The 70,717-nt window shown below is 55.0% G+C and overlaps 2 non-coding genes and 1 pseudogene across 2 annotated transcripts; 1 reads left to right on the top strand and 2 right to left on the bottom strand.

Annotated features, from left to right (window-relative positions):
* Nucleotides 1-36,018: 36,018 nt before the first annotated feature.
* Nucleotides 36,019-36,102, top strand: LOC134562262 (small nucleolar RNA SNORD45). The gene has a single exon (XR_010083131.1). It is a non-coding gene; the product is annotated as a small nucleolar RNA SNORD45 (small nucleolar RNA).
* Nucleotides 36,103-58,844: 22,742 nt separating this feature from the next.
* Nucleotides 58,845-58,928, bottom strand: LOC134562251 (small nucleolar RNA SNORD45). Its single transcript, XR_010083121.1, has one exon. It is a non-coding gene; the product is annotated as a small nucleolar RNA SNORD45 (small nucleolar RNA).
* A 6,183-nt stretch (nt 58,929-65,111) lies between these two features.
* Nucleotides 65,112-67,456, bottom strand: LOC134562148 (zinc finger protein 239-like; annotated as a pseudogene).
* Between the last annotated feature and the right edge of the window lie 3,261 nt (nt 67,457-70,717).

Here is a 70,717-nt window from a genome sequence, read left to right as displayed (position 1 = left end):
TGGACCTTTTGGCTGTTGACTATGAACCACACCTGTAAAACCTAACAATGCTTCTTGCAGTTCCACAGAATGTCTCAGCTTCCAGTCCAGATCTTCATTCCTAATAGGAACACTGATATCTGCCGGTTCTTCCCCATCTATCTCCAAAATCCTATCTCTCCCCTTCCTGATGAGCACGGCAAGGGCTTCTGTTCTTGTCATAACACGACTCTTCGGCTGCACCGGTAAGAACACCCATTCAATCACCCCAGCTGTCGACTTTAACCTAGACTGGTGTTCCCCCTTTTTCTTTTGCCATTGAAAAATGATGGCAAATGGACAGGCATCTGCGTTGGAGAGGAAGAGTGACAGTGGGAGGTGTTCCATACGGCGAATACTCCAACCACGTTGTAGCTTTTCTGACACCTTGGTTAAAGCTGGTTGCTGTTCAGGGGTGCATTGTCGAGGGCTACTGGCATCATTACCATGTAGCCACGGCAGAAACGGTTGCAAGTCATCATTGGTAATTCCTACAATGGTGCGAACCCATTGCAGGTCTCCAAAAAGTCTCTGAGCATCATATAATGTAGAAATGTTGGTATGTAAAGTAATTTTCTGCGGCCGGATATGTGCACTCATGATCAACCATCCTAAGTATTTCCACGGAGCTGATCGTTGTATTTTTTCCAGGGCCACAGTCAGACCGCGGTGTTTTAATTGTGTGACTAGCCAGGTTAATTCCTCTGCGAGCAGAGGCTCTTTAGTAGCAACAAGGATATCATCAACATAATGATAAATTATTGCATTGGAAAAACGCTGACAAATTGGCTGCAAAGCCCAATTGACGAAAATCTGGCACATGGTAGGTGAGGTACGACTGCCTTGAGGAAGAGTTACCCATTCATACCATTGTGCTGGAGGTGCTCTGTTAATAGATGGCACAGTGAAGGCAAAGCACTGAGTATCTTGAGTGGGATAGTGAAAAAACAGTCTTTCAAATCGATGATCACAATGTCCCACCCTTGAGGAATCATAGTCGGTGCTGGCAAGCCTGGTTGCAGGGCACCCATCACTTGCATCTGCTCATTGACCTTGTGAAGGTCATGTAATAGTCTCCATTTCCCTGATTTTTTAGGGATGACAAAAATCGGTGTATTCCATGGACTCACTGAGGGTTGAATGTGACCTGCTTTTAGTTGTTCCTGCACCAATTGCTTGGTAATTCGCAGCCTCTTCTCTGTCATTGGCCACTGCTCAACCCACACAGGGGTATCAGTTAACCAGGTGATTTTTAAAATGGGTGGCTGCTCTGCAGTGGCCACTAAGGAAAATGCCGGTCAGTAGTTAAAACCATCCCTATTTGGGAAAGCACATCTCTTCCTAGTAGTCCCAGAATCTCTTCATGCATTGGCACAACATATAGATGAGCCACAACCACCTGTCCATCTTCAAAGATGATCCGAATAGGATCTGCACTTATTGAGGGAACAGTCAGGCCTCCTATGCCCACAACGCGGGTATAGGGGGATTTCAGAGGCCAATGAGAAGGCCAATGTAGTTTATTAATTAAAGATATGTCTGCGCCGGTGTCTGGAAGTGCTGCCATGTCAATAATTTCCTCGCCTCGTTGCAGTTTCACCGCAATACATGGCCGCTCGTCTAAACTCACTGTAAGGAAAACATTGTGTTCCATAGATCCGAAGCTCCTAGCTCCTCCTTCTGTTTCCATAGGCGCGGCTTGCGGCGGTGGTGGACACGAGGGCACCGCTGGCAATGTTGTGAAACTTTGCCATTGTGTCGCTGTGGGGGGTGCAAAACCGGCTGTCCCCTGTGGGGGCAGGGGGTATGAAGGTTCCCCGCCCCACTGGGGGTTGGCATAGATGGGCCGCCTTGCATTTGCAGCGGGAGGAGGCTGGGTGCGGCCTGCACGCCCCCTCCCTTTCCCGTTTCCCTGAGGCCGGGACCTGCAGTCCTTGACGAGGTGCCCTTTCTTCCCACAGCTCCAGCAGGGCCCTCTCGCACGCGCTTGGAGTGGGGGCACCGCGGGGGATGGCTGTGCCGGCTGGGGACAGCTCACTGCGATGTGGCCTGCCTAGCCACATTTGAAACATGCCATTGCACTGGTTAGGGTGGGAACAGCTGCTTGGATGGGTGTCAGGTGCTCCTCTTTTACTACATGTTTGATCATGTCAGCCAGGCTGGCTCCGGCTGGCAAGGAATGCAAAATGTCCTTGGTAACAGAATTGCACTGCTGCCGCAGGCAATCAGCTACTACAGGGCCCCTTGCCTCTGCAGGCAGGGTAGACAAATCCACTGCTGCCTGCAGGTGATCCACAAACTGTGTGAAGCTTTCACTCTCTGCCTGCTTTATGGTGGACCATGGAGAGGGCCTGGCCACCACATGAGATGCAGCTCGAATGGCCTCCCGGGCAGCCTGGGTGGTGGCTCTGACCTCCTCAGTCCGCATGTTCGCAACTTGTTGCTGAGGGGTAATCGTGTCATCGTGTTTTCCCATCAACCTGGGTAAGCTGGAGCCGTGCAGGGGCTGCCTTGCTCCAGAAGCCTGGGCTAGTAAGTTTGTGCAATTATCCTTCCATTCTTGTTTGAAAACGATCATTCCCGCTCCATCAAATATCATGCAACCTATTTGTTTAATATCAAAAGGGAGTAGATCATAGTTGCCAAAGAGGCCATCCACGAGAGTGGAAACCATGGCTGAATTCATGCCTTTCTCTGAGATCGCTTTTACAATTGTCTGTACATCTTTGGGGTTTACCGGCGTATATGTTCTTTGCTGGTTACCCTCCGGTCCGGTAACCCTTACCGGGAAGGCTTTCACTGCAGCCGCCGGTGCCCATTTGGCGCAAGCTATTTTTATCTTTCCCCAGTCAGTGAACTGGGCCAGCTCGCATTGTAAACCCCTTTCGGAGTGGCTTAGGGTTTTATTAGGTTTCTCTCTAAACCGTGTTAGCTCCGCTCTTTCTGTTTCTGAGTCCCAATCAGTGTCCGACAGCTCTCCCGAACTGCTGCCGCTGGTGGTGTCCGACTGAGAGTCAGAAGCTGAATGCCAGTGCAATTCCGGGCTCCCGTGCCGTTTTGTGCAGCTCCGGCCCCGCCCCTCCCTTCAGGAGTGGCGTCGCTCCCGCCCCCTGGGCTCGTCCTGCCTCCCGTGGGGGGAGGTCTCTCCCTTAAATGGAAGCAGCACAGAGCGCGGCTCCCGATTGGGTGTGCATTCTCTGCCGCTCTCCTGTGTGTGCGCGTTAGCGAAAGCCCACCGCTCCGGGCTGGGCACGCGCTGTCTGCCGCTCTCCCGTGCATACGCGCCCGTGGAGAGCCGCGGCGCCGCTTTGAGCATGCACTCTCTCCCTTCCAGCCGCGCGTACGCGTCAGCAGGAGTCTGCGGTTCCTGTCCGAGCATGCGCTCTTCTCCCTCTTCCCCATCTTTTTCCCGCACATGCGCATCAGCAGACACCCGCCACTCCGGGCTCTCCCCGCCGAGGGTATCCAGGCCCTGCCCCTCCCTTTGGCCAGCGCCATTTTCAAACACGCATGGCGGGGGTGCTACCCGCGTCTCCTCCTGCACCACGTTTTGGTGTCTCTGGCTTCACCCGTCAGTTCCTCCCAAAAAACCCACGCACACTGCCGCGCCTCGGGCACCGAAACGCTGGCTGGCGGCGAAGAGACGGATGGGGAACCTGCGGATTTTCAGGAAGGTTCCGCGGATGAGGGGGGACCCGACGAGTTTGGCGGAGGGGTCCGGGGGTTTTTTGATGGCACCGGGGGGTTTGGGCTCGGGATCAGGGAGTGGGGAAACGCGTCTGGCTCCTGTGGATCCCCACCCTCGGACAAATCGCGTTCAGATGCTGTTTGCATTGTGGCTCCTATCCCCAGCTTGGGGGTAGCTAGCAGACACACGCGTGTGGCGCTCCAGAACTCCTGTTCCTCAAGTGCCTTGCATAGGGTTTGCTCGACCTTTCCCTATGCTTTGAGACTTTTGCCGCTGCCCGAAGATTTTGTATCTTCGGCTAGTGCGGCCGTGCATCTCCCCCCACCTCTGAATAGAGAATTTCAACTGGGCACTCAATCACCCCAAGCTCTAATAATCTTGCAACAGCAAGTTGAAAATCCCTGAGCTTGCACTTAATTCCCCACTGTTTATAAATCATACTCACGACCTTCGCCATGGCTTCCTTTGGCTGGTCCGACAGCGTCCCGTCCGCTAGGGCTAGCTGGTTTCCAAATATAGTCGGTGAGCACTTAAATCCCTGCAGTAAAACTGACCAGGTAAGTTGACTTTTTCTTCCTATCTGAGAGTTTTCCCACTCAAAAGCAAAAAGCTCTTGGCTTTTTTTGTGCACAGGAATGCAAAAAACGGCATCCTTCAGGTCCACCACAGTAAACCATCCAAACTCGTCTGTCAGCGTAGTCAAAAGGGTATAAGGATTGGGTACTACTATGTGTATGTCCTCTGTAATTTTATTAATTGCTCTTAGATCTTGTACTAATCGGTAGCTCTTACCATCTGCTTTCCTAATAGCTAAAATGGGAGTGTTAAATTTAGACTCACATTGCACTAATAACGCATGTTCTAAGAATTTTTCAATTATAGGCATTAGTCCCTTATGGCTCTCTAATTTCAAAGGGTATTGTTTTTGCCTTACTGGTGTAGCTCCCGGTTTGAGTGTAACGCTCACTGGTTCTACTGGTTCTTTGGATCTTCCTGGGATATCACCGGCCCACACTATTGTATTTACCTCCTTCTCAACTTCAGCAGGGATTTCATTATGTTTTTCCTGTACAAAAAGTGCAGCAACTTCAACAAGTTTAGATTCAGGGATTATAACTTGTACACCTGTCACGATCCAAGCAGGAATCGTGATAGGTTCGTGTGATCTCAGAGTGCAAAAAGTACTCGAGGGGACAACAGTTTAATCATACAACAAATGTACCTTTATTGAGTGCCAACAACACTTGTGATAGAGGGAATGAGAAAGGAAAAATAGGATACAGAGCGAGGAAAGGGGGGCAGGGGGATATAGCTACCAACGGCAGAGCGGCGTCCTCGTGGCGTGGCGTCCGGCCAATGGATCCGTCTTCTGTCCATGGGGAGATCTCCAAGTGTGAGTCGTAGGGGGAAGCTTTTACTGTCATTTCAGAAGCGGGCAGCACCTGGCCAACACAGGCAAAAGCGGGGGGCACCTGGCCAACGCAGAGGGAGCACCCAAGAGTCATTGTGAGGAGCCCCGTTGCTCTGGGAATCAGGTGCAGCCATTCAGATCAGGCAGGTCTGGGCCAAGCAGGTCTGGGCCAAGCAGGTCTGGGCCTGGCCGCTGGTAAGCACAGGCTGTCCAGCCGTCCATTGTCTTCGTACAAGTTCCCATGGGAACCAGCTCCAGTCCAGTGGACACACCTGCAGTTCAGTGCTTGGTACACACACACCGTGGCTCAGGCCCGAGCCCCTTGCACACAGTCCCTTTTTGACAGAGGACCTTGACGAAGGTCGTGAGGCAAAACCAGGGACCCTCGGGCCCCGACTCTCACAACACCCTTTCCCTTTTTAAATTTAATTTCTACTTCCAATCTTTCTAGTAAGTCCCTCTCCGTCAGTGGTCTAGGGGAGGTAGGCATATAGAGGAATTGGTGGTTTACCCAATGTTTTCCCAATTTAAAGTTTAAATGTTGGAAGAAAAGCCGTGTTTCGCTTACCCCAGTTGCTCCGATAACATGTGCAGTATCGTGACTCGGTTTCCCTTTTAAAGTATTTAACGCGGAGTAGGCCACTCCAGTATCTACCAGAAACTCAATATCTTCATTCCCCAGCTTAGCTATAACCGAGGGCTCTGCTGGGGGTTAACCCTCGGTCCCCATCACTCAGATCCGTAGCCGCTTGAGGTTTGTACTACTGGGAGTTGGGGGACTGAGGATTTTCCTTCCAACACTGGGCAGTCCTTTTTCCAATGCCCCAAATTCCTAAATGCACACTGGTCTTTCTCTGTAGGGGAAGCTTTCTTGGAAGTCTTTTCCTGAGTTGCCTTCTTACCAGGTTGGAATTTGCCTCTTTCATTTGGACCTCTATCTCGAAACACCTTCCAGGCCACTTCTAGAAGTTTATCTAGATCTCAAACTCCCTCTATCTTTTGCAGTTTTCTTCTTATATCATTTGAAGCTTGACCCATAAACAGCAAAACCAGATGTGCTTTCCCATCACCTGATTCAGGGTCTAGATCAGTATATTTGATGGCAGTTTCTCTTCACCTGTTTAAAAAATCAGTAGGTGATTCATCATAATTTTGCCTCACTTCATAAAGTTTTGACCAATTTATAGCTTTAGGGACACCATGTTTCAACCCATGTCGGAGTCTAGAACATCCCTCTGGCCACCCTGGAGGGTTTGGAGACCAGACAGGGGGGTCTGGGATCTGTACAGGGGGGTCAGTTAGACCCACACAGGTCCCAGGAGGACACTGCCTCTGATCCCTGTCCATGGGAGTGAACACTCACATGCAGGAAGAATCACAAATCCTAAGAATTTGAAATAAGTAGTGGATGGTTTATTATAGAATATAAATATAGAAATTAGGATTCTTAGCATATGGGGCTGAAGAGACAAGATGGAGGAATTGGGGAGTGGCCCCTGTCTTCCTTGTTCTTGTTCTTGTCCCCCATCTTGTGCTGAGTTGGGTTTTAGAGATTGGTTTAGAGTAGAACTGACATGTTAGTATAGGTAATAGGTATTGGTAAAATTTTGTAAATAAAAAATACGTCTCGGACAGTGGTTGGGTCAAGGGGACTGTACATAAGGTACGGGGCTCTCTGATCCGCCCAGTCTGCCGCGTGTCCTGCTCTGCTGGGGATGCCTTGCAGAGCTGAGAAAGAACTAAGATAAGGTACCCTACCAGGGAAGTGCCTGGCAGAGTTGAAAAAGGACTGAGATAATGAAGAATAAACAACCTTGGAAATGTGCACCGGCGGACTCAGTTTGTCGTCTCTACCTCTGGTGTGTAACACTTAGGGCAAAGAGAAGACTGAAAACCTTATTACCTCTGGGAACAGCAACCCAGGGGAAACTCCTAGGGAACAGCAACCTTGGGAGACCCTTATTACCTTGGGGAACACCAACCCCAAGGAGAATCTCAGGGAAACTATAACCCTGAGAAACCCATATACCACAAGGTTTTGGTATCGTTTTAACCTTGCCATTTGTTCTGGTACATTTGGATCCCACTCTGGGTTTTCAAGCGGAAATATCTGAGTGACAGTGCCTTGAAGCAGTCCACTAGCTATGCGCCTTCCACGAAAGTGGTAATGGCCTTATTGACCATTCGTTTCTCAGTAGGATCAAGTAATGTGTCTAGCATAGAATTCAAATCAACCCAATCAGGATTTTGGGAATTGACAGCTCACTCTACTAGTTGTGCTACTTTATCTGGGTTCTCCTTATACTTCCCCACAGTGGTTTTCCACTGTTGTAACTCTATGAGGGAGTATGGGACCTTCACATATACTGGCCCTTGATTACCGACAGCTTGTCTCAGTGGAGCTTGCAGAACTGGCTCTCTTTCTTTTTCTTTTTTCCTAGTACGTCGGGCAATTGGGCTGCGCTCTCTAATCACTCTTCTTGCTATCTTTCCCCTCCTTCACCTATTTGGGGCAGCACTGATCTCATCACTTTCGTCCTCAGTTTCTTCCCCCTCAGAGCTGTCAGACTCTGTTGTAGCCGGATGTCTAGCTCGGCTAGTCCCAACTCTAGAAAGCATCACACAAGACTTGCTGCGGCAAACCTTCTGTGCTGCGTGTCTGCTGTCCTTGAAAATACCTTCCCCGGTGGCAGCTCCCTGGCCTTCGGGGTTGCTCTGGTAACTCACAGGCCTGAAGACGGGGAAGGCACCCCTCTCCCTTTGGGAAGTTCCCTCCCCGCCCTCTCGGTGAAAGACTCTATCCCTCCACCCCCCTTCCCAGGGCGGCTGCACAGCCCTACTGTCTCTTCCCCCCTTTCCCGCCCCTTGGGGCAGCGAAGGAGGTGGCGACAGGGATGGTGCCCGTTGCTGCTGGTCCGCGCCTTCCTCCTTCTTCACTGACTGGGGCCTGGCCCGAGCCGCGCTCCCCCCGCCGCCCCCCTTCACAACAGTGACTGAGGGGACGGAGGGGAAGGGGCCACCCCCTCACCCGAGCCCGCGCCTGCTGCAAGCGCGGGTGGACCGGCCCCGCCCTCATGGCGGGTGCAATTAGATCTGTCTCTGCCTCTTGTGAGTTCTTATACATATTGCTAATGGTCAGCTTTTTCTTTTCACCTTCCAAGACCAATATATTTTCTTTCTAATTACCCAAGTTCCATTCACAGGCCAATACCATAAAGAGCCGAGAATACTTCAACTCCTCAAAAGCCCTGTCCCAGCGTAGGCAGCACATCAAATTTGATATCAATTTTCAGTCCACACTCCCGAATCTAGGCCGTGTTTCTCCATTATTGTCGCGGTGCCTACAGGGGTCAGCGGACCCTGTCCCCGGCGAGCCCAGACACTGGGACAAGAGTCATTGAGGGTCAGCCTGCGAGCGATGCAAGCAGGGCTGACTCCTGTGGGTTCTTATCCTGTGGGACTCTTGTGAGTGATGGAGAAGCGACAGGCAGTGGAACGAAAGGAGGAGACAGTTCTGAGTGAACAGAGGGTTTATTGGAAACACCTCTTTAGACCAGAAGTGTCCGAGGAGAGGAGGGTACAGTGGGGTTTTTTCAGGGGCTAGCTGGGGGGAGCAAAGGGAGTGGTTGGCTACCACTAGCCAACCAGGGCCAGTTGCTGAGGGACCCAGGGGTAGGGAAACATAACGTGGACTAATCCGAAGAGGGTAGGAGGGGATTTACAAAGGCGGGAAGGGTGACAGACACTTAACTGAAAGTCACATAACAGGTGCAGGTGCAGGCTAAAATAACTCATGTGAGGGAGACAAAGGAATATTAATTAGGGGGAGTAGGGTACATAGAACCAAACCAGTACAGAAAACATATGAAGTATAACTGATTAAATTAACACACTGCCACATCTCCCCCTTTTCTTTTTACTAAAATGAACGAAACTGAGGGGGGTCCAGCAGATGCTCGGAGTCTGGGTAGCATTCGGCGAACTAAGTCTGTTGAGTTGGCCACTGATCGTATGGGAGGTTTTCGCCGTCGCCTTCTTCCTCAAGCTCCTCTTCAAACTCCTCCAACTCTTCTTCAGGAGCCGTGGCCATGGTGACCCGAGCAGCAGCCGGAGAGGGGACAGATGTGGAACTTAAAACTAACTTAAACAGCAATCTCCTGATCAGTCCAAAAGCAATACAAACAATTAAAATAATAAACAAAATCAGCAGGCATGTTCTCAAAATGGACCCGACCCATCCTGAAAGGCCCCAACTCTTAAAAATGTTGCCCATCCAATCATCTGTCTCTCTTTTTATGTCACCGATCTTATTTTGCATCTGCTCAATTAGTTTTCGTGTGCTCCTAGCCCGAGTCGACAGATTAAAACAACACAGACCCTCAAACTCCTCACATGTGTGACCGTGGAGAAGTAAGAGATAGTCTATGGCTGCCCGATTTTGGAGGGTGGCTTGCCTCATTATGTCCTCGTCCTGCAGGAGGTTGAATAGCGTTCTGGAAGTTAAATTTGCTTGTTTCGCCACCCAACATTCTAAATGTCCCAATTCCCCTATGGCCTTAGCAATGGAGACCCATGGGGCAAAAATCGTGTTGCAACCCCTTTAGTTTTGCTCCAATGAATAATTTCCGAGTCGCAATCCGGGTCCAATTTTTTAAGGTCTCTTTTGGAGACTGCCAATCCATGTGCACCACTTTGTTTCTTTTGCTTTTCTTTCCAACCCATAATTTGCGTTTTGTTGGGTGTGAATAGCCCCACCTTTCCTAGGGTGCACGGACCTCCGGAAAGACAAGAGGGGATACCTGCCCAAGCCTGATCTCCGCAGATCAGAAAAACTCCCTTAGGTAACCTTTTGGGGTGGTTGTAAATTGGAGGGGGAAGAACTCCTTTGGCCATCCTCTCGCACCACAAGTGGGCTCTGTCCAGCACATTAGATTGGACAACATGCTTGGTGCGGTGGTCTAAAGCGTTGGCCGAGTTGGTAATGTGAATGCAGGCTGGAGCTTTAGCCGCTCCGAAAAGCTCCAGCTCTCGGGGTTCCTCTCTCATATTTTCCAGGGAAAACATAAAATTCCTCCAGCTAATAAAAGGATTGACCCGGGGGATCTTACTGATACGACGGGCATAATCGAGCAGTTTTTCGGGCATTTCTAGCTGTTTAAAAGGGATCCCCACGAGGCATGTGGACATTGGGTCTGAGGCCGATGCTTTATTGAGACAGATGTGATCTTGTCCCATAGATTTCGCGAGCAGAGCCCACACGTTGGCTCGCGGCTGTGGGACGATCCAAGCTTGACTGATTGTTAGCAGCTTGGTCAGGAAGAGCACGGTCGGGAGGCTTAGCATCCTGGGTCTGGGTCTGAAAAACAAAACTGGGGGGCCAAAGATTATTAATCTGGGTTACAAAAATAAGTAAAGGGCAGGTCATGGTCCCATTCCCACAGGATGGGAAGAGGGGGTCTGGAGGAGACTCGCCTTCGACGGCGGAATGCCGCCGAGGCCACCTGCGGCACACTGTCATCACGTTCCCTCTTTTAACAAACAGTTTCACCCATTTGGCAGGCACCCATTTGATCCCGGTAGGCGTGAGGACACAGGCGTACCCACGCCCCCACGTCACCAAGTCAAATGGGCCCTCCACCTTCCCTGACTCAGGTGATCTCACCAGCACTGGGGGTTTGGGATCGAATTTCCACTCCTTGTTGCACCCAAAGTGTGTTGTTATAGGTAGATGAGGACTTTCAAAAGAGCAATTTAAAAAGTTGATAACGTAAAGTGCTCTGGCCAATCTAATTGCCGGCGGTTCCACCTTCAATACCTGCTGTTGTTGCTTGAGGACCCTCTTGATCTCTTGGTGGGTCCTTTCTATGATTGCTTGGCCTGTGGGGGAGTGGGGGATGCCTGTCTTGTGCTCCACTCCCCATTGCTGCAGGAAGCCGGCAAATTCCCTGGACTTGTACGCAGGGCCGTTGTCTGTTTTGATCCCCTTGGGGATGCCCATGAATGAGAAGGCCTGAACAAGGTGTTGGATGGCATGTTGGGCCCTCTCGTCTGCGTGCGCAGAGGCATAGACAGCACCAGAGAAGGTGTCGACGGAGACGTGAACGTACTTCAATCTCCCAAATGATGGAATGTGGGTGACATCCGTCTGCCAGAGTTCGCAGCTCTCCAACCCGCGAGGGTTGACTCCGGCATGCAGGGTAGGCACAGCGTGGGACTGACAGGAAGGACACGAGCCGACAATCGCCTTAGCTTGTTGACGTGTGAGGTTAAAACGTCTAACCAAGCTAGGCGCGTTCTGGTGGAACAACTGATGGCTGAGCTTGGCCTGTTCAAAAACGTCAGGCAACGGGGCTATCGCTACAGGGGCAGCAAGAGCGTCAGCCTTCCTGTTACCCTCAGCAATAAACCCAGGCAAATCGGTATGTGACCTAGTATGCATCACATAAAATGGTTGCTCTCGGTGGGAGACAAGTTTAACTAATTTCGAGAGCTGCTCATACAGAGCTGTGTTAGACACCTCTTGTAAAATTGCCTGATCTGCTCTAGATACCACCCCCGCTACGTATGCGGAGTCGGTTACAATATTGAGAGGTCCAGGGAATCTCAAGTGCCCTGACGACAGCGGCCAACTCGGCTATTTGAGGTGAACCCTCAACCACTTTAATATCTGCCTCCCACTGCCAAGTTTCAGGGTCCTCCCAAGTCATTACCGACTTGTGAGAACTCCCGGACGTGTCAGTAAAAACTGTCAGCGCATCGAGAGGTCTCCTGCTCTGGACACTCTTTAAAGCCAATTTAAATGTTACTTCCAAATTAAATAATTTGTGGGCTGGCCGATGAATTGAAATTTGGCCCGTAAAGGAATCTAGAGCGAATTGAAGTGCTTCATTTTCCTGAAGCAGGTGCTCCAACATGGGTTTCGTCATCTGGCCCGTTGACAGTCCGATTGGCATGTGAATACATTCAAAGTCACATCCTGCCAAATCTTTCATCTGCGTTCTTGCTTTGCGGATGAGCTCAGCCATAAGCTCTTGTGGCTGTGTCATTCTTTTGGGCCGCTGGTGGCTGAGAAAGACCCATTCTATAATAAGAAGAGGGCCTTTCTGCCTTGGCCCTTGGTGTTGTGTGCTGATGTTTTTGTGCCTGTGTCCCATTGAAAAATGATCCCATGTAGATGTGGCAGCTTACCCAGGATGATGAAACGAAAGGGAAGCTCGGGATCACATCTATGTGCCTGTCGCGATGTCATTGCCTGCTGGACCTTCTCCAACGCTGCTTTTGCCTCTGCGGTAAGCACCCTAGGAGAACTGAGCTCCTCTCCCCCTTTCAATAAATTGAAAAGAGGGGTTAGACCTAGCCAGGGTCTTACCCTATTTAAAGCACTGCAAAGCTGATGGGCGTCCGCAAGGGTACGGACATCTGTCCGAATTTCCAATTTTTGAGGCACAATGGTCCTCTTACCAATCTCCAGGCCCAGGTACTTCCAGGGTGGCATCCTTTGGATCTTATCCTGTTGCAGCTCGAACCCTGCAGCAACTAACGAATTTGTTACAAGGTCAAGCGCTCGCGTAAGTTCATCTTCGGTCGTCGCGCAAACGAGGATGTCATCCATATAGTGGTGGATGACAACCCCCTCCGTGGCTGCGCGCACAGGGGACAGCAAGGAAGAGACGTACTGTTGACACGTCACTGGGGAGTTCTTCATCCCTTGAGGGAGCACCCTCCAGTGGTACCTCTTCCTTGGGGCCGCTCGGTTGATGGAAGGAACCGAAAAGGCGAAACGTGGGGCTGCGTCCGGGTGTAGAGGAATTTGGAAAAAACAATCTTTAATGTCAATTACAGCCAGATTCCATTTTCGTGGCAGAATGGTTGGGGAAGGTATCCCAGGCTGGAGAGACCCCATATCTTCAATTACCTCATAAATTTGCCGGAGGTCGTGGAGGAGGCGCCATCATTTTTTGTCACTCTTTCGAATGACAAAAACGGGCGAGTTCCATGGAGAATTGGTCTCCACGATGTGACCTTTAGCTAATTGCTCCTCCACAAGCTCCTCAAGCGCCTGTAATTTCTCTTTTGTTAGCGGCCACTGCTCGACCCAGACTGGTTTATCTGTCGTCCAATTCAGCTTCAGGGTCGGGCGCTTTTCAGCAGCTGCTGCCCAAAAATTTTGCGAGGGGTCGGGAATGTCAATTGTGACCCCCCACTGGGCCATGAGGTCTCTTCCAAGTAGGGGTTCCTGGTAATCTAAAACAAAAGGACGGATGGCAGCCAATTGTCCTTTTGGCCCCTTAATTTTTACCACGCTTTTTGACTGTTTTGCCGATTGGAACCCTCCTACACCCCGAATCTGTCCGACCACATCGTTCAGGGCCCAATGCGACGGCCATTCCGCGGTCGAAATAATTGTCACATCTGCCCCTGTGTCAAAAACCAGATCTTTATCTATTGACTCATCTCCCACAGTGAGCGTACATCGCACCAAGGGCTTTCGGGTGGAAATGTGATGTACAGCATTGACAGTGAAGGTAAGATGTTGTGGGTCACCATATGGGATTGCTTGTGCGATGACCTGGCCCTTGGGTAAAAATGTGGGTGGATGAGTGCAGCGCAGCCAGAGGATGAGGGCCCTGGGGTTGTTGTGAAGTGTCCCCGGGACTACCTCAATCTCCTGCAGAGTATATTTGCAATCACCGATGACGATGAACTTACCTTCGCCAGTCATTGGCCACCGATGCAACTTCCTTGGGTCTATGGTGACGAAATGAAATTCCCTATCCGTCAGGTGCAATGGTCTGGTGAGATGCAACCTGTAGGGTTCAAAAAAGGAAGAGGTGGTGAGAATTGGTTTTGCCATGTCGAGTTCAGGTGATGTCAAGTCCGGTATAAAATGTCCATCCAATTGACCCCCTTTGGAGTTCCCTGCCCGGTCCACCCGATTGGGGTTGTCACGCTGGGTGGACCCGCGCTCCCCCTTCAGTGATTTTTGCTGTGCCTGGGAAGGCACCGGCGTTCCCGGAGGTGTAGCTGGAGAACGCTGTTTTGAAGGTCTCCTAGGGCAGTTGGCAGTCCAGTGTCCTTGCTGAAGGAGGGTCGCCGCTGAGGCAGACGATGTCAAGGTTGTTGGGATGTGTCTGCAGCACGCACTGTCTTGGGCGGAAAAGTTACCTGGGAGGGTGGTGGTGGGTTCTGCCGGGCAAGGAAAGGCACCTTCATCTGGCACACCTGGAGCATGGACTGGAGAGTGCAGGGCGGATCTAGGGGAAGACTTAAGATTGCCTGTTTACACAGGTCGTTAGCATTAACGAAAACAAGCTCCCCTATAATACCTTCCCGTGCACTCTCTGTCTTAACCTGAATCTCCACTGCTCTGGTGAGCCACTCTACGAAAGCAACGAAGGATTCAGAAGGTCCCTGCCTAATGGTGGTATAGGGTGGTGATGGTGCGTCTGGCTGCAAACAAAAGAAAGCCTTGCAGGCTATATCTTTTATAATGGAGAGGACTGCCGAGGGTATTAGGGCTGCCTGGGACTCAGGAGAAACATAGGTACCTTCACCAGCAAGCAACTCAAGGGAAAGGGGATTGCCCTGTTCATCGATAGCTGGGAAGGGCAACTGAGGCATTGCCTCTCGCAGGGCTTGTTTGAATGCTGCGTCCCAGAGCTTAAACTGTGTGCCATTCATTAGGCAAGAGAAAAGCTGCCGGAGGTCAGCAGGAACAACATGAACACCTGCGAGATCAGCAGTGAGGAGGCCACTGAAGTAGGGACTCTCTGCCATAATCTTTGTGCGCCTTGCATAAATCCCGAATGATGCTTTGGGAAAAAGCATGCCAGTTAGGTTTTGGTGTGTCACCACCACATATTCTGCGGTAGGTGACAGGTGCAGCAGAAAGAGTAACTTCCGGTTCACCCTCACTCATTTCTTCTGGTTCGCAACCGTGGGAACCAGAAGAGAGGGCGTGGGAAAATTGCTGGCAAGATGGCGTCCTTCTGGGGCGGGGAGAGGGACTCGGCTCTTCCTTAGGGGCGTGTTGAGGGGCAGGGCGAGTGGGCGGGACCTTTGGGGAGGAGGGAGGGGACTGGGGAGGGGTTATGGGAGGGGCTGGGGGAGGAGCTGAGGGAAGGAAGGGGTTGGAGAAAAGGAAAGGGTTCTGGGGAGGGGGGAAGGGTGACGGCCACGTGGTGGAGTGGCCGCCATTAGGTTTATCACAGCCGCCATTTGGTGGTTGGTGTGACGCACTTAAATTAAACTGAACCTTGGGTTTGCAACTCAGGGAAGCAGTGGGGAGGTGAGGTCCTCGATCTGCCTGGCCAGGGCTTCTCGAGGAGTCCTCAGCAGTCCGTCCAAGACTACTGAGGCTGGGGGACCGGGAGTTTTTCAGAGAGCCTGGGCTAGCAACCCTCTGGGTCGCTGCTCTCTTTAAAATTCCCCTTCTCGGGGCAGAGGGACTGGGACTGGGGTGAGGGGAAACCGGGGCAGGCTGAGTTTCCAGAGAGCTTTTCTGCACTCCCTTATTCGTTGCTGTCGTCTTTAACTGTAAAACTAAAAAAGCTAATTTCTGTGTGTCCTGGTCCCCGGCGTTTCCTAATTGTAATAGTTTCTTTTCCACCAGCTCCCAAAATCGGGAGCTGTGGACCATTGCCTGGGACACCCTCGGGTAGTGCAGGAAAACCCATCTGATCAGCCTTTTTAAACAATCCTTAATAAACCTAACCTTACTAGCTTCTAGCAATTCAGCGCAAACGTAATAAACCCCTTTCTGGGAAGCAGACAGGGAGGCACCCATCCTGCCTGTATCGTTTCTGGAGCCAGCGAACGTAAAATCACAACGAAGAAAAAAAAATGCCGCCGCGCGCTTTTTAAACTGGTGGAACCACGCTCTCGACTGCCGCTGTAAAAAGCCGGCGCGCGGCGCTTAAACGAAGCGGACTGGCCAGCAAAAACTCACACCAGCCGGCAGTCCCACGAGCCAGTGCTCGCACACAAATAAAAATTTTAAAACAACCGAGGGAACAAAAAAACACCAGGGGGAACGAAACCGGGGCAGGGGGCCAAAAAACCCGATCCCCAGGGGTCGCGCGACCGCAGCCTGGGGGTCTTTCCCACACAGGCTGCCACAAGGGGAACTCCGTCCTCACCAACCCGCCCCGCGGTCAAGGGGGGTCTACTTACGTAAAGACCCCTGGCGTGGGTGCTGCAGAACTGCTCCAGAAATCCACTGCCAGGAGGAGGACCGTCTTCGGAGCACGGCGGAGACAGCTACCCTCCCCTCCCTGGGGAGTGCTCCTCCGCGGAGGCTGCTCGGACCCGAGGAAGCGCGATGTCCAGGGATTATATCAGATGGGCTCAGCTCTTCGCTGATGTCCACCAATCCTCTCCGTGGGGTCCTTAGAGGCGCTGAGAGCCCCTTTTTAGGGCCGCACGGTGGGTGCCGAGACGCTGTCGCGGTGCTCACTAAGAGTCGACGGACTCTGTCACCGACTAGCCCTGACACAGCGACAGGCGTCGGCAAGGGTCAGTCTGCAAGCAGCGCAAGCAGAGCTGACTCCTGTGGGTTCTTTCCCTAAAAGGGCTCTAGTGAGCGATGGAGATACAACAGGCAGTGGAACGAAAGGAGGAGACTATTCCAGATGAACAGAGGGTTTATTAGAAACACCTCCTCAGCCCGGGATTGTCCAGGGGGAGGAGGGTGCAATGGGTTTTTGTCAAGGACTAGCTGGGGGGGGGCAAAGGGAGTGGTCAACCATTGCTAGCCAACCAGGCCCAGTTGCTAGGGGACCCAGGGGTAGAAGAACATAACTTGGACTAATCAGGAGAGAGTAGGAGGGAGTTTACAAAGGCGGGAAAAATAACAGACACTTAACCGAATGTCGCATAACAGGTGCAGGTGCAGACAGAAATCATGTGAGTTAGACAAAGGAATAATAATTAGAGGAGGTAGGGTACATAGAACCAGACAGGTACAAAAATATATAAAGTATAACTGATTAAATTAACACACTGCCACAATCATAGTTGCCAAAAAGGCCATCCACGAGAGTGGAAACCATGGCTGAATTCATGCCTTTCTCTGAGATGGCTTTTACAATTGTCTGTACATCTTTGGGGTTTACCGGCGTATATGTTCTTTGCTGGTTACCCTCCGGTCCGGTAACCCTTACTGGGAAGGCTTTCACTGCAGCCGCCGGTGCCCATTTGGCGCAAGCTATTTTTATCTTTCCCCAGTCAGTGAACTGGGCCGGCTCGCATTGTAAACCCCTTTCGGAGTGGCTTAGGGTTTTATTAGGTTTCTCTCTAAACCGTGTTAGCTCCGCTCTTTCTGTTTCTGAGTCACAATCAGTGTCCGACAGCTCTCCCGAACTGCTGCCGCTGGTGGTGTCCGACTGAGAGTCAGAAGCTGAATGCCAGCGCACTTCCGGGCTCCCGTGCCGTTTTGTGCGGCTCCGGCCCCGCCCCTCCCTTCGGGGGTGGTGCCGCTCCCGCCCCCTGGGCTTGCCCCTCCTCCCGCAGGGGGAGGTCTCTCCCTTAAATGGAAGCAGCACTGAGCGCGGCTCCCGATTGGGCGTGCGTTCTCTGCCGCTCTCCCGTGCATACGCGTTAGCGAAAGCCCGCCGCTCCGGGCTGGGCGCGCGCTGTCTGCCGCTCTCCCGTGCATACGCGCCCGTGGAGAGCCGCGGCGCCGCTTTGAGCATGCACTCTCTCCCTTCCAGCCACGCGTACACGTCAGCAGGAGTCCGTGGCTCCTGTCCGAGCGTGCGCTCTTCTCCCTCTTCCCCGTCTTTTTCCCGCGCATGCGCATCAGCAAACACCCGCCACTCCGGGCTCTCCCCGCTGAGGATATCCAGGCCCTGCCCCTCCCTTCGGCCAGCGCCATTTTCAAACGCGTATGGCGGGGGTGCTACCTGCGTCTCCTCCCGTGCCACGTTTTGGCGTCTCTGGCTTCACCCCTCAGTTCCTCCCAAAAAACCCACGCACGCTGCCGCGCCTCGGGCACCGAAATGCTGGCTGGCGGTGAAGAGACGGATGGGGAACCTCTGGATTTTCAGGAAGGTTCCGCGGGCGAGGGGGGACCCGACGAGTTTGGCGGAGGGGTCCGGGGGTTTTCTGACGGCACCGGGGGGTTTGGGCTCGGGATCAGGGAGCGGGGAAACGCGTCTGGCTCCTGTGGATCCCCACCCTCGGACAAATCGTGTTCAGACGCTGTTTGCATTATGGCTCCTATCCCCAGCTTGGGGGTAGCTAGCAAACACACGCATGCGGCGCTCCAGAACTCCTGTTCCTCAAGCGCCTTGCGTAGGGCTCGCTCGACCTTTCCCCACGCTTTGAGACTTTTGCCGCTGCCCGAGGATTTCGTATCCTCGGCTAGCGCGACCATGCATCTCCCCCCCACCTCCGAATGTAATATTTCTACTGGGCGTTCAATCACCCCAATCTCTAATAATCTTGCAATAGCAAGGTGAAAATCCCTGAGCTTGCACTTAATTCCCCACTGTTTATGAATCAAACTTACGACCTTCGCCATGGCGTCCATTGGCTGGTCCGACGGCTTCCCGTCTGCTAGGGTCAGGTTCTCTTTCCCGCCCTAGCCGCTGCTTCTGTCCAGGCGAAAACCCCGATTCCCGAGGGTTTTTTCTTCCTGGGTTTCAGCACGAAGGAGGAGAGCTGTTCTCAAAATAAACTTGGCACTTCTTTCCCTGCTTTGCTCTCAGAGCCAGTGTTAAAAGCACAGAACTCAATATACAGCACAAACAGAACAGACGGTTGGGGATACCAGCATCATAAAGTCACCCTAGGACAGCACTTGGAGTGTCTTTTCTTAAAATTAAAGCTTAAACCTCTACTTTATGTATACGTGGCTTAATATATTCTAATTTCTCCAAAGGCTTTAATTCAACGCCTGTACTTTTCTCTCACTGTGGAGAATCCATGGAAACATGGGCTCCAACATTTGTCTACACTACTGTGGAGTTAGTAGGCAACTGTACAAGACTGATTTTTGGTAAGATTTTGAGAATTCTTCATAACTTTATTTCTCACATTTGTTTTTTGGATGATAAAGGTTTCTTTGATGGTTTTGTTTATTATCTGTTGTACACCCTGAAGTATATAAGGTACTACTACTAATACTACTATTAAAATAACTAATATATATGTAAACTTATTTTACAACATTCTTTTTATTAAGGTCTAAAGTTCTATTTTTCAAACAAATTGTCTAACTATGACTCATTGTCTTCTTTGATTAGAGTTGTTTTTGTATGTTTTGTATGAGAGTAGCTTTTGTATGTTTTTGTGGATGGATTTGGAAGGGTTAGATAGGTTTATATAGCATAATTCTTTAAATTCTTTACAAGTATGTTTAGGTGCTAGTAAAACAAAATTAATTGCTGCTTTATTTTGTAGGGTGGTATGTGTAATACTGCTGACATTTGTCAGCATATTACTGATTGTAATGGATGTGGTATGAGTTGGTAATTGTTGTGGATATTGGTCAGCTCTGGAAAGATTACTCCAACAGTGAATAATTATAATAAAAACTTGAGTTTCTATATGCAAAGTAATGGGGAGTATATTGAGGAACTGCTTTCTTGCTAATTACTAGCTGAAAACGTAAGACAGAAATCTATTGTTAGAGAACTAAGAATTTCGAATTCTTGGGGTTTGGATATTGTATTGCGAAGTTATTTGGTTTAAATGTCTTAGTTACTCATGGGATTGTTCTCATTAGTAACTTTGGTTTATTATTAAGCTGCTTTTTGGTTAAAGGGTCAGAATGTATAGGTATTGGTCAATCTTTTACTGGCATCCCCCTTTTTTTAAGTGTAAATAGGTAATTGTAAAATCCTGACTTGCTAAGGGTAATAATCTTCTTTTGGCTCTGATTATAAATTGTGATTGCAATAAACTGTTTATAATAACTATAACTTATAGTAAATAACTATATGATATATATTATAATACTTATAATAACTCTGAATATAATAAATTTCTTTTTCATATTTGTAAAAGTTGTTTTGGGGACCTATAAGAAAGTGTCATTGTTAAACTTTTCTATTATCTTACTTAACATACTTTTCTACTTGCTAAGGCCTTACTCTACTCAGCACAAAAAGGACAGTCTTATTGTTCTATGTCCTCATTCTTGTATCTTTTTAAATTTATGCCTACATCTGCACTGCTATGAAGACTTTCTGCTTTTTCTATTTCCCACACTAAGGAAGCATTAGGTGGAACACGACTTATTATTCACAGATGTGGGGAGTTCACACCACACTGATCTTTGGCATTTGTACTGAGCCCTGTAGCTACAAAACCACCAGGGCCCCTCACTCACCCATCTGCAGGGGCTGCACCTTGGGGGGTTTATTTCTTCTGTATCCTGCGGAAGAAATAAAAGGGCTGGAAGTGGAGAAGGGGGAAATGGGAATCTTTGGGGAAAAACCTCAGCACCAGGGGGATGCTGAGGAAGCAGGGAAGGTCTCAAGCTTTTGAGCAGAGACTCCTCACCAGCTCTGTGTTCCTGTCCTGTCCTGCTGGACACTGAGCACAGGGGCTGCAGTGGGGTGCCACAAAGGGCTCCTCTGTGACACAGCCCCTGTCCCCACTGTGACACAGCCCCTGTCCCCACTGTGACACAGCCCCTGTCCCCAGCAACAGCTCCCAGCGATTGTTTACATGGAACCTGCCCAGTGACCACTGCCCAGGCAGGGAGGCTCTGGGTGTCCCTGAGGGGCAGGGGACAGCTCACTGCTGGGCACACGGGTGCTCCCGAAGGACCTCCAGGCCCCCTTTGCCCTCCTGTCCCCTTGGGATGTCCCTGGTGCCCTCCAGCATGCCCCAGAGCCCTGTGCTCACACACCCCCGTGTGCCCCAGGATGTCCCTGTCAATGCCCCGCAGAGCCCCGACAACACGACACAGGTGAGATTTGCTCAAGCCTAACAGAAATCCCCGGGGTTGGCACCTCAGCTCTTCTCTGCCTCGCACCATCAGAAGAGCTGGTGCAGAAAAGAGGACAAAGGAAATGGAACTTCTTCCACTGAGTTTGCCCTTTCTGGATCTGGCAGCTCCCAGCAAAGGAGATTCCCCTCTCGCTGGTTTTCACTCATTTCTGCTCTGGGACCATGATGGTGAACACCCTCTTACAACCACAACCCCTTGTCCACTCTGAATGCTCCACTGCTTCCAGCACTGCTCCACTGGGGACCCTTCCTGAGGCCTTCAGGGCACCCCAAGTCCCTCTGCACAAGCACCCCTGGACTGGGGGTTCCCCCTGGGCTCTGCAGTTCCAGTGGTGCTGGTCCCAGTAGCCCGAGGAGCTCTGCCTTGTGCTCCGATGGTGCTGAACAGAAAGTCTGTGCTCAATCTGAAAAACCTCGTCAAGTTTGGTGTCATTTTAAAGTGTGCTAACCATGGAGTTTCTTTGTGTTTCCTGGATTTCTGGGTAGACCTTGTCAGGAAAATCCACAAATGCCAGAGGTTTATATTCAAAAAGGAGACAGAGGAGTCCTTCAACTTTATTCGAATAAAGGAGAGAGTCCACCAGGTCACAAGTCCATGGGGTTTTTCATTCTCCAGCTTTCAGAGGACGCAGCCTCCTTTTATCCTAAACTGCCAGCAGCACGTTGCCCTCTTTCTTTTCCCATTGTCTGGAGGAAGGTACAGCCTTCCTGAGCCACCCACCACAAATTCCTCCTTGAACCTGTCCTTTTACCCCAAAGTTCAGCAGTCCAGGCTGGTGCAGACCCTTGTCTGCTTCTGTCTGGGCTCTTCAACTGAACCTGCTGCCCAAAGTCAATGGAGACATTAAGGTTCCAAAGACCTTAACACCCATAACCTTCACCTGTCAAATTATTTTGTAAAGACATTACTGATGTAAAGACATTAGCACACATCTTTCCTCTCATTCCTGTGTGGCTGCTGGGGGAGTTCCTGGGGCAGTTCCTGGTAAAATCTGCAGGTGGGTTCCCAGATGGGTCCCAGGCAGCTCCCGGGTGGGTTCCTGGTGCCGAAGGGGCAGCAGAGACAAAAAAAGCTGGTTCCAAAGGAGCTTCACTGCTCCTTGTGGAAAACAAAGCTCACTCTTCAGAATTTTTAAAAGTTTAGTAACAGGGTAAAAGAAGGGCAGTATTTCCAGCGCTGGGGGGCTTTTGACAAACGGCCAAAGAGCAACAAAAAAACCTTAAAATCATGTTCTATATATACAGTACCATAGCTGGGCTTACATGCATATTTGTTAGCTTATACATCATTTAAACAGTCCCCAGAACCTTGGATGTTGCAGGGGCTCTTCATGTTCAGGTTTCCCATCCTGACTCACCTGTGTGACATCCTGAGATCAAGTGAATCAATTTGATTCCTTCCCGTGATTTCATCCTTGGTGTTTCACACTTTTCTGATCACAGGAGTTAACGAGCTCTCCCCCAGTCTCCTCCGGTGCTCTGTCTTGTGTCACTGTTATCCCTTGGGCAGGGCAGGCAGTGCATGGCCTCACACTCTTCTTCCTACTCACACAAAAGCCTTTGCACAGCTTCTGTTTTGCTAAGGTCTAGAGTACAATCTGCTCATCACACCGTTATTTCTATAAGCAATACACAGACATTATATTTATTACACTACTATTTCTGTGAGCAATACAGTTCCTACTAAAACTGATAGATTATATTGTACTAACAATCAGTTCAAAAGAGTTACAATTTGTACCATATTTAAATACTTACGATCAATAATAACATGCAAAAGCTAATACATAAATGCAGAACCCAATGTTATTTTTATAAAATAATGTCATTTTTAACAGGTGGAAGTGGGGAGCACAGGGCTCTGTGGGTCTGCCCAGCAGCTGTGCAGTCGCAGCCAGAGGAATTTCTATTTCTTCTCCTCTCTGACACCTCCTTCCTATTTCTCTACGTCACATTTCTTGTTCAGTGTGACAAATGAAGCACACTCCTCTGAAAAATTCTAAGTATTTTAATAAAGCATAAGGGATAAAATAGAAAGCAAAAGACACAGGTGCCTGCAAAGCCAGTACACACCCACTGCTTCAGTCTGCAGTCTTTTATACCATTGCAGATGTATTATTTCCTCAAGTGACTGAGCAGATTTAGTTTGAGCTGGTTGACCACAATCTTAATTCAGATTTTCTGCAACCTTGCACACTTCAAGAGTTGAACACGTCGCAGGTCTAGGGTGGTCTTCAGATGCCACTTTAAGGGGTTTTGCTATTTCTCCTTATATGCACTTTTGCATTCCATTTATACTATTTGGACATATATACTGCAATAATAATTATATCTTAAAATACACCCTTTGCAAGCGCACTTACATCTTGTGAAAGCCTTGCTTCCCCTTTAAAACAGCTCACAAGAATTTACAAATATTATCCTATTCAAAGCAGTGTGGAACTTACCATATTTATTCACAGGAAAATACTAATTTATAATTAAAGGAAATAAATTATAGAAAATCCAACTACTACATGACTGTTTATAACATTGAATTAAACACATCTTCAATAAAATCCAGAGGTTCTGGTGCTGTGGTCTCATTTGCACCTCACTGGGGTAGAGGCGTCTCTCCCTCCTGGCACTGCAGCCCACGGCCAGGGGCCCTTCCCACTGCAATGGTTCTGGGATTCTGTCAGGGACTCACTTTCCTTTTCTTCTTCCCTCTGCTTGGAGCTGGCAATGGGCTGGAAAATGTCCAGCAAACCAACCTTTGCTGTCTGCTTTGTCAGCCTACACAGCTTCAGGACCTTGTCACCTGCCCCTTGGGCACAGCTCCCCTGGGCAGCAGGGCAGAACCGGCACCCTGGGAGCCTTGGGAATTCCCCTCTGGGATCCACGGCACACGCTGGGATGATCTGGAATTTCAGTTTCATGACACAGCACCCCACGGCCCTCCCAAGAGCCCTGAGTTCACTCAAACCCACCGTGCCCCACATTCCCTGGAAGTTCAGCCCATGTCCCCACCCATGCCCGTATCCCCACCATGCCTCCAATCTTGGCCCTCCATGTCCCCACCCGTGTCCATGTCACCCCCATGTCTTCACCAATGTCCATGTCACCATCCATGGCCACGTCCCCTTGAGCTCCTTTTGCATCCAGGTGCCCACAGGGGGCCAGGAAGATGTGGAGACCACCAGCCAGCTGTCTTCCCACCATGGATCACCAGGACCGTGGATCCCCAAGGCTCTGCCCAATGGGGCTCACTGGGGATCATCCAATGGGCTCCTCCAACGGGAGATGGAGTTGGAGCCGCGCACAAAGCTCTTCCCGCACGCGGGGCACTTGTAGGGCTTCCCTTCCTGCTGCCTCCACTGCTCATGGGTCACGGCACAGCTCTGGGACAAGCTCTTCCCACACTCAGGACACTGTTAGGACCTCTCTCCGCTGTGCATCTGCCGGTGGACAAGCATCTTGCAGTGCTGGATGAAGCTCTTCCCACATTCTGAGCACGTGTAGAGGCATTCCCCAGTGTGCACTGTCTGCTGCATGATCAGGCCAGAGCTGTCACAGAAGCTCTTCCCGCTCTCCCCACACACACAGGGTCAGATTCCAGTGCACATCATCTGGTGGTGTTTGAGGTGGGAGCTCTTCATGAAGCCTTTCCCACATTCTCCACATTTCTAGGGCCGTTCAACAGTGTGGATCCTCCTGTGCTTGTATAAAGTGGAGTTCTCAGTGAAGCTCTTCCCACATTCCCCACACTCATAGGGCTGTTCCCCAGTGTGGATCCTCTTGTGGACAATCAGGTTGGAGCTGTCAGCAAAGCTCTTCCCACACTCCCCACACTCATAGGGCCGTTCCCCAGTGTGGACTCTCAGGTGGATCATCAGGCGAGAGGTGTCTCTGAAGCGCTTCCCACATTTCCCACACTCGTAGCGCCGTTCCCCAGTGTGGATCTTCTGGTGCCGGACCAGGCTGGACTTTGCACAGAAACTCTTCCCACATTCCGAGCACTGGTGCAGCTTCTTGCCATTGTGAAGCTGTTCATGCACCACCAGCTCAGAGCTCTGGCCACATCTCTGGCTGCCTTCCTGGCACAGGGTGGGTCCTTTCTCCTTGGAGCGCCCTGGCATGGGTTTGGAGCCCCTCCTCGGGCGGGATGTCCGCGGCTTTTCCTCCCCGTTGCATTCCTGTGCCATGGAGCCACTCAAAACAGCCTCTTCCACGAGGTTCTGCTGAGGGGATTTGTCCTCCCTGGCCTCCTTGTCTGGGGGAGGAAGGACAAGGACAGGATGGGATTTGCCTCCGTGCCAGAGGGAAGGGCAAGGAGGTCCCTCCAGTGCATCCCCGGCAGGACGGCGTCGGCAGCGGGGTTGTCCTGCAGCCAGGGCCAGGCTGGGCTGGGAGATGGAGCAGGAGAGAGGGGCAAAGGGGCACTGACTTCCTCCTCACCTGCCTGGGGATCCCGGGACAACTTCCTCCTCCTCACAGCCTTCTCTTCCTCCATCCAGCCAAAGTCTGGCCCTGGGAATTCCTGGTGTGGGAAAGACATTCTGTGAGTGCATTGGCTTTGAAGGTCCTGCTGTCCAAATCATCTCCAAAAGTCACGGTGTGTCTGGTGTCCATAAAATCCTCCAAATCAAGGAGTCCAAAAACACTCTCCCAGGGCTTCCCTCTTTCCAGTGTCCTTCCTTTGGGGTTATGGGGGTCCCTCTTCTCAGAGCTGCTGGGGGCCCGTGGGTCCTGGGCATCCCCCCTCTCCCGCCTCCTGCTTCGGCTCGCTCAGGGGGTTTTGGGGCTGCCAGGGCTCATCCTGCCCTGATTCTGACTCGGCTCCCAGCTGTCCCAGGGTCTCCTTCCTCAGCATTCCCCCACTCCAGCCACTCAGCGCTTCTTCCCCCACTCCCCGACAACACTTTCACGCTCGGGGGGCCCGGACCCCCCTCATCTCCAGCCTCCACCACCCCTCCACAAACACTCCACGCTGCAATCTGCGAGTTCCAAACCCCACCTTCCTTCCCCTCCCACACCCCACACCCCCCCAAAAATAAAAAGCCAAACCCCCCCAACCGTACCGGGGATCCCGGGATAGATTTGGGGCGAAATTCCCCTCCCCGTCACCTGCGGGCTGCCGGGCAATGCGATGCGGTCGCGCCCAGCGGAGCTGCGGCCTCAGCGGGCTCGCCGTGGAACACCGACCCTCTCCTGCTGCCCCTCCTCGCGGTGCTCCTCGTGTTGCTGCTCCTCCCCTTCGTCTCTCCCTCCTCTTCCTCCCGCCCCTCCTCCGCCCCCAGCCCGGGCCCCCCTTTCCCGCCCGCTCTGCCCCGCGGCCGCCGCAGCGCCGCTGTTGGGTAGGGGGGAGCCCCCGGGATGCCCCGGGGATGGGCGGGGGGCTCGGGGCTCCCCCCAGGGCAGACCCGGCCGTGCCGTCCCCCTGCCCCCCGAGCCCAAACTCCGCTCCCGGGGGTGCCTGGCTGCCAGGGGTGGCACAGGGGGGTGGGAGTGGGGAGCGCTGGGCGCTGCGGGGGCAGCTGCAAGCCAGAGGTGTTTCCCATTGCTTTTTCTCTCTGACACCGCTTTCCTATTTCTCTGCCACACACTTCTGGTTCAATGGGAGAAACGAAGCACACTCCTCTTAAACTGTTAAGCGTTTTAATAAATGATAATAAGGATGCACAGTGTCCCCAAATCCCCTACCCATCCCTGGCGGGGTCTCCCCACCCAAACGCCGGTGCTGCAGCGGCCGCGGTCCGGGGAAATCGGGGGAAGGGGGGTCGTGCTGGTGGTGGAGGAGGAGGAGGAGGAGGAGGAGGGAGAAAGGAGGAGGAGGAGCCGGAACAGGAAAAGAGCGATGGAGTTCGACCAGGGGCGCGCAGAGCCCACCGCAGCTCCGGCCCCCGCAGCATTGCCGGTGACCAGGGAGAGGGAGCTCACCCCAAATCTGTCCGGGGGTCCCCGAGAGGTTTGGGGTTTTTTTTTGGAATGGAGTTGGGAGCTAAGAGATTCCAGAACCGCGCGGGAATTATCTTTGCATGTGCCTGGGAGGTTTTTTGGGGAGGAGATGGGGATATTTTCAGATCTTGCAGGAGTGCAAAGCTGAGTCGTAGCTGCCCCTCGGGGGGATTTTGGGGTCCCACGCAGCGATCGCGCGGTGCCGGCGGGGCGGGACGTTGGTTTTGGGGATCCCGGGAGAGGCGGGGATGAAGGGCGGGAGGCCCGGAGTGGGGAGCGGGGCGATGGCAGAGCTGGGGCAGCTCCGGCAGCCTGGAGGGATGGTGGAGGCTGGAGATGAGGGGGGTCCGGGCCCCCCGAGCGTGAACGTGTTGTCGGGGAGTGGGGGAAGAAGCGCTGAGTGGCTGGAGTGGGGGAATGCTGAGGAAGGGGACCCTGGGACAGCTGGGAGCCGAGTCAGAATCAGGGCAGGATGAGCCCTGGCAGCCCCAAAACCCCCTGAGCGAGCCGAAGCAGGAGGCGGGAGAGGGGGGATGCCCAGGACCCACGGGCCCCCCAGCAGCTCTGAGAAGAGGGACACCCATAACCCCAAAGGAAGGACACTGGAAACAGGGAACCCCTGGGACAGTGTTTTTGGACTCCTTGATTTTTAGAGGATTTTATGGACACCAGACATGCGGTGACTTCTGGAGAAGCAGGAACTTCAAAGCCAATGCACTCACAGAATGTCTTTCCCACACCAGGAATTCCCAGTGCCAGACTTTGGCTGGGTAGAGGAGGAGAAGGCTGTGAGGAAGAGGAGGATTCCTGCGGATCCCCAGGCAGGTGAGGAGGAAGTCAGTGCCCCTTTGCCCCTCTCTCCTGCTCCATCTCCCAGCCCAGCCTGGCCCCGGCTGCAGGACAACCCCGCTGCCGACGCCGTCCTGCCGGGGATGCACTGGGGGGATCTCCTTGCCCTTCCCTCTGGCACAGAGGCAAATCCCATCCTGTCCTTGTCCTTCCTCCCCCAGACAAGGAGGCCAGGGAGGACAAATCCCCTCAGCAGAACCTCGTGGAAGAGGCTGTTTTGAGCGGCCCCATGGCACAGGAATGCAATGGGGAGGAAAAGGTGCTGAGATCCCGCCCGAGGAGGGGCTCCAAACCCATGCTAGGGTGCTCCGAGGAGGAAGGACCCACCCTGTGCCAGGAAGGCAGCCAGAGATGTGGCCAGAGCTCTGAGCTGGTGGTGCATGAACAGCTTCACAATGGCAAGAAGCTGCACCAGTGCTCGGAATGTGGGAAGAGTTTCTGTGCAAAGTCCAGCCTGGTCCGGCACCAGAAGATCCACACTGGGGAACGGCGCTGTGAGTGTGGGAAATGTGGGAAGCGCTTCAGAAACACCTCTCACCTGATGATCCACCAGAGAGTCCACACTGGGGAACGGCCCTATGAGTGTGGGGAATGTGGGAAGAGCTTCAGGGACAGCTGCCAGCTGATCTGCCATCAGAGGATCCACACTGGGGAACGGCCCTATGAGTGTGGGGAGTGTGGGAAAAGTTTCGCTGTCCAGTCCAGCCTGCTCCGGCACCAGAAGATCCACACTGGAGAACGGCGCTACGAGTGTGGGAAATGTGGGAAGCACTTCAGGGACACCTCTGACCTGATGATCCACCAGAGAGTCCACACTGGGGAACGGCCCTATGAGTGTGGGGAATGTGGGAAGAGCTTCACTCAAAGCTCCAACCTGATCCGCCATAAGAGGTTCCACACTGGGGAATGGCCCTATGAGTGTGAGGAATGTGGTAAAGGCTTCAGAAAGAGCTCCCACCTCAAAAGTCACCAGATGCTCCACACTGGAATCTGACGCTGTGTGTGGGGGCAGTGCGGGAAGAGCTTCTGTGACAGCTCTGGCCTGATCATGCAGCAGACAGTGCACACTGGGGAATGCCCCTACACGTGCTCAGAATGTGGGAAGAGCTTCATCCAGCACTCCAAGCTGCTTGTCCACCGGCAGATGCACAGCGGAGAGAGGCCCTAACAGTGTCCTGAGTGTGGGAAGAGCTTGTCCCAGAGCTGTGCCGTCGCCCAAGAGCAATGGAGGCAGCAGGAAGGGAAGCCCTGCAAGTGCCCCGTGTGCAGGAAGAGCTTTGTGCGCTGCTCCAACTCCATCCCCCGTTGGAGGAGCCCATTGGATGATCCCCAGTGGGCCCCATTGGGCAGAGCCTTGGGGATCCATGGTCCTGGTGATCCATGTGTGCAAGTGTTGGGGATTACATTTGTTTCTTTTTCACTTACAGAATTTTTTTCCCATAAGTTGCTAGAAGTCTAGCAACTGTGTGCTTGATTTAAAGAAAGAAGTGTCTAAAGGAGATGGCAGCACCGGGCTACACCTGTTGTTTTTGGGTCTCTGAGAGTTTCCCTCAGAGGGGGGAGATAAGTGGAGTTTTGGGGGAGGTAAAGGGCAGAGCTGGGGGCAGCTGCTCTTGCTCTGGGCATGGGAGAGAGGCCGGTCGGGCTGGTGCTCGCTGCGGGAAGAGCTCGCGGTCATCACTGCGTCTTGCCCTGGGAAATTGCCATCATCTGCTCATGTGCTCGTGTGCCCAGGGATTCTGAGCTCGCCTCCTCCTGCCCTGCTGGGCCCGCCGTCTCGCCACCGCGGCCTATTCGGGGCTGTTTTGAGGCTTTCTGCTGCTCTGTAGCCCTGCCCTGCCCTGCCCTGCCCTGCCGGGACATCCCTGCCGCTCCAGCTACCAGCGCAGAACTTCTGAGCTCATCCACCAGCCCAGGGCTTTCCACCCTTCCAGCTTGGCCTCTCGGAGTCCTGCTGGGCCACCGGGATCAAACTGCCCCAGGCTTTGTGAAAGAAAGTCCTCGAGGTTCCTGGTTCTGTGTATTATTAATGCTGTAGTTGTTGTTTATTTGCTTTGTCATACCTACAGTTGGCCGGGGAATCAGCCAGAGTCAAGACAGCACTCAATATGAGTTAAAAATCTTGCTCGTTTATTCAGCTATTTGGCTTACATTTATACTGTGCTAAGCATATCATGCACCTAACTCTGAACATCATTGGTTAAACCATAGTGTTCACACGTCCTTGCAGTAGACATAATTGGTTCAGAAGCTCTGTCCACGAGGCTAAATGCTGCAAATCTTCCCTAACTTATGGTCAATGCATCCTGTCTAGCATCCTGTTACAGCTACTGTTCCAAGCTTTACTTCCTCCTTATCCCATCTAAGGAATGGTTCAAGGACGTTTCATCTTCTACTCATCCCTTAAGCTAAGAGCAGGATTGTGCACATGTCCCTGCTTTTCCAGCCATGCATCCACAACATACCAGTGAAGAACTGTTCTTCCTGGCCCCATCCTTCTGCCTGAAAGCCCCCCTTCATTTTCTACATCATCATCGTTTGGAGGGAGAGGATTTGAATTCTCCACCCCTAGGGAGGTCCTGCCCTTCCCTAGCAGATTCCTGTCTGTCAAACCAAGACAGGAAGAGAGCTGGCTGGTGGTCTGCACATCTTCCTGGCCACCTGTGGGCACCTGGATGCAACAGGACCCCAAGGGGATGTGGCCATGGATGGTGACATGGACATGGATGGAGACATGGGGGTGACATGGACACGAGTGGGGACATGGAGAGCCAAGAATGGGGGCATGGTGGGGATACGGGCATGGGTGGGGACATCAGGGCACACGGACATGGGTGGGGACATGGGGTGAACTTCCAGGGAATGTGGGGCACGGTGGGTTTGAGTGAACTCAGGGCTCTTGGGAGGGTTGTGGGGTGCTGTGTCATGAAACTGAAATTCCAGATCATCCCAGCGTGTGCCGTGGATCCCAGAGGGGAATTCCCAAGGCTCCCAGGTGCCGGTTCTGCCCTGCTGCCCAGGGGAGCTGTGCCCAAGGGGCAGGTGACAAGGTCCTGAAGCTGTGTAGGCTGACAAAGCAGACAGCAAAGGTTGGTTTGCTGGACATTTTCCAGCCCATTGCCAGCTCCAAGCAGAGGGAAGAAGAAAAGGAAAGTGAGTCCCTGACAGAATCCCAGAACCATTGCAGTGGGAAGGGCCCCTGGCCGTGGGCTGCAGTGCCAGGAGGGAGAGACGCCTCTACCCCAGTGAGGTGCACATGAGACCACAGCAGCACAACCTATGGATTTTATTCAGATGTGTTTAATGGAATGTTGTAAGCAGTCATGTAGTAGCTGTTTTTTTTCTATAATTTATTTACTTTAATTATAAAATGGTATTTTCTTGTAAATAATAATGGAAAGTTCCACACTGCTTTGAAGTAGGATAATATTTGTAAACGCTTTGAGCAGTGTAAAAGTGGAAGAGAGGCTTTCACAAGATGTAATTGGGCTTGCAAAAGATGAATTTTAAGATATAATTATTACTGCAATATATATGTCCAAGATAGCATAAGCAGAGAGCAGAAGAGCATAAAAGGAGAAATAGCAAAACCCCTTTAAAGTGGCATCTGAAGACCACCCTAGACCTGAGACGTGTTCAACTCTTGAAGTGTGCAAGGTTGCAGAAAATCTGAATTAAGATTGTGGTCAACCAGCTCAAACTAAATCTGCTAAATCATTAGAGGAAATAATACATCTGCAACGGTATAAAAGACTGCAGACTGCAGAAGTGGGTGTGTGGTGGCTTTGCCAGGCCCCTGTGTCTTTTGCTTTCTGTTTTATCCCTTACTATCCTTTATTAAAACTCTTAAAAATTTTCAGAGGAGTGTGCTATGTTTCTCACACTGAACAAGACATGTGAGGTGGAGAATTAAGAAAGAGGTGTCAGAGAGGAAAAGAAACAGAAAATTCCTCTGGCTCAAGCTCTGCAGCTGCCAGGCAGAGCCGCAGCACCCAGCACTCCCCACTTCCACCTGTTAAAAATGACATTATTTTATAAAAATAACATTGGGTTCTGCATTTATGTATTAGCATGTGATTATTATCATATGTTTTAAATATGGTGCAAATTATACCTATTTTTATTCCCTTGTTGATATAAGATATGATAATGATATATGATATGATATATAACATAACACAATGTAATGTAATATAACATATATCATATCATCATATCCTATCGTATCATATAAATGCCAATTAACTGTGCCAATTGGAATATAATTTGATTTATTAAAAAAGTCAAATTACAGAATTTCAGTAAAACCAACAAGCGGAGTTACGGTGACGATAACCCGGGATCGTCAAAGGGTGAACGGAAAGCAGCCTCTGTCACACTGCAGTCCCCCAGTGTTCACCAATTGGCCCCGTCTGGGGTCCAGGTTTTATACACTTTATTTTGCCCTGGCATAAGATTTCCCCACAGTTCTTTGTTTCCCTGGAATAGTTATTCGAATTTATCGGCGTCACTGGTCTGCTGAATGGGGTCTCCTATGGGAGGGAGAAGTGTCAATTTGGGTCCTCCTGTGAGGGAATGGGAGCCGAAATTTTGAATGGACAGATGTTCTCCTCCAGTGATCAGCGAGATGGTGGAGCTCTGATGACTCTGCTGCCTCTGGAGGAAGAACTGATTGCTTATTTTAATGTTCCTCGTTTCTGATGCCAATGACGGTGCCCCAGGTTCCCAACATTTCATTGTCTCCTCCTAAAAGGTGGTTTCTGGGTGTTGCCTGCCTCGGAATTTGTCAATTCCGTGGCTGGCTGGAACTAAGGTTACATTTCATGTGACATATTTACAGTTTGTGTTTATGATTTAACATACTATAATCCATAATATCCATTCCACCAGGCAGCAACTGAATGAACAAGGGGATACAGTCTCAAGCTACATCAGGAAAGGTACAGGTTAGATATTAGGAAAAAATTTTTCACTGAAAGAATAATAAAGCACTGGAATTTTCTTCCCAGGGAGGTGGTGGAGTCACCATCTCTGGATGTGTTTAAAAAAAGACTGGACATGGCACTTAGTGCTATAGTCTAGTTGAGGTGTTAAGGCATAGGTTGGACTTGATGATCTTAGAGGTCTCTTCCAACCTCATTATTCTGTGATTCTGTGATTCTGTGACAAGAACATGAATTCACGCACCATATTGACCACAGGGAATATTATCCTGATTTTGTGACTTCAGAGAAAGTGGATTTGCAGGTATGGGAGTGATTTGCCAAAGCAGCTTCAGGCAGGAGTGGGAGCTGAAATACTAAAATCCCCAAATTCTGCTGTCTTGGAGGCAACCTGGGCTCTGCCTGGGGGATCCCTGGATCCCTCCTGCACTGAACACACACCTGGATGTGCTTATTGCCTCTTATGGGTCATTGTCACACTAATTTTTCCAAGTTTTGCCTCTTCCTGCCCCCTGGCTTGGTGCAGGGAGGGGTCACAGGTGTGCAGACTCTGGTCAAACACCTTTCCCAGCTGCTGGCTCACCTGTCTCTGGTTTTCCCTGCAGATCTAGGAGGGCACAGCACAGATCCAGCGAGTGATCATTGCCCGTGAGCACCTGGGCAGGTACAAGGCCTGAGGGATGCACCAGCTCCAGGCCTGCTATTCCAGGGAAAGGGATTGTGCTGCATTTCTCCATCAGAAGAACATGGGAAAACCCCTTTTCCATCCAACTCCTGTTCTTGTGCCTGACCCAGCACAGGCTCTGGGACCCCATCCATGCCCTGAGCTCATCCCACTGACTGATCATCCCAAACATCCCTAAACCCCACAGGGATCTTAGCGCTCTTTCCAAATCTCCCTTTGGCTTTCAGCAGCCAAGGAGACAAAACCCTTCCCCAGCAAACCTGGATGAGCAAACCTGATGGTCAGATTTGGGCTGTTTCCATGTTTTTAATGGCACTGATCCACTCGCTTTGATTATTCCTGGGGCTTAGATGATGGCAACTGGATCAGCCTCAGGGAACTTAAAAAAACCCTGACTTTTCCTCCTGTGGAAGGGCCCAGCTGGCTGTGGCACTTAGGCTCCAGGGCCCCAGTTCCCAAGATCCACAGGAAACACTGTAGGTTTGGAGCCTTTCAACAGCCAGATCTCAAGAAAGACTAAAGTGAATCCTTATTTCCCATGCCTTGAGCCAGAATTCCTTGTTACGGGTCCGTGGTAATGACGGTGTGTGAGGGAGGCTACGTATGTGCTGGGAGGAAAGGAGAGGGATGGGGCAATGGGAACGGGAATGAACTGATCCTGTGGAAAAGCGTGCAGGAAATGGGCTGGGTTTGGGCATGGCAGTGTGGGCTGAGCTGGGCCTTGCCCTGCAAATGCCCTGCAAGGAGACACGGCCTCATTCCTGTGCACACACCGGGCAGCATCAGCTTCTCCCACCTGGCCTGGCATTCCCAGCTCCTCAGGCTGCCCCTGAGGGCGCTCAGTGCTGGAGGCACCGCCAGGCACGGAGCTGACCCACATCCAGGCATGTTGGCCACCGGCGCTGGGGCTCCAGGGAGAAAACCAGCACAGAGCTGGGGCAATCTCCAACAAACGCTGGGAACATCTGGAACGCTGACAAACAGTGTTTAGAGCTGTGAATTCCCTGAACATTCCCAGCCAGTGCTCCCTCCTGCCTTCAGCCATCTCCTTGTGCAAGTGGTGTCTGAGCCATGAAAATACAGCCTGGGCTCTGAGCAGTGCTGGGGCAAAGGTGTGTCTTGGCCACATCCCGGAGCTGGGACGCCTTCAAAGGGGACAAACTGGGTTTAGGAGGCTCATGACCATAACAGGATCATTTGACGAATGGGATGTTCCCCAAACAACCCCCAGAAACCCTTGGGAGATCCCTTCCTCTGATGTAAATGAGTTCTCAGAAGTCATTAAATATGTACATGAAGTTGTGGGAACGTTCAGCAAATCCGTGTGAGTTTGGGAAAAGGGATGGATTTGTATTAGTGACACAGAGAGGAGCTGGTGTGTGAAATAGCTGGGGCTGTGTGATCCCAGCGCCAAAACAAAGCAAGGCCTGCCTTTAATATCGGAATGAGAGGGTTGGAAAGCTTTTCCCGATGGTTTGGGGACAGCAGGGAGACCAGGGCGAGGTGAGGGAGGCAGACGGAAAAGCCTTGGTGCTGCCCCAAGGGGATCCCCCGTGCCTGGAGAGCTGCAGGGCTGAGAAAAAGCTGAGAAGGAAACATTTCCCGGAGCGCTCGGGCACGGCCCCAGCGGGCACGGCCCCCGCAGGTGCCGATGGCGGGGCTGTGGAAGGAGCCACCCTGCAGGGATGGAGGGCGAGGGAGGAGCGATGGGACGGGCTGGGGAGGAGGGAGGCGGAGGCGGAGGCGGGCGGATCCCGGCGGCAGCTCCTCCTGCGGGAGGATGGCCCTGGGAGCGGAACCGGCGGCGGGAGCGGCCGCGTGGTGCGGGACGGGCCCGGGGACAGGTGGGGATCCCGGGGAGGGGAGGGAATCCCGGGGACGGGAGGGGATCCCGGGGACGGGAGGGGATCCCGGGGACGGGAGGGGATCCCGGGGACGGGAGGGGATCCCGGGAACGGGACGGGATCCCGGGGACGGGAGGGGATCCCGGGGACAGGACGGGATCCCGGGGACAGGACGGGATCCCGGGGACGGGACGGGATCCCGGGAGGGTCGCAGGGCGTCTCGTTGCCGGCAGGGGCCCAGGGCGGGAGCGGCGGGAGCCGCGGGCACGGAACCCCCGGGCACGGAGCCCCCCGGGCACGGAGCCCCCGGGCAGAGCCCCCGAGGGTGGCGGTGCCGGGGCTGTGGCAGGGGCCGCTCCAAGGGCGCGGTGCCGCAGGCGCTGCCCCGAGCGCGGCCAGGCCGGAACGGCGCGGCCCAGGGCGGAGCGGCCGGGCCGGGCCGGGCGGCCCAGGGAGGCCGCTCAGGCCGATGGCGGTGCCGCCGAGCCGGGGCCGCGGGAAGGGCCGTGCCGGGGCGGCCCCGGGGGGGTTTTGTCCCGCTGGCTCCAGCGCCGTGCCAAGGGCTGCGCCCCGGGGCCCAGCTGCAGCCGGAGGGAGCGAACCGCGCTGGGAACAGCGGCTCGGGGCTGGGAGCGCCGCGCCGGACGGGGCCGGGCACGAGGAGGAGGAGGAGGCGCTTGCCGGGCCCGGGATGAGCGCTGGCATGTATTATCTGAGCCCAGCTGATGTCTCTCACCGCTTTAGCTCTAGAATTACTCTGAGGCCCGGCAAGCCGCCGATCCCTGCGGCAGCGGAGCTTTTCCCAGGCTGGGAGCGAGTCCCCATGGCCGAGTTTGAGGCGGCTGGAGGAGAGGGGGCCCCGGTTGGGCTGTGCCCCATTGCCAGGCGGGGCAGGTGCAGCTGTGGCTGAGGCGTGGGGTTTGTGGCCATGAGGGGCTCTCAGGTGGCCCCAGTTGCCTGCTTTGGGAGTTGGTGGCCAGGTGCATGTGGGAATGTTGGCTCGGGGCTGTCCCTGAGCCCCGTGTGCTGCAGAGCTGGGCAGGTTCCCCGTGTGCAGCGGGGCTGCTGCAGCTGCAGGTGGCAGTGAGTGTGCAGGAGGGAACTGCACCTCTGCTCAGCCTGGCCCTGAGCCTGCAATGTTTTGTGCTTCTCGCAGGTCTGCACTTCAACCCAGGACATTCCAGCAGCCCAGAGCTGGCACCCAGACACAGCGCCTGATCCTGCCTGGGGCTGCCCTTGGATCCAGCTGCTGCCAGGCTCCTCTCAGGCATTTGGAAAGCCGGGGCATCCCTCCTGCACCCCATGACCCAACAGAAGTGGCTTCCCCATAAACCTTGTCTGCAGCTTCCTGGGGAGCTGGGAATGCACAGCACAGGGTGTCACCCACTGCTGGGGAGCTGGGAATGCACAGCACAGGGTGTCACCCACTGCTGGGGAGCTGGGAATGCACAGCACAGGGTGTCACCCACTGCTGGGGAGCTGGGAATGCACAGCTCAGGGTGTCACCCACTGCTGGGGAGCTGGGAATGCACAGCTCAGGGTGTCACCCACTGCTGGGGAGCTGCCAGATGAGTCCCCAGGGCAGAACTGGGCATTGCTCTTGCTCCAGGGACAAGCTGTGCCGTGGCTCAAATCCCTCTGATCCTGGCAGTTCTTGGATCCACCCTGCACCCCTGGGAAGCTTTCCCTTGCAGTCAGCCCGACTTAATTTAAGGAGTTTGTGCTTCATGTGCGCTCCACCTGCATCTTGGGGTGCTTTGTTATCCACCTCCACCCTCAGGGGCTCTGGGGTGCCCTGTCTTGTGCTGGGGACAGCAGGAAAGCAGAGGGGGCTTGGGGAAGGAGCCCCCAGTGAGAAATGGGGAGCAGGAGCTTGTGTGGCTGTGCCAGAAAGCTGGGAGGGCTCTTGGCAAAGAGCTGATGGTGCAGGAGAGCAGCAGGAGCCTGCCAGGGGGGAAACAGCTTGGCCATTCCATGGGGAAGCTGGGCCCTGGCACCAGAGCATCAGGTGCAGGGGCTGAGGGAAGCAGGTGGAGCTGCTCTTTCCTGGATCCTGCTCCGTGGGATCTGCCAATGGCCATGCCATGGGATCAGCGCTGTGCAAGAGCCACTGGGAAGGGGGGTCAGGGCCAGCGCTGCCCTTTGGGCTCCCCTTGTCCCCCTCTTGGGCCAGGATTGGGATTTGGAAGGGATGAGGAGCCCCAGCTGTGCTGCCTGCCTGCTGCAGCTGGGAATTGCTGCTCCAGTGCCCTTGGGCACCCTTGGCATCTCCTCCTCCTGCTGCCCCAGGAGCCGCGTGGCTCCTTCTCCTGCAGCCCCAGCTCCTGCCACGCCTCCTCCCTGGCCCTTGCCATTGGGGACATTGGCTCCTCTTTGCTTTCAGCCCGTGGCCCTGCAGTTTCAGCTCTGCCTTTCCCCGGGATGGGCTGGCAAACCCAAAATATGCCCTGGCCTGTCCTGGGCACTCTGATGCCTTCCCAGGGTTTGAGATGCTCCAGCTCAGATCTTGGCCCCCCTAGCTGAGGTTTGGGCCTCTCAGACTGGACTTTGGGATCCTCAGACCAGGGTTGGCACCCTTGAACTCTTGTTGCACCTGAGGGTTCATTCCCTGGCTGCCACTTTCCACCCCAACCCGAGGCATTTCCTATTTTTCATTGCAGTTTCTCAGGGAGGAGCTGGGGGTGTCTGCAAAAGGCCGATCCCAGTGCTGAGCAGCAGGACTGACGCTGGTTTGGAGTCGGGGGTCAGTGGGTCAGTGGCCATGACCCCCCGTTTAGTTGGTTCTGAAGTGGCTGGTTTTGCACTGGCTGGTGGATTTTGGGGGTGACACCCCAATCAAACTGGGGGTGTGTAGAGGAGGGGTTTATTTGGGGATACAGAGAGAAAAGGGGTGCAGAGGGACCCCAGGGTGGGTTTTGGGCTCTCCCTTAGGTGGGGAGGGGGTTGGAGGGAGCCCAGGTGCAGTTTTGGGGTCTTTGGGGTGTTTTGTCCTTTTAGGCATTGGCACCACCTGGTAACAGTTGTCTCTGCAAAATTGGGAGTCCCCTAAACCAGAAACCTCCGAAAATCTGCCCAATGGGGACTCCTCACCACCAAAGGACCTACAAAAAGGCCTGAGCACCAGGAACAGCTCCAAATTTCAGTTCTCCAACCCACTGACAATCAAAATCGGGTTCTTTCCACCTTGCACCCTCTAATCCGGGGTGCAAATCCTCCATAAATGCCCCAAATCAGAATCCTTTCAACCCAAACTCCTCAAAGCTTCAGTTCCCCCACGCAATCGCTCCAATCCAGGCATTTCCCACACACCGTTGCCCAAAATTGCTGTCCCCCCACCAAAAATACCCCCAAAATTGGGGTTTTCCAACACTTCGACCCCCCGTAGATTGGGTTCTGTGCCTTACCTTTAAGGCTGCTCCACATTTACAGCAGATTCCCTCCAGTTTAGTGGTGCAGTCTCACACCTGAGAGCCCCATTTTTGCCACACTCTTGATTTTTGGGTCACACCTGGGGGACTGGGCAGATCCTGGATCTATGTGACCCCCCACTTTCTGGAGCTTTTCCCTCTATTCTCCAGGTCTATCTCCCGTTTTCACAATTCAGCCTTCGTTTTTGGGGTCCAGCCCACAGTTGGGGCCCCACCATTGTTGGCCCCCCTCGGATTTTGGGGCTCACCTGGGGGGCCAGGTTGTCCAGCAGGACGATGTCAGCCCCTGCCCCTGCAGCTGCCAGAGCCTCATCTGCACTCGAGCACTGCAACCCCAACCAGCGGGTGAAGCCCCCGGCCTGGCGCACCCCCAAAATCATCTGGGGAAGAGAGGGGGGTCGGGGGAACCCCAGAGCGATGCCCAATCCCTCAGACCCAAGATGGGGTGGGGAAAATGGGGAGGTTCCCCCAGTCATTGACTTAAAATTAGGGTTTCACATCACACCCAGCACTGATCCCCACAAATTGGGGTCCTCTCCCCAGATTCCCCCAATTCAAGGGTGCCCACTGACCTCAATGTTGGGGTTCCCCCTCCTATGATCCCCAACAATTCAGGAGTTATCCCCCAAACTGGGACCTCACTGTCTCCCCAGTCCAGGGGTCCTCCCACATCAGTCCACACCCAGAATGCCCCAATCCAGGAGTCTGTCCCAAAATTTGTACTCCCCTCAAATATTGGTTCTTCACCACCCTTGAAATTCGGGGTACCCCAAACCATTCCTCTCCTCACAATGGAGCCTCCTTGCACCAATACCCCCTCCCCCCCACCATTTCCTCCAAACCTCATGTTCCCCCCATGCAACACCCCCAAAATTGGGGTTGTCACACCCACGACCCTGAACCCACCAATTCAAGAGTCCCTGCACCCATCTCCTGCCAAACTGGGGTTCCTGCCAATCCCATCTTGGGGATCCTCACCTAGCACCCCACAATCCAGGGGTTTGGCTCCTTCCCATCAGGCAGATGTTCACCCAGGGTGGCATCCAGGCCAGCAGCTGGTTCTCTGGCAGGCTGTGGGGGACATGGGGACATTGGGGGATCACCATGGGGGGAGAGATTGGGAGGTCATCATGGGGAGGGACATGGGGGGGACATGGTGGGAACAGAGGATGGATGGAGCCCATCAGGCAGATGTTTACCCAGGGCAGCATCTGGTTCTCCAACAGGCTGGGAGGGACCTTGAGCCATGAAGGGGTCACCTTCGGGGGACAGGGGGATGAGGGACACCACGAGGACACAGGGGGACATGGTGGGAGACATTTGGGCCAGGGATTGGTTCTTCAAGACCCTGAGGGGTCCATCAGGAGCATCTGGGGGTCACCATGGGGGTGGGGCACACGGCGGGACATGGACAGGGGATGGAAGGTGTGGGAGGGGATGGGTTGCCTTCGAGGAGGACTCATAGAAGGGACACGGGGACATGGAGGGCATGGTGGTGATGGTCGTGTGATGATTATGATGGAGTTGGGTGATGAAGATGGTGGCCATGGTGATGGTGGTGATGATGATGATGTGTTCAGTGATGGTGGTGATGATTGTTGGAAGCCTGGAAACTGAGAATTTTAGGCTTTCTGTGCTAACAGGCCCTGACCCTCAGGCAAGCACTACATTTGACCTGAGGCCATGGAAAAGGCTTCCAAAATCGAGTGATAGCACTGGGATTATGGGTGTGCAGTTTGAATAGAAGTGTGTGATGTCACAGGGTGGAAAACTTGGATTTTAAGGTTTAAGAATATAGTAATATATAGAGAGCAAGATGGAGGATTTAGGGCGTAGGCTAAGTTCTTTCATCTTCTTCATGGTTTTGGGTGGTATACTGTAATTGGGTAAGAAAATCCGCATTGTGGACTACGGGTGTTTGGTTATTGGGTGAAAAGTAAAAATAGTCTAGGTGTCATTTCATAATTGGAGAATTTGTGCTTAAAAGACCTTGGAAAGAGTTAGAGACAGAGCCACTTTTCACTTGTTAGCTAGAACTCACAACTTGTGAGACTGTACTAAAGATAAGAATTAATAAACATCTGAGTCCAAACATGAACTGCGTCCCTCGAGCAATTAATCCCGGCTGTAACAATTGAAGAAAAGGAGATATCAAACCCATCGATGATGATGATGATGATGCTATCAGTGTCACAGTGACGGTGTTGGTTGTGTTGGAGATGACTGGTGATGATGCTGGTAGTGATGAAGATGAAGCTGTGGGTGATGAAGTTGAAGGTGTGGGTGGTGTGGTGGTAACGGTGTCCATGGTGGTGTGTAATGGTGATGGTGTTTGTTGGTGTTGATTGGGGTTGGTGGTGAAGATGATGCTGTGGGTGATGAAGATGGTGATGACAAAGATGATGGTGATGATGGTATTGAGGATGAAAGTGAAGGTGTGGGTGATGAAGACAGAGGTGTCACTGATGAAGATGATGGTGTGGGTGATGAAGATGATAAAGGTGATGGTGGTGTTACTGGTGCCATGGTGACGGTGTCAGCGGTGTTGGATGATGAGGATATTGGTGATGGAGTTAGCACAGTGTGGATGATGGCAGGAGTGAGGAAGATGAGGTACGTGGTGATGATGATGATGATGGTGACGATAGTGTCAGTAGTGTCATGGTGATGATGTCAATGGTGTGGGTGATAAAGATGAAGGTGATGAAGAAGATGAGAGTGATGATGGTGCTGTTGGTGCTGTGGTGACGAGGATGGAGGTTGATGGTATTGGGTGATGATGATGGAGGTGTTGGTGATGAAGATGATGGGGTGAGGTTGATGGTGTGGGTGGTTGTGGTGATGAAGATAATGGTGACGATGAAGGCCACCCCCACTACTTGTTCAGGGCATTTCACATCTCCATGGGCACCAGCACTGACAGCACCGTCGGCACTGGAGCCCCAAAGATGTCACAGTGCAGAGCCTCAAAGAGCTCGTTGTGCTCTGGGACCTGCATGAAGAGGGGCTGGGGGGTCACCAGGGCATCACCGGGCTGGAACACTTAGGGGACACCTTGGGGACACCCAGGGACAACTCCTGGGGACTGGGGAGGCTCCACTGGGGTTGGGATTGAGGAGCAGCAGTTGCCCGTCCCAAACACTGTCACCACAGGAGGACTTTGCCGTGAGACAAGCGCAGAATGGAGCACCCGAAGATAAGATCAAGGTGGGACAATTGTGCGGGGCTTATCCCAGACCCTGGGGGAGGTAAACAAAGCTGGGGGAGCAGAATGGATCCCTGGTGCTGGATAGGGAAATCCAACCCAGCCCCCGAGCTGGAATCAGCTCTGACTGGGTCAAAGGCCACTGCAGAGGGGCAGATGGCGACCACCAACTCACGGCCACCGACCCCAGAAAGCCCCGGCTGAAGAGAAGACACAGCCTGAGCCGGGACTGATCAGCACCCAAGGCCAGGGAATTGTTGAAGCAGTGGCATGAGAGAGCTGGGTAGCCCATGAGCACTAATTCCTTGGTTTGCTCAAAGGGATAAACAGGGAAAAGTTCAGAATGACCTCAGGACCCCCCACCACTGAGAAGCTCCAGGGGAAGAAGAAACACCAGGACACTGCTGGATCCATGGGTGGTGCTGCCCTTCTGACTGATCTCCCTCCCTCCCTTCTCCCTCTCTTCCTGCCCTTGCTCCTTTCTCCCCCTAACATTGGATTGGTCACTGAATTCCGTGCTATTGACTTTGGCTCCTGGTCCCGTTTGCCCCTGAATTTGGGCAGAGGCACCTCAAGGATGGCATCTGAAAAGCCGGGGGTCCTTTCAGTGCCCTTAAGGCCCTCCCTGCCCACAGGCATGAGCCCAGCAGTGCTGATCCCTGAACAGGGAAGCGCTGTGGCTCCCAGCAGCAGCAGAGGAGCCAGGGCTCCAGGCTCCTGGCCGTGCTCCACTGCTGCCGCCAGCCCAAGCTGTGCTCCCTGGGCATGGGGCTCCCCGAGCCCTGGGCACAACCTGCTGCCCTCTGTGCCCCAAAGCCTGCGCGCTCCAGAGGCTGCTCTGGGTGCCCCTGGGCCCTGCCAGCTGTGGGGGGACATTCCAGGCTGTCCCAACCTGCCCTGCCCAGGGCACCAGGCAGGGGGGAAGGGACAGAGAGCCCTGGCAGCCCCCAGAGTCGCTCTGCTCATGGTGGGGGAGGAAGCGGAGCCTGGCAGGGCTGAGAGAGGGACAAGGAACACACAGGGACAGGGAACGTGGAACACACACAGGGACATGAGAACAAGGCCACACGGAGAGCCAGAGCTGCTTTGCTGAAGCCATTTATTGATTCTTGCAGGGACATTCCCAGGGCTCCCAGGGGGTCAGGGCCTTCTCCAGGGATGATCATCTCTTCATGCTGCTGCAGGGGGACAGGACACGAGTGTCACCACCAATTCCAGACCTGAAAGGAAGAACCCAAATTGGGACCCTGCTGTCCACTGGGACATGAGAGGGCCCTTGTCCCCAGCCCTCTCTGCAGGGCCCTGCAGCAGGAGAAGGGATTTGGAGCCCTGCATACACCTGGCACTGCACTTGGCTCTTGAGCTCCATGTGGCTCCCAGAGCCCCTCAGCCTGGAATATCCCAAAAGCTCCCACAGCCCTCCCTGCTCCCACAGGGACACTGGGTGTCCCCAGAGCCCCCCGGTGCAAGGAAAGCCTTGGGGACAGCTCTGTCCACCTCAGCCCAGCACATGGATCAGGGACAGTCCCCTGCATGTCCCTCTGCCAGCGCCAAGGGCTGCACAGCCCAGAGGGCTCAGGGATGTGCCCTGGCCCCCGAGGATCTTTGGTGGGGCTGGAGAGCCCTGAGGATTTCTCACCAGGGCATCCAGAGGGGCAGCCGGGCATCACTCCCGCAGAAGCTTCACCTGCTCAGCCACAGGGCGCTGAGGGGGAAAGCAAGGGTTAGAGCCACACTGGAGGGTACTGGGGCACGTTGGGACATAGTGGGGCATGCTGGGGTGCACTGGGATGTACTGGGGTGCACTGGAGGGTCATGACCAGGAGAGGGGAAGCTCTGGGCCCAGCAGAACTCCAGGTACCCAACTCAGACCTCTTAACTTATGGGAAGCCAATCGTTTTTTTCAGAGACATGGGCAGATGTCCCTGGTCACTGGGGTGTCCCCAGTACCAGAAAGGCACAGGGGGACCCAAATGGCTCCAGTTCCCACACTGGTGCCCCAGTTCCAGGACTTACCTTAAAACATGCACCCCAGCCTCCTACTACACCTCCCTGTGGAAGCAGAGCAAAGGATTAGTCTGGAATGGCCCTTGTGGGGCTCAGGGGATCACAGGTGTCCCCAAGCCCCGTGGCTGGCCCCGGTCTGAGGGGGAAAATCCCTTCTGCTGCCCCCAGTCCCACTCCAGACAGTTTCCCCTGATCCCTGTTCCTGCAGGGACCATGGTGGGGATGGAGACAAGGAGAGCGAGGGGAATTTGGGGCCTCCAAGGAGGAGGGGAAGGAGTGGGATGTGGGGAACCCAAAGACAGTGAAGTGGGGGGAGCTGGGGGTCCCAAGGGATGGGGCTGGGGGTGTTGAAGGGATGGGAATTGGGGAATGTGGGTGGGGAGGCAGGAATTCCAGTGGGGGGGCCATGGAGGCTGAAGTGGGGAGTGGGTGGGGGCAGGGGAAATCCTGGGCAGAGGAGCAAAATTGCTGGGTTTGGGAGGGGCTTTGGGAGTGACAGTCAAGGAGGGGGATTGGGGGACACCACTGCCATGGGCAATGAGAAAGGGAAAGGACTGGAGGGCAAGAGGAGAGGGAATGGAGTGGCCATGATGCTCTTTGGGGGTGACTGGGGTGCACTGGGCTGGGTGGGAATGCAATGGGGAGCCTGGGGAAGGGGCAGCCTTGGGAATCTCTGGGGTGCACTGGCATGCACTGGGGTGCACTGGGATGGCCTGGAGGGTGATGGCCACGAGAGGGGAGGGTGTGGGCTCAGCAGAAGAACTCGGGGTACCCACCTTATCATTCCCAATGCCACCAGCTTGCTGTGGAGAGAGCATGAGGTGTCAGTGGTCACTGGGGTGTCCCAAGTCCTGGGAAAGGTTGGGGGTGACCAAAGTGCCCCCCAGTTCCCACACTGGTGCCCCCAGCTCCAGGACTTACCCCAGCACACACAGTTTCACCACTGCCATCCATGTCGGCCTGGGGAAGGAGAGCAAAAGGTTGGTGAGGATTGGCCCTGGTGGGGCTGGGGGCACACAGGTGTCCTCAGCCCCCCGGCCCAGGGCTGTCCCCTGCTCTGGGCAGGGCTGCCAGGCAGAGCCCGGCAGAGCCCCTGCCTTGGGAAGAGCCCCCAGCGCCGAGCCCAGCCCGTGGCCCTGCAGCCTCACCTGGCTCTGTGCTGGGAGGCACAGCAGCATGGAGAAGAGCAGGGCCACGCCGAGCACAGCCACCTTCATCTTCCTCTGGCACTGGGCAGCGCTGCCTGAGGCTGCAGCAGGGCACCGGCACCTTTATCCCTGCCGGGACTCCTCCCTGCGCCCTCCCCGACAGCCCCCAGGCCAAAGCCCGGCTTGGCACAGCCCCCAGCCCTGGCCACAAGCCCAGCCCTGCCCAGAGTCCATCCCAGCTGCGGCACGGATCCAGTCCCCCTGCCCGCATCCCTGCAGCTTCCTGCACGGGGCAGCTGCCCCTGCAAGGGCCCGGGAACATGGGGGGGCCAAGGGGGGCCAAGGGGATCCAAGGGCAGCGTGGGACCCTGTGGGGACAAGCCCCGCTCCAACACCATCCATCCTCCAGCAGCCCCCAGTGCCACATCCCCCATCTCCCGCTGGCCCTGCCCTGCCAGAGCCTTCCTTGCAGGACAGCCCGGAGCTGAGCCCGGCCCCAACCCTGGTGTGTCACAGCAGAATTGTCCCTGTTGCCACTGCAGCCCCTGGCCTGAACGGGGAGCTGCCCTGAGCCCTCTTCTCGGGGCCCCAGGAGCCCGGGATCAGGGAGAACGGGGAGCTGGGAGCACAGCGGGGTCCTGGGCCATGGCAACAGCTGGGAGACTGGGATCTGCAGGCTCTGCAGGCACTGGGGAGCGCTGGGCAATGCTGGCACTGGCACACAGCTCCAGCAGCGCCCCTGGCCCCAGGGATGGCCCTGCCCTGCCCTGCTGCCAGCGCTGGCCCTGAGCAGGGCTCACCTCCCCAGCCGAGGCTCCCGCGCTCCTGGCCCAGCTCAGAGCCCCTGGCAGGGGGAGCCCCGAGGGCACAGATCAATGACAGCCCCTGCCCAGGGCTCCCACCAGCTGCCAGCGCCTCCATTCTCCACTGACAGGCCCTGACATTTCCAGCAGATCTTCCCTCCTCACAGCACACTGACCACACAGAAGGCACCTCTTGTGGCACAGGTGGCAAAACCCTGCAGACACCTGACTTGACTGTTTGCCTTGGATTTTCCCCAGGAGCCAGCAGGAAGATTTTCCTTTGGCCTCTTGGTGCTTTGTGCCTCCTTTGTTGGAGGATTGAGGAGCGCTGACCCAGGAGGGGCCCAGGGGAGGTGAAGCTGCTCAGCAGAGGAATTTCCAGCCCCTGCACACCTGAGGGGCCATTCCAGGTGCCCCCAGGTGGGGGTTGATGGGCTCCTTTTGGAGATCAGCACTTCACTGAACAGGGCTCAGGGCTGATTGAGTCTACCAGCACCAAATTCATGGAAAACACCAAGCTGGGTGGGCCTGTGGATCTGCTGCTGGGCATCAAGGCTCTGCAGAGGGATCTGGGCAGGCTGGATCGATGGGCTGAGGCCAAAGGTGTGGGGGTCGATAAGGCCAAGAGCTGGGTCCCAGCCTGGGCTCACAAGAACCCCATGGAATGCTGCAGGCTGGAGGAAACTGTCTGGAGAACTGGGAAAGGTCCTGGGGGTGCTGGTGCCAGTGTCTGAAGATGAGCACAGGTGTGCCCAGGTGTGTCAGAGGCCAAGGGCTGCTGCGCTGTGCCTGCCATGGGGTGGCAGCAGGAGCAGGGCAGTGACAGTCCCTGTGCTGGGGCTGCTGAGGCCCCTGCAGGGCTGTGTCCAGTTCTGGCTCCACATGGCCAGAGACACCCTGAGGGGCTGGAGCATGTCCAGGGAAGGGAACGGAGCTGTGCAAGGTGCTGGAGCACCAGGAGCGTCTGATGGAGCCAGGGGTGCTCAGCCTGGAGAAAAGGAGGCTGGGGGGAACCTTCTCACTCTGCACAACTCCCTGACAGGAGGGGCAGCCCGGTGGGGTTGGGCTCTGCTGCCAGGGAACAGGGACAGCATGAGAGGAAACAGCCTCAGGCTGTGCCAGGGGAGTTTCAGCTTGGACATCTGGATGAATTTTTTCCCTTTCCTGGAAAGGGTTGTCAGGCCTTGGAAGGGGCTGCTCAGTCAGATGATGGAGTCCCCATCCCAGAGGTGTCCAAGGAACGCCTGGACGTGGCACTCAGGGCTCTGCTCTGGTGACAAGGTGGGGATCACTCACAGGGTGGCCTTGATGGTCCTGGTTGGCATTTCCAACCTCAGTGATCCCAGGATTCTGGGATTGTCCTGGAGAAATGCTTTTTGTCTTTTTTTTCCCCTTCCAAGTTCTGGACTCGAGCTTCTAGTCTCCAGGGAGGTTCCCCATCCCACTTCCCCCTGTGCAAGCCCCTGTCCCACAGACAGAACCATGGGGTGACACATGGGTTGTGGCACCAGTGCCCCTCCCTGCAGCAGAAATTCTGCATGGCTGAGACTGTGGTCAGTAGGAGCAGGAAAAACATCCTTCATTAAAAGCTGGGGTAAGTGTGGGGCCAGTCTCTGCACAGCTGAGACACATTCCCGAGGGAGGCAGGGACATTCCCAGTTCCTGGAGCTGGGTGGCCTGTCCAGCTCATTATCCCCCTGCTCTTGGTGAACAACATCAGTGCACTTTGCACAAACTCTCTCTGCATGGACAGCGTGTTCTGGATTCCATCCAGGATTGGGATGGCTGCTTGTTCTCCAGGGTGCTGTGAACTGCCTCCGCCAGAGGTGATTCCCTCAGATCCTGGGTACATCCCTAAGCAAGAGCTCCCAAGATCTTGCTCCAAGGGATTCCTGTCCTTCCCAGTGAGCAGGAGCAGCTTCCACAGGCTGAGGACTGCTGCCCTATTCCCAATGCCACTGGCAGTGCCCATATCTCCATCAGGGAATGCCCAGCTGGGTTCTGTATCCTCAAATTCCTTTACCCTTGGCCCTGGTATCTGGCACTGGAGTACCCAGCTGAGGGATTGCTCTGCTAGAGAGGGGCTGGAATCAGAGAGAGCAGAGCCACGATGGAGGCCCAGGTGGAGCAGGTGCCATTCTGTGTGACCTCTGCTGAAAGCACCGGGGAGGACAAAAGGCAAGAAGGAAAATGGGGAATTGATTTGGAACCCAGGTGTGCAAAACATCCCACAGAGAGTATGATGGGAAAATCAGAAATGTCCCAAGTTGCTCAGAGTCCTGCTCAGGGAAAGGAATGGACATAGCCCAGGACAGATCAGCTGCACCTCAGATCCCCCTGGTGAATTCTCTAACCCCTCCCTGCATCAGGCACCAAAGGGGGAACATTTCCATGTTCCACTGAGCTGCTGATGTGCAAACAGGAGCACGTCTGTGCAGAGCCCATGGAGCCCCAGCTGGGCTCACCCGCAATGGCCCCTCAGGTGTGCAGGGGCTGGAAATGTCCCTGGGCCCCTCCTGGGTCAGCGCTCCTCAATCCTCCAACAAAGGAGGCACAAAGCACCAAGAGGCCAAAGGAAAATCTTCCTGCTGGCTCCTGGGGAAAATCCAAGGCAAACAGTCAAGTCAGGTGTCTGCAGGGTTTTGCCACCTGTGCCACAAGAGGTGCCTTCTGTGTGGTCAGTGTGCCGTGAGGAGGGAAGATCTGCTGGAAATGTCAGGGCCTGTCAGTGGAGAATGGAGGCGCTGGCAGCTGGTGGGAGCCCTGGGCAGGGGCTGTCATTGATCTGTGCCCTCGGGGCTCCCCCTGCCAGGGGCTCTGAGCTGGGCCAGGAGCGCGGGAGCCTCGGCTGGGGAGGTGAGCCCTGCTCAGGGCCAGCGCTGGCAGCAGGGCAGGGCAGGGCCATCCCTGGGGCCAGGGGCACTGCGGGAGCTGTGTGCCAGTGCCAGCATTGCCCAGCGCTCCCCAGTGCCTGCAGAGCCTGCAGATCCCAGTCTCCCAGCTGTTGCCATGGCCCAGGACCCCGCTGTGCTCCCAGCTCCCCGTTCTCCCTGATCCCGGGCTCCTGGGGCCCCGAGAAGAGGGCTCAGGGCAGCTCCCCGTTCAGGCCAGAGGCTGCAGTGGCAACAGGGACAATTCTGCTGTGACACACCAGGGTTGGGGCCGGGCTCAGCTCCGGGCTGTCCTGCAAGGAAGGCTCTGGCGGGGCAGGAACAGCGGGAGATGGGGGATGTGGCACTGGGGGCTGCTGGAGGATGGATGGTGTTGGAGCGGGGCTTGTCCCCACAGGGTCCCACGCTGCCCTTTGATCCCCTTGGCCCCCCTTGGCCCCCCAGGGTTTTCTGGGCCCTTGCAGGGGCAGCTGCCCCGTGCAGGAAGCTGCAGGGATGCGGGCAGGGGGACTGGATCCCTGCCGCGGCTGGGATGGACTCTGGGCAGGGCTGGGCTTGTGGCCAGGGCTGGGGGCTGTGCCAAGCCGGGCTTTGGCCTGGGGGCTGTTGGGGAGGGCGCAGGGAGGAGTCCCGGCAGGGATAAAGGTGCTGGTGCCCTGCTGCAGCCTCAGGCAGCGCTGCCCAGTGCCAGAGGAAGATGAAGGTGGCTGTGCTCGGCGTGGCCCTGCTCTTCTCCATGCTGCTGTGCCTCCCAGCACAGAGCCAGGTGAGGCTGCAGGGCCACGGGCTGGGCTCGGCGCTGGGGGCTCTTCCCAAGGCAGGGGCTCTGCCAGGCTCTGCCCGGCAGCCCTGCCCAGAGCAGGGGACAGCCCTGGGCCGGGGGGCTGAGGACACCTGTGTGCCCCCAGCCCCACCAGGGCCAATCCTCACCAACCTTTTGCTCTCCTTCCCCAGGCCCACATGGATGGCAGTGGTGAAACTGTGTGTGCTGGGGTAAGTCCTGGAGCGGGGGGCACCAGTGTGGGACCTGGGGGGCACTTTGGTCACCCCCAACCTTTCCCAGGACTGGGGACACCCCAGTGACCACTGACACCTCATGCTCTCTCCACAGGAAGCTGGTGGCATTGGGAATGATAAGGTGGGTACCCCGAGTTCTTCTGCTGAGCCCACACCCTCCCCTCTCGTGGCCATCACCCTCCAGGCCATCCCAGTAAACCCCAGTGCATGCCAGTGCACCCCAAAGCTTCCCAAGGCTGCCCCTTCCCCCAGGCTCCCCATTGCATTCCCCCCAAGCCCAGTGCACCCCAGTCACCCCCAAAGAGCATCATGGCCACTCCATTCCCTCTCCTCTTGCCCTCCAGTCCTTTCCCTTTCTCATTGCCCATGGCAGTGGTGTCCCCCAATCCCCCTCCTTGACTGCCACTCCCAAAGCCCCTCCCAAACCCAGCAATTTTGCTCCTCTGCCCAGGATTTCCCCTGCCCCCACCCACCCCCCACTTCAGCCTCCATGGCCCCCCCACTGGAATTCCTGCCTCCCCACCCACATTCACCAATTCCCATCCCTTCAACACCCCCAGCCCCATCCCTTGGGACCCCCAGCTCCCCCCACTTCACTGTCTTTGGGTTCCCCACATCCCACTCCTTCCCCTCCTCCTTGGAGGCCCCAAATTCCCCTCGCTCTCCTTGTCTCCATCCCCACCATGGTCCCTGCAGGAACAGGGATCAGGGGAAACTGTCTGGAGTGAGACTGGGGGGAGCAGAAGGGATTTTCCCCCTCAGACCAGGGCCAGCCACGGGGCTTGGGGACACCTGTGATCCTCTGAGCCCCACAAGGGCCATTCCAGACTAATCCTTTGCTCTGCTTCCACAGGGAGGTGTAGTAGGAGGCTGGGGTGCATGTTTTAAGGTAAGTCCTGGAACTGGGGCACCAGTGTGGGAACTGGAGCCATTTGGGTCCCCCTGTGCCTTTCTGGTACTGGGGACACCCCAGCGACCAGGGACATCTGCCCATGTCTCTGAAAAAAACGATTGGCTTCCCATAAGTTAAGAGGTCTGAGTTGGGTACCTGGAGTTCTGCTGGGCCCAGAGCTTCCCCTCTCCTGGTCATGACCCTCCAGTGCACCCCAGTACATCCCAGTGCACCCCAGCATGCCCCAGTATCTCCCAACGTGCCCCAGTACCCTCCAGTGTGGCTCTAACCCTGCTTTCCCCCTCAGCGCCCTGTGGCTGAACAGCTGAAGCTTCTGCGGGAGTGATGCCCGGCTGCCCCTCTGGATGCCCTGGTGAGAAATCCTCAGGGCTCTCCAGCCCCACCAAAGATCCTCGGGGGCCAGGGCACATCCCTGAGCCCTCTGGGCTGTGCAGACCTTGGCGCTGGCAGAGGGACATGCAGGGGACTGTCCCTGATCCGTGTGCTGGGCTGAGGTGGACAGAGCTGTCCCCAAGGCTTTCCTTGCACCGGGGGGCTCTGGGGACACCCAGTGTCCCTGTGGGAGCAGGGAGGGCTGTGGGAGCTTTTGGGATATTCCAGGCTGAGGGGCTCTGGGAGCCACATGGAGCTCAAGAGCCAAGTGCAGTGCCAGGTGTATGCAGGGCTCCAAATCCCTTCTCCTGCTGCAGGGCCCTGCAGAGAGGGCTGGGGACAAGGGCCCTCTCATGTCCCAGTGGACAGCAGGGTCCCAATTTGGGTTCATCCTTTCAGGTCTGGAATTGGTGGTGACACTCGTGTCCTGTCCCCCTGCAGCAGCATGAACAGATGATCATCCCTGGAGAAGGCCCTGACCCCCTGGGAGCCCTGGGAATGTCCCTGCAAGAATCAATAAATGGCTTCAGCAAAGCAGCTCTGGCTCTCCGTGTGGCCTTGTTCTCATGTCCCTGTGTGTGTTCCACGTTCCCTGTCCCTGTGTGTTCCTTGTCCCTCTCTCAGTCCTGCCAGGCTCCGCTTCCTCCCCCCCCATGAGCAGAGCGACTCTGGGGGCTGCCAGGGCTCTCTGTCCCTTCCCCCCTGCCTGGTGCCCTGGGCAGGGCAGGTTGGGACAGCCTGGAATGTCCCCCCACAGCTGGCAGGGCCCAGGGGCACCCAGAGCAGCCTCTGGAGCGCGCAGGCTTTGGGGCACAGAGGGCAGCAGGTTGTGCCCAGGGCTCGGGGAGCCCCATGCCCAGGGAGCAGAGCTTGGGCTGGCGGCAACAGTGGAGCACGGCCAGGAGCCTGGAGCCCTGGCTCCTCTGCTGCCGCTGGGAGCCACAGCGCTTCCCTGCCCAGGGATCAGTCAGAAGGGCAGCACCACCCATGGATCCAGCAGTGTCCTGGTGTTCCTTCTTCCCCTGGAGCTTCTCAGTGGTGGGGGGTCCTGAGGTCATTCTGAACTTTTCCCTGTTTATCCCTATGAGCAAACCAAGGAATTAGTGCTCATGGGCTACCCAGCTCTCTCATGCCACTGCTTCAACAATTCCCTGGCCTTGGGTGATGATCAGTCCCAGCTCAGGCTGTCTCTTCTCTTCAGCCGGAGCTTTCTGGGGTCGGTGGCCGTGAGTTGGTGGTCGCCATCTGCCCCTCTGCAGTGGCCTTTGACCCAGTCAGAGCTGATTCCAGCTCGGGGGCTGGGTTGGATTTCCCTATCCAGCACCAGGGATCCATTCTGCTCCCCCAGCTTTGTTTACCTCCCCCAGGGTCTGGGATAAGTCCCGCACAATTGTCCCACCTTGATCTTATCTTCGGGTGCTCCATTCTGCGCTTGTCTCACGGCAAAGTCCTCCTGTGGTGACAGTGTTTGGGACGGGCAACTGCTGCTCCTCAATCCCAACCCCAGTGGAGCCTCCCCAGCCCCCAGGAGTCCTCCCTGGGTGTCCCCAAGGTGTCCCCTAAGTGTTCCAGCCCGGTGATGCCCTGGTGACCCCCCAGCCCCTCTTCATGCAGGTCCCAGAGCACAACGAGCTCTTTGAGGCTCTGCACTGTGACATCTTTGGGGCCCCAGTGCCGACGGTGCTGTCAGTGCTGGTGCCCATGGAGATGTGAAATGCCCTGAACAAGTAGTGGGGGTGGCCTTCATCGTCACCATCATCTTCATCACCACAACCACCCACACCATCAACCCCACCCCACCATCATCATCGTCATCACCCACACCTCCATCATCATCACCCAATACCACCAACCTCCATCATCATCACCGCCACCAACAGCACCATCATCACTCATCTTCTTCATCACCTTCATCTTCATCACCCACACCATTGACATCATCACCATTACACTACTAACACTATCATCACCATCATCATCATCATCATCATCTTTATCACCACGTACCTCATCTTCCTCACTCCTGCCATCACCCCCACTGTGCTGAACTCCATCACCAATATCCTCATCATCCAACACCGCTGACACCGTCACCATGGCACCAGTAACACCATCATCACCTTTATCATCTTCATCACCCACACCATCATCTTCATCCGTGACACCTCTGTCTTCATCACCCACACCTTCACTTTCATCCTCAATACCATCATCGGCATCATCTTTGTCATCACCATCTTCATCACCCACACCATCATCTTCACCACCAACCCCAATCAACACCAACAAACACCATCACCATTACACACCACCATGGACACCATTACCACCACACCACCCACACCTTCATCCTCATCACCCACAGCTTCATCCTCATCACCCACAGCTTCATCTTCATCACTACCAGCATCATCACCAGTCATCTTCAACACAACCAACACGGTCACTGTGACACTGATAGCATCATCATCATCATCATCATCTATGGGTTTTATATCTCCTTTTCTTCAATTGTTAGAGCCGGGATTAATTGCTCGAGGGACGCAGTTCATGTTTGGACTCAGATGTTTATTAATTCTTATCTTTAGTACAGTCTCACAAGTTGTGAGTTCTAGCTAACACGTGAAAAGTGGCTCTGTCTCTAACTCTTTCCAAGGTCTTTTAAGCACAAATTCTCCAATTATGAAATGACACCTAGACTATTTTTACTTTTCACCCAATAACCAAACACCCGTAGTCCACAATGCGGATTTTCTTACCCAATTACAGTATACCACCCAAAACCATGAAGAAGATGAAAGAACTTAGCCTACGCCCTAAATCCTCCATCTTGCTCTCTCTATATTACTATATACTTTAACCTTATAATCCAAGTTTTCCACCCTGTGACATCACACACTTCTATTCAAACTGCACACCCATAATCCCAGTGCTATCACTCAATTTTGGAAGCCTTTTCCATGGCCTCAGGTCAAATGTAGTGCTTGCCTGAGGGTCAGGGCCTGTTAGCACAGAAAGCCTAAAATTCTCAGTTTCCAGGCTTCCAGCAGTCATCACCACCATCACTGTCCCCATCATCATCACTCTCATCCACACCTTGGTCTTCATCAGCAACACCACAGCGAACTCCATCACCTCCATTACCATCACCCAACACCACTGACACCATCACCATCTTCAGCAACAGCATCACCAATTCATCACTGAACACCATCATCATCATCACCACCATCATCTTCATCACCCAACTCCATCATCATCATCATCACCATCATCACCACCCAATGCCATCATCATCATCACACGACCATCACCACCACCATCATCACCATCACCACCATGCCCTCCATGATGTCCCCGTGTCCCTTTTAGGCGTCCCCCCATGTCCTCCTCCATGGCAACCCATCCCCTCCCCCACCTTCCATCCCCTGTCCATGTCCTGCTGTGTGCCCCACCCCCATGGTGACCCCCAGATGTCCCTGATGGACCCCTCAGGCTCTTGAAGAACCAATCCCTGGCCCAAATGTCTCCCACCACCATGTCCCCGTGTCCTTGTGGTGTCCCTCATCCCCTGTCCCCCCCAGGGTGACCCCTTCATGCCCCCAGTGTCCCTCCCAGCCTGTTGGAGAACCAGACACTGCCCTGGGTAAACATCTGCCTGATGGGCTCCATCCATCCTCTGTCCCCACCATGTCCCCCCCATGTCCCTCCCCATGATGACCTCCCAATCTCTCCCCCCATGGTGATCCCCCAATGTCCCCATGTCCCCCACAGCCTGTCAGAGAACCAGCTGCTGGCCTGGATGCCACCCTGGGTGAACATCTGCCTGATGGGAAGGAGCCAAACCCCTGGATTGTGGGGTGCTAAGTGAGGATCCCCAAGATGGGATTGGCAGGAACCCCAGTTTGGCAGGAGATGGGTGCAGGGACCCTTGAACTGGTGGGTTCAGGGTCGTGGGTGTGACAACCCCAATTCTGGGGGTGTTGCATGGGGGGAACATGAGGTTTGGAGGAAATGGTGGGGGGGAGGGGGTATTGGTGCAAGGGGGCTCCATTGTGAGGAGAGGAATGGTTTGGGGTACCCCGAATTTCAAGGGTGGTGGAGAAACACCAATATTTGAGGGGAGTACAAATTTTGGGACAGACTCCTGGATTGGGGCATTCTGGGTGTGGACTGATGTGGGAGGACCCCTGGACTGGAGAGACAGTGAGGTCCCAGTTTGGGGGATAACTCCTGAATTGTTGGGGATCATAGGAGGGGGAACCCCAACATTGAGGTCAGTGGGCACCCTTGAATTGGGGGAATCTGGGGAGAGGACCCCAATTTGTGGGGATCAGTGCTGGGGGTGATGTGAAACCCTAATTTTAAGTCAATGACTGGGGGAACCTCCCCATTTTCCCCACCCCATCTTGGGTCTGAGGGATTGGGTATCGCTCTGGGGTTCCCCCCGACCCCCCTCTCTTCCCCAGATGATTTTGGGGCTGCGCCAGGCCGGGGGCTTCACCCGCTGGTTGGGGTTGCAGTGCTCGAGTGCAGATGAGGCTCTGGCAGCTGCAGGGGCAGGGGCTGACATCGTCCTGCTGGACAACCTGGCCCCCCAGGTGAGCCCCAAAATCCGAGGGGGGCCAACAATGGTGGGGCCCCAACTGTGGGCTGGACCCCAAAAACGAAGGCTGAATTGTGAAAACGGGAGATAGACCTGGAGAATAGAGGGAAAAGCTCCAGAAAGTGGGGGGTCACCACATAGATCCAGGATCTGCCCAGCCCCCCAGGTATGACCCAAAAATCAAGAGTGTGGCAAAAATGGGGCTCTCAGGTGTGAGACTGCACCACTAAACTGGAGGGAATCTGCTGTAAATGTGGAGCAGCCTTAAAGGTAAGGCACAGAACCCAATCTTTGGGGGGTCGAAGTGTTGGAAAACCCCAATTTTGGGGGTATTTTTGGTGGGGGGACAGCAATTTTGGGCAACGGTGTGTGGGAAATGCCTGGATTGGAGCGATTGCATGGGGGAACTGAAGCTTTGAGGAGTTTGGGTTGAAAGGATTCTGATTTGGGGCATTTATGGAGGATTTGCACCCCGGATTAGAGGGTGCAAGGTGGAAAGAACCCGATTTTGATTGTCAGTGGGTTGGAGAACTGAAATTTGGAGCTGTTCCTGGTGCTCAGGCCTTTTTGTAGGTCCTTTGGTGGTGAGGAGTCCCCATTGGGCAGATTTTCGGAGGTTTCTGGTTTAGGGGACTCCCAATTTTGCAGAGACAACTGTTACCAGGTGGTGCCAATGCCTAAAAGGACAAAACACCCCAAAGACCCCAAAACTGCACCTGGGCTCCCTCCAACCCCCTCCCCACCTAAGGGAGAGCCCAAAACCCACCCTGGGGTCCCTCTGCACCCCTTTTCTCTCTGTACCCCCAAATAAACCCCTCCTCTACACATTCCCCCAGTTTGATTGGGGTGTCACCCCCAAAATCCACCAGCCAGTGCAAAACCAGCCACTTCAGAACCAACTAAACGGGGGCTCATGGCCACTGACCCACTGACCCCTGACTCCAAACCAGCGTCAGTCCTGCTGCTCAGCACTGGGATCGGCCTTTTGCAGACACCCCCGCTCTTCCCTGAGAAACTGCAATGAAAAATAGGAAATGCCTCGGGTTGGGGTGGAAAGTGGCAGCCAGGGAATGAACCCTCAGGTGCAACAAGAGTTCAAAGGTGCCAACCCTGGTCTGAGGATCCCAATGTCCAGTCTGAGATGCCCAAACCCCAGCTGGGGGGGCAAGATCTGAGCTGGAGCATCTCAAACCCTGGGATGGCATCAGAGTGTCCAGGACAGGCCAGGGCACATTTTGGGTTTGCCAGCCCATCCCTGGGAAAGGCAGAGCTGAAACTGCAGGGCCAAGGACTGAAAGCAAAGAGGAGCCAATGTCCCCAATGGCAAGGGACAGGGAGGAGGCGTGGCAGGAGCTGGGGCTGCAGGAGAAGGAGCCACGCAGCTCATGGGGCAGCAGGAGGAGGAGATGCCAAGGGTGCCCAAGGGCACTGGAGCAGCTGCACTGCAATTCCCAGCTGCAGCAGGCAGGCAGCACAGCTGGGGCTCCTCATCCCTTCCAAATCCCAATCCTGGCCCAAGAGGGGGACAAGGGGAGCCCAAAGGGCAGCGCTGGCCCTGACCCCCCTTCCCAGTGGCTCTTGCACAGCGCTGATCCCATGGCATGGCCATTGGCAGATCCCACAGAGCAGGATCCAGCAAAGAGCATCTCCACCTGCTTCCCTCAGCCCCTGCACCTGATGCTCTGGTGCCAGGGCCCAGCTTCCCGATGGAATGGCCAAGCTGTTTCCCCCCTGGCAGGCTCCTACTGCTCTCCTGCACCATCAGTCCTTTGCCAAGAGCCCTCCCAGCTTTCTGGCACAGCCACACAAGCTCCTGCTCCCCATTTCTCACTGGGGGCTCCTTCCCCAAGCCCCCTCTGCTTTCCTGCTGTCCCCAGCACAAGCCAGGGCACTCCAGAGCCCCTGAGGGTGCAGGTGGATAACAAAGCACCCCAAGGTGCAGGTGAAACACACAGGAAGAAGAAATCCCCAAAATTAGGGGGGGCTGACTGCTAGGGAAAGCTTCCCAGGGGTGCAGGGTGGATCCAAGAGCTGCCAGGATCAGAGGGATTTGAGCCACGGCACAGCTTGTCCCTGGAGCAAGAGCAATGCCCAGTTCTGCCCTGGGGACTCATCTGGCAGCTCCCCAGCAGTGGGTGACACCCTGTGCTGTGCATTCCCAGCTCCCCAGCAGTGAGTGACACCCTGTGCTGTGCATTCCCAGCTCCCCAGCAGTGGGTGACACCCTGAGCTGTGCATTCCCAGCTCCCCAGCAGTGGGTGACACCCTGTGCTGTGCATTCCCAGCTCCCCAGCAGTGGGTGACAGCTGTGCTGTGCATTCCCAGCTCCCCAGCAGTGGGTGACACCCTGTGCTGTGCATTCCCAGCTCCCCAGCAGTGGGTGACACCCTGAGCTGTGCATTCCCAGCTCCCCAGCAGTGGGTGACACCCTGTGCTGTGCATTCCCAGCTCCCCAGCAGTGGGTGACACCCTGTGCTGTGCATTCCCAGCTCCCCAGCAGTGGGTGACACCCTGTGCTGTGCATTCCCAGCTCCCCAGGAAGCTGCAGACAAGGTTTATGGGGAAGCCACTTCTGTTGGGTCATGGGGTGCAGGAGGGATGCCCCGGTTTTCCAAATGCCTGAGAGGAGCCTGGCAGCAGCTGGATCCAAGGGCAGCCCCAGGCAGGATCAGGCGCTGTGTCTGGATCCCAGCTCTGGGCTGCTGGAATGTCCTGGGTTGAAGCGCAGACCTGCGAGAAGCACAAAACATTGCAGGCTCAGGGCCAGGCTGAGCAGAGGTGCAGTTCCCTCCTGCACACTCACTGCCACCTGCAGCTGCAGCAGCCCCGCTGCACACGGGGAACCTGCCCAGCTCTGCAGCACACGGGGCTCAGGGACAGCCCCGAGCCAACATTCCCACATGCACCTGGCCACCAACTCCCACAGCAGGCAACTGGGGCCACCTGAGAGCCCCTCGTGGCCACAAACCCCACGCCTCGGCCACAGCTGCACCTGCCCCGCCTGGCAATGGGGCACAGCCCAACCGGGGCCCCCTCTCCTCCAGCCGCCTCAAACTCGGCCATGGGGACTCGATCCCAGCCTGGGAAAAGCTCCACTGCCGCAGGGATCGGCGGCTTGCCGGGCCTCAGAGGAATTCTAGAGCTAAAGCGGTGAGAGACATCAGCTGGGCTCAGATAATACATGCCAGCGCTCATCCCGGGCCCGGCAAGCGCCTCCTCCTCCTCCTCGTGCCCGTCCCCGTCCGGCGCGGCGCTCCCAGCCCCGAGCCGCTGTTCCCAGCGCGGTTCGCTCCCTCCGGCTGCAGCTGGGCCCCGGGGCGCAGCCCTTGGCACGGCGCTGGAGCCAGCGGGACAAAACCCCCCCGGGGCCGCCCCGGCACGGCCCTTCCCGCGGCCCCGGCTCGGCGGCACCGCCATCGGCCTGAGCGGCCTCCCTGGGCCGCCCGGCCCGGCCCGGCCGCTCCGCCCTGGGCCGCGCCGTTCCGGCCTGGCCGCGCTCGGGGCAGCGCCTGCGGCACCGCGCCCTTGGAGCGGCCCCTGCCACAGCCCCGGCACCGCCACCCTCGGGGGCTCTGCCCGGGGGCTCCGTGCCCGGGGGGCTCCGTGCCCGGGGGCTCCGTGCCCGGGGGGCTCCGTGCCCGCGGCTCCCGCCGCTCCCCGCCCGGGGACCCTGCCGGCAACGAGACGCCCCGCGATCCTCCCGGGATCCCGTCCCGTCCCCGGTATCCCCTCCTGTCCCCGGGATCCCCACCTGTCCCCGGGATCCCCTCCCTTCCCCGGGATCCCCTCCCTTCCCCGGGATCCCGTCCCGTCCCCGGGATCCCCACCCGTCCCCGGGATCACCTCCTGTCCCCGGGATCCCGTCCCGTCCCCGGGATCCCCTCCCGTCCCCGGGATCCCCTCCCGTCCCCGGGATCCCCACCTGTCCCCGGGCCCGTCCCGCACCACGCGGCCGCTCCCGCCGCCGGTTCCGCTCCCAGGGCCATCCTCCCGCAGGAGGAGCTGCCGCCGGGATCCGCCCGCCTCCGCCTCCGCCTCCCTCCTCCCCAGCCCGTCCCGTCGCTCCTCCCTCGCCCTCCATCCCTGCAGGGTGGCCCCTTCCACAGCCCCGCCATCGGCACCTGCGGGGGCCGTGCCCGCTGGGGCCGTACCCGAGCGCTCCGGGAAATGTTTCCCTCTCAGCTTTTTCTCAGCCCTGCAGCTCTCCAGGCACGGGGGATCCCCTTGGGGCAGCACCAAGGCTTTTCCACCTGCCTCCCTCACCTCGCCCTGGTCTCCCTGCTGTCCCCAAACCATCGGGAAAAGCTTTCCAACCCTCTCTTTGCGATATTAAAGGCAGGCCTTGCTTTGTTTTGGCGCTGGGATCACACAGCCCCAGCTATTTCACACACCAGCTCCTCTCTGTGTCACTAATACAAATCCATCCCTTTTCCCAAACTCACACGGATTTGCTGAACGTTCCCACAACTTCATGTACATATTTAATGACTTCTGAGAACTCATTTACATCAGAGGAAGGGATCTCCCAAGGGTCTCTGGGGGTTGTTTGGGGAACATCCCATTCGTCAAATGATCCTGTTATGGTCATGAGCCTCCTAAACCCAGTTTGTCCCCTTTGAAGGCGTCCCAGCTCCGGGATGTGGCCAAGACACACCTTTGCCCCAGCACTGCTCAGAGCCCAGGCTGTATTTTCATGGCTCAGACACCACTTGCACAAGGAGATGGCTGAAGGCAGGAGTGAGCACTGGCTGGGAATGTTCAGGGAATTCACAGCTCTAAACACTGTTTGTCAGCGTTCCAGATGTTCCCAGCGTTTGTTGGAGATTGCCCCAGCTCTGTGCTGGTTTTCTCCCTGGAGCCCCAGCGCCGGTGGCCAACATGCCTGGATGTGGGTCAGCTCCGTGCCTGGCGGTGCCTCCAGCACTGAGCGCCCTCAGGGGCAGCCTGAGGAGCTGGGAATGCCAGGCCAGGTGGGAGAAGCTGATGCTGCCCGGTGTGTGCACAGGAATGAGGCTGTGTCTCCTTGCAGGGCATTTGCAGGGCAAGGCCCAGCTCAGCCCACACTGCCATGCCCAAACCCAGCCCATTTCCTGCACGCTTTTCCACAGGATCAGTTCATTCCCGTTCCCACTGCCCCATCCCTCTCCTTTCCTCCCAGCACATACGTAGCCTCCCTCACACACCGTCATTACCACGGACCCGTAACAAGGAATTCTGGCTCAAGGCATGAGAAATAAGGATTCACTTTAGTCTTTCTTGAGATCTGGCTGTTGGAAGGCTCCAAACCTACAGTGTTTCCTGTGGATCTTGGGAACTGGGGCCCTGGAGCCTAAGTGCCACAGCCAGCTGGGCCCTTCCACAGGAGGAAAAGTCAGGGGTTTTTTAAGTTCCCTGAGGCTGATCCAGTTGCCATCACCTAAGCCCCAGGAATAAACAAAGCGAGTGGATCAGTGCCATTAAAAACATGGAAACAGCCCAAATCTGACCATCAGGTTTGCTCATCCAGGTTTGCTGGGGAAGGGTTTTGTCTCCTTTGCTGCTGAAAGCCAAAGGGAGATTTGGAAGGAGCGCTAAGATCCCTGTGGGGTTTAGGGATGTTTGGGATGATCAGTCAGTGGGATGAGCTCAGGGCATGGATGGGGTCCCAGAGCCTGTGCTGGGTCAGGCACAAGAACAGGAGTTGGATGGAAAAGGGGTTTTCCCATGTTCTTCTGATGGAGAAATGCAGCACAATCCCTTTCCCTGGAATAGCAGGCCTGGAGCTGGTGCATCCCTCAGGCCTTGTACCTGCCCAGGTGCTCATGGGCAATGATCACTCGCTGGATCTGTGCTGTGCCCTCCTAGATCTGCAGGGAAAACCAGAGACAGGTGAGCCAGCAGCTGGGAAAGGTGTTTGACCAGAGTCTGCACACCTGTGACCCCTCCCTGCACCAAGCCAGGGGGCAGGAAGAGGCAAAACTTGGAAAAATTAGTGTGACAATGACCCATAAGAGGCAATAAGCACATCCAGGTGTGTGTTCAGTGCAGGAGGGATCCAGGGTTCCCCCCGGCAGAGCCCAGGTTGCCTCCAGGACAGCAGAATTTGGGGATTTTAGTATTTCAGCTCCCAATCCTGCCTGAAGCTGCTTTGGCAAATCACTCCCATACCTGCAAATCCACTTTCTCTGAAGTCACAAAATCAGGATAATATTCCCTGTGGTCAATATGGTGCATTAATTCGTGTTCTTATCACAGAATCACAGAATCACAGAATAATGAGGTTGGAAGAGACCTCTAAGATCATCAAGTCCAACCTATGCCTTAACACCTCAACTAGACTATAGCACTAAGTGCCATGTCCAGCCTTTTTTTAAACACATCCAGAGATGGTGACACCACCACCTCCCTGGGAAGAAAATTCCAGTGCTTTATTATTCTTTCAGTGAAAATTTTTTTCCTAATATCTAACCTGTACCTTCCCTGACGTAGCTTGAGACTGTGTCCCCTTGTTCTGTCAGTTGCTGCCCGGTGGAATGGATATTATGGATTATAGTATGTTAAATCATAAACACAAACTGTAAATATGTCACATGAAATGTAACCTTAGTTCCAGCCAGCCACGGAATTGACAAATTCCAAGGCAGGCAACACCCAGAAACCACCTTTTAGGAGGAGACAATGAAATGTTGGGAACCTGGGGCACCGTCATTGGCATCAGAAAGGAGGAACATTAAAATAAGCAATCAGTTCTTCCTCCAGAGGCAGCAGAGTCATCAGCGCTCCACTATCTCGCTGATCACTGGAGGAGAACATCTGTCCATTCAAAATTTCGGCTCCCATTCCCTCACGGGAGGACCCAAATTGACACTTCTCCCTCCCACAGGAGACCCCATTCAGCAGACCAGTGACTCCGATAAATTCGAATAACTATTCCAGGGAAACAAAGAACTGTGGGGAAATCTTATGCCAGGGGCAAAATAAAGTGTATAAAACCGGGACCCCAGGCGGGGCCAACTGGTGAACACTGGGGGACTGCAGTGCGACAGAGGCTGCTTTCCGTTCACCCTTTGACGATCCCGGGTTATCGTCACCGTAACTCCGCTTGTTGGTTTTACCGAAATTCTGTAATTTGACTTTTTTAATAAACCAAATTATATTTCAATTAGCAAAGTGGATTGGCATTTATACCATATGATATGATATATGATATGATATGATATATGATATGATATGATATGATATGATATGATATATGTTACATTATGTTATGTTATATATTATATTAAATTCTATTATGTTATATATCATATCACATCCTATTTTATTTATTTTATTATATTTTATTTTATTTTATATCAACAAGGGAATAAAAAGAGGTATAATTTGTACCATATTTTAAAACGTGTGATAATAATACCATGCTAATACATAAATGAAGAACCCAATGTTATTTTTATAAAATAATGTCATTTTTAACAGGTGGAAGTGGGGAGTGCTGGGTGCTGCGGCTCTGCCTGGCAGCTGCGGAGCCCAAGCCAGAGGAATTTCCTGTTTCATTTCCTCTCTGACACCTCTTTCTTAATTCTCCACCTCACATGTCTTGTTCAGTGTGAGAAACATAGCACACTCCTCTGAAAATTTTTAAGAGATTTAATGAAGGATAACAAGGGATAAAACAGAAAGCAAAAGACACAGGGGCCTGGCAAAGCCACCACACACCCACTTCTGCAGTCTGCAGTCTTTTATACCATTGCAGATGTATTATTTCCTCTAATGATTTAGCAGATTTAGTTTGAGCTGGTTGACCACAATCTTAATTCAGATTTTCTGCAACCTTGCACACTTCAAGAGTTGAACACGTCGCAGGTCTAGGGTGGTCTTCAGATGCCACTTTAAAGGGGTTTTGCTATTTCTCCTTTTATGCTCTTCTGCTCTCTGCTTATGCTATCTTGGACATATATATTGCAGTAATAATTATATCTTAAAATTCATCTTTTGCAAGCCCAATTACATCTTGTGAAAGCCTCTCTTCCACTTTTACACTGCTCAAAGCGTTTACAAATATTATCCTACTTCAAAGCAGTTTGGAACTTTCCATTATTATTTACAAGAAAATACCATTTTATAATTAAAGTAAATAAATTATAGCAAAAAAACAGCTACTACATGACTGCTTACAACATTCCATTAAACACATCTTCAATAAAATCCAGAGGTTCTGGTGCTATGGTCTCATGTGCACCTCACTGGGGTAGAGGCGTCTCTCCCTCCTGGCACTGCAGCCCACGGCCAGGGGCCCTTCCCACTGCAATGGTTCTGGGATTCTGTCAGGGACTCACTTTCCTTTTCTTCTTCCCTCTGCTTGGAGCTGGCAATGGGCTGGAAAATGTCCAGCAAACCAACCTTTGCTGTCTGCTTTGTCAGCCTACACAGCTTCAGGACCTTGTCACCTGCCCCTTGGGCACAGCTCCCCTGGGCAGCAGGGCAGAACCGGCACCCTGGGAGCCTTGGGAATTCCCCTCTGGGATCCCTGGCACACGCTGGGATGATCTGGAATTTCAGTGTCCATGACACAGCACCCCACAACCCTCCCAAGAGCCCTCAGTTCACTCAAACCCACCGTGCCCCACATTCCCTGGAAGTTCAGCCCATGTCCCCACCCATGTCCGTGTGCCCTGATGTCCCCACCCATGCCCGTATCCCCACCATGCCCCCAATCTTGGCTCTCCATGTCCCCACTCGTGTCCATGTCACCCCCATGTCTCCAGCCATGTCCATGTCACCATCCATGGCCACGTCCCCTTGGGGTCCTGTTGCATCCAGGTGCCCACAGGTGGCCAGGAAGATGTGCAGACCACCAGCCAGCTCTCTTCCTGCCTTGGTTTGACAGACAGGAATCTGCTAGGGAAGGGCAGGACCTCCCTAGGGGTGGAGAATTCAAATCCTCTCCCTCCAAACGATGATGATGTAGAAAATGAAGGGGGGCTTTCAGGCAGAAGGATGGGGCCAGGAAGAACAGTTCTTCACTGGTATGTTGTGGATGCATGGCTGGAAAAGCAGGGACATGTGCACAATCCTGCTCTTAGCTTAAGGGATGAGTAGAAGATGAAACGTCCTTGAACCATTCCTTAGATGGGATAAGGAGGAAGTAAAGCTTGGAACAGTAGCTGTAACAGGATGCTAGACAGGATGCATTGACCATAAGTTAGGGAAGATTTGCAGCATTTAGCCTCGTGGACAGAGCTTCTGAACCAATTATGTCTACTGCAAGGACGCATGAACACTATGGTTTAACCAATGATGTTCAGAGTTAGGTGCATGATATGCTTAGCACAGTATAAATGTAAGCCAAATAGCTGAATAAACGAGCAGGATTTTTAACTCATATTTATGAGTGGTGTCCTGACTCTGGCTGATTCCCTGGCCAACAGTAGGTATGACAAAGCAAACAAACAATAACTACAGCATTAATAATAAACAGAACCAGGAACCTCGAGGGCTTTCTTTCACAAAGCCTGGGGCAGTTTGATCCCGGTGGCCCAGCAGGACTCCGAGAGGCCAAGCTGGAAGGGTGGAAAGCCCCGGGCTGATGGATGAGCTCAGAAGTTCTGCGCTGGTAGCTGGAGCGGCAGGGATGTCCCGGCAGGGCAGGGCAGGGCAGGGCTACAGAGTAGCAGAAAGCCTCAAAGCAGCCCCGAATAGGCTGTGATGGCGAGACGGCGGGCCCAGCAGGGCAGGGGGAGGCGAGCTCAGAATCCCTGGGCACACGAGCACATGAGCACATGATGGCAATTTCCCAGGGCAAGATGCAGTGATGACCGTCAGCTCTTCCCGCAGAGAGCACCAGCCCGACCATCCTCTCTCCCATGCCCAGAGCAAGAGCAAGCAGCTGCCCCCAGCTCTGCCCTTTACCTCCCCCAAAACTCCACTTATCTCCCCCCTCTGAGGGAAACTCCCAGAGACCCAAAAACAACAGGTGTAGCCCACTGCTGCCATCTCCTTTAGACACTTCTTTCTTTAAATCAAGCACACAGTTGTTAGTCTTCTAGCAATTTATGGGAAAAAAATTCTGTAAGTGAAAAAGAAACAAATGTAATCCCCAACACTTGCACACATGGATCACCAGGACCATGGATCCCCAAGGCGCTGCCCAATGGGGCCCACTGGGGATCATCCAATGGGCTCCTCCAATGGGGGATGGAGTTGGAGCAGCGCACAAAGCTCTTCCCGCACGCGGGGCACTTGCAGGGCTTCCCTTCCTGCTGCCTCCATTGCTCTTGGGTCACGGCACAGCTCTGGGACAAGCTCTTCCCACACTCAGGACACTGTTAGGACCTCTCTCCACTGTGCATCTGCCGGTGGACAAACAGCTTGGAGTGCTGGATGAAGCTCTTCCCACATTCTGAGCACGTGTAGGGGCATTCCCCAGTGTGCACTGTCTGCTGCATGATCAGGCCAGAGGTGTCACAGAAGCTCTTCCCGCACTGCCCACACACACAGGGGGTCACATCCCAGTGTGGATCATCTGGTGGCGTTTGAGGTGGGAGCTCTTCATGAAGCCTTTACCACATTCTCCACATTTATAGGGCCGTTCCCCAGTGTGGATCCTCCTGTGCCTGTATAAACTGGAGTTCTCAGTGAAGCTCTTCCCACACTCCCCACACTCATAGGGCCGTTCCCCAGTGTGGATCCTCTGGTGGCGGATCAGGCTGCAGCTGACACTAAAGCTCTTCCCACACTCCCCACACTCATAGGGCTGTTCCCCAGTGTGGATCCTCTTGTGGACGATCAGTCTGGAGCTCGTAGTGAAGCTCTGCCCACACTCCCCACACTCATAGGGCCGTTCCCCAGTGTGGATCCTCTTGTGGACAATCAGGCTGGAGCTCCGAGTGAAGCTCTTCCCACACTCCCCACACTCATAGGGCCGCTCCCCAGTGTGGACTCTCTGGTGGATCATCAGGTCAGAGGTGTCTCTGAAGCGCTTCCCACATTTCCCACACTCGTAGCGCCGTTCCCCAGTGTGGATCTTCTGGTGCTGGAGCAGGCTGCGGTTTGCACAGAAACTCTTCCCACATTGCGAGCACTGGTGCAGCTTCTTGCCATTGTGAAGCTGTTCATGCACCACCAGCTCAGAGCTCTGGCCACATCTCTGGCTGCCTTCCTGGCACAGGGTGGGTCCTTCCTCCTTGGAGCACCCTGGCATGGGTTTGGAGCCCCTCCTCGGGCGGGATCTCCGTGGCTTTTCCTCCCCGTTGCATTCCTGTGCCATGGAGCCACATAAAACAGCCTCTTCCACGAGGTTCTGCTGAGGGGATTTGTCCTCCCTGGGCTCCTTGTCTGGGGGAGGAAGGACAAGGACAGGATGGGATTTGCCTCCGTGCCAGAGGCAAGGGCAAGGAGATCCCCCCAGTGCATCCCCGGCAGGACGGCGTCAGCAGCGGGGTTGTCCTGCAGCCGGGGCCAGGCTGGGCTGGGAGATGGAGCAGGAGAGAGGGGCAAAGGGGCACTGACTTCCTCCTCACCTGCCTGGGGTTCCCGGGACAACTTCCTCCTCCTCACAGCCTTCTCTTCCTCCATCCAGCCAAAGTCTGGCACTGGGAATTCCTGGTTTGTGGGAAAGACATTCTGTGAATGCATTGGCTTTGAAGGTCCTGCTGTCCAAATCATCTCCAGAAGTCACCGCATGTCTGGTGTCCATAAAATCCTCCAAAAAATCAAGGAGTCCAAAAACACTGTCCCCGGGCTTCCCTGTTTCCAGTGTCCTTCCTTTGGGGTTATGGGTGTCCCTCTTCTCAGAGCTGCTGGGGGCCCGTGGGTCCTGGGAATCCCCCCTCTCCCGGACCCTGCTTCGGCTCGCTCAGGGGGTTTTGGGTCTGCCGGGGCTCATCCTGCCCCGATTCTGACTCGGCTCCCTGCTGTCCCAGGGTCCCCTTCCTCAGCATTCCCCCACTCCAGCCACTCAGCGCTTCTTCCCCCACTCCCCGACAACACTTTCACGCTCGGGGAGCCCGGACCCCCCTCATCTCCAGGTTCCACCACCCCTCCACAAACACTCCACTCTGCAATCTGCGAGTTCCAAATCCCACATTCCTTCCCCTCCCACACCCCACACCCCCCCAAAAATTAAAAGCCAAAACCCCCCAACAGTACCGGGGATCCCGGGATAGATTTGGGGCGAGCTTCCCCTCCCCGTCACCTGCGGGCTGCCGGGCAATGCGATGCGGTCGCGTCCAGCGGAGCTGCGGCCTCAGCGGGCTCGCCGTGGAACACCGACCCTCTCCTGCTGCCCCTCCTCGCGGTGCTCCTCGTGTTGCTGCTCCTCCCCTTCGTCTCTCCCTCCTCTTCCTCCCGCCCCTCCTCCGCCCCCAGCCCGGGCCCCCCTTTCCCGCCCGCTCTGCCCCGCGGCCGCCGCAGCGCCGCTGTTGGGTAGGGGGGAGCCCCCGGGAGCCCCCGGGGATGGGCGGGGGACTCGGGGCTCCCCCCAGGGCAGACCCGGCCGTGCCGTCCCCCTGCCCCCCGAGCCCAAACTCCGCTCCCGGGGGTGCCTGGCTGCCAGGGGTGGCACAGGGGGGTGGAAGTGGGGAGCGCTGGGCGCTGCGGGGGCAGCTGCAAGCCAGAGGTGTTTCCCATTGCTTTTTCTCTTTGACACCGCTTTCCTATTTCTCTACCACACACTTCTGGTTCAATGAGAGAAACGAAGCACACTCCTCTTAAACTGTTAAGCGTTTTAATAAATGATAATAAGGATGCACACTGTCCCCAAGCCCCCTACCCATCCCTGGCGGGGTCTCCCCACCCAAACGCCGGTGCTGCAGCGGCCGCGGTCCGGGGAAATCGGGGGAAGGGGGGTCGTGCTGGTGGTGGAGGAGGAGGAGGAGGAGGAGGAGGGAGAAAGGAGGAGGAGGAGCCGGAACAGGAAAAGAGCGACGGAGTTCGACCAGGGGCGCGCAGAGCCCACCGCACCTCCGGCCCCCGCAGCATTGCCGGTGACCAGGGAGAGGGAGCTCACCCCAAATCTGTCCGGGGGTCCCCGAGAGGTTTGGGGTTTTTTTTTGGAATGGAGTTGGGACCTAAGAGCTTCCAGAATCGCGCGGGAATTATCTTTGCATGTCCCTGGGAGGTTTTTTGGGGAGGAGATGGGGATATTTTCAGATCTTGCAGGAGTGCAAAGCTGAGCCGTAGTTGCCCCTCGGGGGGATTTTGGGGTCCCACGAAGCGATCGCGCGGTGCCGGCGGGGCGGGACGTTGGTTTTGGGGATCCCGGGAGAGGCGGGGATGAAGGGCGGGAGGCCCAGAGGGGGGAGCGGGGCGATGGCAGAGCTGGGGCAGCTCCGGCAGCCTGGAGGGATGGTGGAGGCTGGAGATGAGGGGGGTCCGAGCCCCCCGAGCGTGAAAGTGTTGTCGGGGAGTGGGGGAAGAAGAGCTGAGTGGCTGGAGTGGGGGAATGCTGAGGAAGGGGACCCTGGGACAGCTGGGAGCCGAGTCAGAATCAGGGCAGGATGAGCCCTGGCAGCCCCAAAACCCCCTGAGCGAGCCGAAGCAGGAGGCGGGAGAGGGGGGATCCCCAGGACCCACGGGCCCCCCAGCAGCTCTGAGAAGAGGGACGCCCATAACCCCAAAGGAAGGACACTGGAAAGAGGGAAGCCCTGCGAGAGTGTTTTTGGACTCCTCGATTTTTGGAGCATTTTATGGACACCAGACATGTGGTGACTTCTGGAGATGGACTTGAACAGCAGGACCTTCAAAGCCAATGCACTCACAGAATGTCTTTCCCACACCAGGAATTCCCAGTGCCAGACTTTGGCTGGGTAGAGGAGGAGAAGGCTGTGAGGAAGAGGAGGATTCCTGCGGATCCCCAGGCAGGTGAGGAGGAAGTCAGTGCCCCTTTGCCCCTCTCTCCTGCTCCATCTCCCAGCCCAGCCTGGCCCCGGCTGCAGGACAACCCCGCTGCCGACGCCGTCCTGCCGGGGATGCACTGGGGGGATCTCCTTGCCCTTCCCTCTGGCACGGAGGCAAATCCCATCCTGTCCTTGTCCTTCCTCCCCCAGACAAGGAGGCCAGGGAGGACAAATCCCCTCAGCAGAACCTCGTGGAAGAGGCTGTTTTGAGCGGCCCCATGGCACAGGAATGCAACGGGGAGGAAAAGCCGTGGAGATCCCGCCCGAGGAGGGGCTCCAAACCCATGCCAGGGTGCTCCGAGGAGGAAGGACCCACCCTGTGCCAGGAAGGCAGCCAGAGATGTGGCCAGAGCTCTGAGCTGGTGGTGCATGAACAGCTTCACAATGGCAAGAAGCTGCACCAGTGCTTGGAATGTGGGAAGAGTTTCTGTGCAAAGTCCAGCCTGGTCCGGCACCAGAAGATCCACACTGGAGAACGGTGCTACGAGTGTGGGAAATGTGGGAAGCGCTTCAGAGACACCTCTCGCCTGATGATCCACCTGAGAGTCCACACTGGGGAACGGCCCTATGAGTGTGGGGAGTGTGGGAAGAGCTTCACTGAGAACTCCACTTTATACAAGCACAGGAGGATCCACACTGTTGAACGGCCCTAGAAATGTGGAGAATGTGGGAAAGGCTTCATGAAGAGCTCCCACCTCAAACACCACCAGATGCTGTGCACTGGAATCTGACCCTGTGTGTGTGGGGAGAGCGGGAACAGCTTCTGTGACAGCTCTGGCCTGATCATGCAGCAGACAGTGCACACTGGGGAATGCCTCTACACGTGCTCAGAATGTGGGAAGAGCTTCATCCAGCACTCCAAGCTGCTTGTCCACCGGCAGATGCACAGCGGAGAGAGGCCCTAACAGTGTCCTGAGTGTGGGAAGAGCTTGTCCCAGAGCTGTGCCGTGACCCAAGAGCAATGGAGGCAGCAGGAAGGGAAGCCCTGCAAGTGCCCCGCGTGCGGGAAGAGCTTTGTGCGCTGCTCCAACTCCATCCCCCGTTGGAGGAGCCCATTGGATGATTCCCAGTGAGCCCCATTGGGCAGAGCCTTGGGGATCCACGGTCCTGGTGAT

This window comes from Prinia subflava, chromosome 26 (assembly GCF_021018805.1).
Source record: "Prinia subflava isolate CZ2003 ecotype Zambia chromosome 26, Cam_Psub_1.2, whole genome shotgun sequence".
Lineage (NCBI taxonomy): Eukaryota > Metazoa > Chordata > Aves > Passeriformes > Cisticolidae > Prinia > Prinia subflava.
This window is presented reverse-complemented; position numbering and strand designations above follow the sequence as displayed.